General features: G+C 50.2%; 1 protein-coding gene across 6 annotated transcripts; it reads right to left on the bottom strand.

Moving 5' to 3' along the window:
* Positions 1-16400: 16400 nt before the first annotated feature.
* On the bottom strand, positions 16401-48128 carry FAM167A (family with sequence similarity 167 member A). Of its 6 annotated transcripts, XR_009495485.1 has the most exons (5): positions 47733-48118; positions 33050-33847; positions 19162-19409; positions 17025-17185; positions 16409-16878 (listed from the first exon to the last, which is right to left on the bottom strand). XR_009495485.1 is itself a non-coding variant. In NM_001076494.2 (4 exon segments), coding segments are annotated over 2 exon segments (636 nt in total). In that variant the 5' UTR covers positions 33422-33847; positions 42036-42135; positions 47733-47867; the 3' UTR covers positions 16401-19145.
* Positions 48129-54958: the final 6830 nt, after the last annotated feature.

Here is a 54958-nt window from a genome sequence, read left to right as displayed (position 1 = left end):
GGTCAGGTTGCCTGAGCCAGTTATTACAGGAGTAGTTTATGGCAAAAATCGTAGCTAAGGAACTTAGAAACATGAAAAACCCTGACTTCTCATTCTTTGTGCAGTTAATTTCACAAGTGGGAAGGAGGGAAGCTATGCTGGTTGTTGTTGGGAAATGAGAACAAATAACCAGGTCGGAAACGGTGGCACCAGTATTGGGGGTGGATGCGACCCAGCAACCTCGGGTCAGATCGAACAGAGAGTGGGGGTTACCAGTTCCTCACCTCTGATCAGAGAGCAACCTGAACCCTGAACTCATCTCCAAGTATGCCTGTGAACAAAAACACCCCAGCGGGGCATCAGTAGAAAGTGTGGGAAAGGCGCACCCTGGAAGGGCAGGCTGAAAGTCTCCCCAAGGGCTTTTCACTGGGTGCTGGTTCATAGACGGCCGTCTTCTCACTGTGTCCTCATGCAGTGGAGGCAAGGGGTCCCTTGAGGGGGTCTCTTTTATAAGGACACTAATTCCCCTCTCTGATGGCTCATCCTCTTAACCTAATCACCTCCCAGAGGCCCCATCTCCTCATCCCATCACAACCTGGATTAGGATTCAACATGAATTTTGGGGACACACAAACATTCAGTCCTTCCAATTTACCTGATGCACCCTTAAACCAGGGAGACCCCAGTGACTCCCTGGGTTACATGTATGCTTGATTCTGCCTGTTCTCCTGTCTTGCTACTCAAAGTGAGGTCTACCGGCTGCAGCACCATCCCTGGGAGCTTGTTAGAAATGCAGACTCTGAGGTCACAGACCTGTGAGTTTTAATTAGAATTAACAGGAACCCAGGCAACTCTCAGGCACACGGACATTTTGGAGAAATGCTGGTAAGCTTGATCCCAGAAAAGGTGTGGCCAAGGGAGACACACAGTTGTGGTTGCAAATCCTGACTCCACCCTCCCACCCAGCTGACCCACTGCAGGTTACTCACCTCCTCTGAACCTCAGTGTCCTCGCCTGCAAAATGTGGACAGTCACAGCGCCCAGTTTGTAGGACTGGAAGACGAATTGCATAGGCTGGTGTTTGAGAAGATCCTGGTGTGTAGTGGGTGACTGGTGGGTAAGAATTCTTTTTCTGGAGCTTTCCTCCTGGCAGATTCTTCAGGTATGGAGCTGAGAAAGCAGTGTATTTCTTCAAATGGATGAATTACTCCCAGAAGAATTTATGCTTTTGAACTGAGGTGTTGGAGAAGACTCTTGAGAGTCCCTTGGACAGCAAGGAGCTCAAACCAGTCAATCCTAAAGGAAATCAACCCTGAATTTGGAAGGACTGATGCTGAAGCTGAAGCTCCAATACTTTGGCCACCTGATGCGAAGAGCCTACTTATTGGAAAAGACCCTGATACTGGGAAAGATTGGGGGCAGGAGGAGAAGGGGGTGACAAAGGATGAGATGGTTGGATGGCATCACTGACTCAACAGACATGAGTTTGCACAAACTCAGGGAGATAGTGAAGGACAAGGAAGCCTGGCGTGCTGCAGTCTATGGGGTCACAAAGATTTGGACGCGACTGAGTGACTAAACAACAACACTGGTGCAAGATATTGCTTTGGATCATTTACAGAACCTCTCACCTGGGATTGTGCCCAGGGAGCACCCTCGTGCACTGGGATGAGGTTGACAAGTGTCGGGAGGGCGCTCCCTGCGGTGGGGAAGGAGATCCACCCCCTCTGACTGCCCGTGACCACGTGGCAAGCGGTGGCCCAGCCCCTCAGAAACCCAGTGGCTGATCAGATCTGTCCAGGCGCAGCCTGACACCCATGGCAGCTCAGCTCCACATCTCACAGACTTGGGAGAAAGGAGCAGAGGGGCAGGTTCACATCAGCCATTTTAGGAGCTTGGCTGGAAAGGGAGAGAGATCTGTGATAGTTGAGAATCAAAGGATTTTTAAGAAAGATGAGAACTGAAATGTTATGCGGGTAGGGGTAACTAAACTAGCATTTATTCAGCACCTGATATTGTTTCTATAGCTTTACTTTTAATTTATTTTTTTATTAATTCTTTTTTTAATATAAATTTATTTATTTTAATTGGAGGCTAATTACTTTACAATATTGTATTGGTTTTTACCATACATTGATGTGAATCTGCCACAGGTGTACACGTGTTCCCCATCCCTCTGGGTCATTCCAGTCCACCAGCCCCATGCATCCTGTATCATGCATCGAACCTGGACTGGCGATTCGTTTCACATATGATAATACACATGTTTCAATGCCATTCTCCCAAACTATCCCACCCTCGCCCTCTCCCACAGAGTCCAAAAGACTGTTCTATACATCTGTGTCTCTTTTGCTGTCTTGCATACAGGGTTATCGTTGCTGCTGCAGCTGCTGCTAAGTCACTTCAGTTGTGTCCGACTCTGTGCGACCCCACAGACAGCAGCCCACCAGGCTCCCCCATCCCTGGGATTCTCCAGGCAAGAACACTGGAGTGGGTTGCCGTTTCCTTCTCCAATGCATGAAAGTGAAAAGTGAAAGTGAAGTCCCTCAGTCGTGTCCGACTCTTAGCGACCCCATGGACTGCAGCCTACCAGGCTCCTCCATCCATAGGATTTTCCAGGCAAGAGTACTGGAGTGGGGTGCCATCGCCTTCTCCGGGGTTATCATTACCATCTTTCTAAATTCCATATATATGCGTTAGTATACTGTATTGGTGTTTTTCTTTCTGGCTTACTTCACTCTGTATAATAGGGGAAACTGTACGGTAGAACATATCTATAGGAAAGTGCATACAGTTCAAAGTCCAGTTTAAGAAATACTTATAAAGCAAAGTCCTGTGTGGCCACCAACCAGCTCAAGAGGCAGAACCATGCCCGCACCGGAAGCCAGTGTGGACCATGGCCTCCCAGCAGGAGACCACGCATGTCCATGGTACTTTCTTAGTGTCCCTGTTTTAGGCAGGAGGTTCAGGTAGGTTAACTACGTTCCCAGGGTCACACAGATCATAAGCAGTAGAGCCAGAATTCAAACCCATGCGTGTCCGACTGCAGAATGGGACTAAGGATCAGGGCTCCTGCATGGGAATGGGGCAGGACAGGGGCCCAGGCCAAGGTGAGGTGGACAGGGTGAGGCATGGACCCAGAGCCAGAGCTCCCTGAGCAGGGGAGCATACAGGAGAGGTGAAGGGGGAGCCCACCCCACATGCATCTGTCCTCAGGTCCCCCAACTGTGCCTAGCATCCTTGCATCTTCCTAAAACACAGAGAGCTTGGCGAGCAGGTCTGGCCCAGCCAGATCACCAATGAAAGAGCGTCCATGGGAGTGACAGAAAGCCCAGAGGAAGGATGGACCTTCCCCCCAGAGGGAAAGGTCCCAGGGGCTTCAGGGCCCCCTGCTCTCAAGGGTGCTGGGCTGTTTCCAGAGGAAAATGCTCTGCTGGTTTGTTTGAGGTTCATGCTGGGTTTCAGGTGAGATAAGACGGATAACAAGGCCCTGATCAATGGCAGGTCAAGGTAAACCCCACTAGAAAGAGTTAGCATTCAGAGGCGGCCATGTGGCCATTACGCAACCTTCAGATCTGATTTCTGCTTTTCCATAAGCACCTGGGAATTTCCGAGACTTGTTTATATAAAATTAGAACCTCCTATAAGACATGTGACAAATGTCACACCCACCTTTGCCTTCCATCTGCCCACTTCCCACCCAAGCCCTGCAAAGTAAAGTTTATTTTTAGTTTCTTATGCATCTTTTCAGAGCTTTGAAAATGCATATCCATGCAAATAAAATACTGGAGTCTTATCCCCTCCTCCCTCCATTTAACACGAGTAACCAATTTTATACTGGCTTCACCTTGCGTTTTTCCCCCTAATTAAGAAAAGGTTTTGGCAGAATACATGCAACATGAAATTTGCCGTCTTGACCATTTTTATGTGTACAGTTCATTGGCACTAGGTACATTCACAGTGTTGTGCAACTGTCAGCATCATTCACCGCCCAGCTTTTTTCATCTTGCAAAACTGAAACTAAACTATAACCCCATTCCCCGCTCCTCCCGCCCCTGGTGACCTCCGTTCGACTTTCTGTCTGTATGCATTAGACTCCTCCAGGTACCTCACGGAAGTGGAATCACACAGTATTCGTCCCTTTGTGACTGGCTTATTTTGCTTAGTGTACTGTCTTCAGGGTTCATCCATACTGTAGCATGTGCTAGAATTTCCATCCGTTTACAAGGCTGAATAGTATTCCGTTGCATGAGAGACCACATTTTGATTATCTGTTCCTCCATCAATGGACACCTGGCTTACTTCACATGGTAGCTCTTATAAATAATGCTGAGTATACAAACATCTGTTTGAGTCCCTGCTTTCAATTCTTTTAGTTAAACACCCAGAAGTGCAATTGCTGGACCATCTGGCAGTTCTATTTTCAAATTTTTGAGGAACCTCCATACTGTCTTTCACAGCAGTTGTAACTGCTGTTACATAGAATGTAACATACTATGTTACATTCCCACTAGCAATGCATGTGGAGAAGGCGATGGCACCCCTCTCCAGTACTCTTGCCTGGAAAATCCCATGGACGGAAGAGCCTGGTAGGCTGCAGTCTATGGGGTCACTCAGAGTGGGACATGACTGAGCAACTTCACTTTCACTTTTCACTTTCATGCACTGGAGAAGGAAATGGCAACCCACTCCAGTGTTCTTGCCTGGAGAATCCCAGAGACGGGGGATGCCGTCTATGGGGTCGCACAGAGTCGGACACGACTGACACGACTTAGCAGCAGCAGCAGCAGCAGCATCCTCATAGGCATGAGGTGTTGGTTCACTGCAGTTTTGATTTACATTTTTCTAATATTTAGTGATGTTGAGCATCTTTCTGTGTGCTTATTGACCATTTGTATATCTTCTTGCAGAGAAGTTTAAGCCCTGTGGTCATTTTTAAAAAGAGTTGTTGCGGGTTTTGTTATTGAGTTTTAGGAGCTCTTTAAATATTCCGGATATTAATCTCTTATCAGATATATACATTTCAAATATTTTCTCCCATTCTCCTAGTCTCTTTCACCTGTTAACCACGTCCTTGTCTCCCATTCTCCTAGTCTCTTTCACCTGTTAACCACGTCCTTGTCTCCCATTCTCCTAGTCTCTTTCACCTGTTAACCACGTCCTTGGACTGCAAAAGTCTTTACTTCTGATGAACTTTATCTTTTTTTGTTTGGTCATCTCTGCTTTTGGTGTTGTAGCCAAGAAATCATGGCCAAGTGGAAAGTCATGAACTTTAAAAAATATCAAAATTAATACAGAAAAGTCCATGTGAAAAAATGATCAAAATCTGACTGAGATGGATATTGCATGATTTAACCTTCTTCACCTCACTGTGATCTCAGCCTTGTTCAATCCTGTCTTCACTGAAAATGTTGTTATTTTCTTCATATAGAGCTTGGGGGCATTAATTTTGACCTTTAAAAATATTGCGTTAAAAGTATCTGTTGTCTTGATTACTGAGGTTCCTGACGCCCCTAACATTTTGTGCCTGAGCTGAGTTCCTCCCTCCCCTCACCCTAACACAGCCCTGCTCCAGACACAGAAGCTCTCTAGTCATCTTCATGTGCGGCCAGCTCTCCTTTAAGGCTGGACACCCACCTCTGCAGAGAAGCCCTCTGCTCTGCCAGCAGTCAGTGGACAAGTGTTCACTGCACTAACTCATCCTGATCTCCACCAGGGGTGTGTTGGCCTGTGTTTAACAGCTGACTCTTGGCAGAGTAGGGATGGGCAGTGTGAGCAGTTTTCCATGATGTAGTTTCTTCCATATGAAAGTTCAAGCCACAAAAAAAAAGATGTTGCTGAAATCAGAGCTGGGAAGAGCTGGCAACGGGCAGATCCAAGCCATAAGAGGTATTGAAGGGAAAACCCATGGCCAGTGGGAGAGGGAGCAGTGCCTCTCCAAAGATGTTGTCACTGGGCTTTGAAATTGCAACACATCAGCCAAAGGTTAACTGGGATAGCAAAGGAGATTTCATGCAGGAACTCGGTTCCGCAGGGGATGGAGAGGTTCTGAATCACCCAGGGACCATGTAAGTCCAGGAGCAGATGGACTGCCCTCCATCCCTGGGCTGAGAGAGAGGAGGAGGCGATGGTAGGTACCAGAGCCAGGGGCTTGCGTGCAGTGCTGGAGCTGCAGACGAGATGGAGATGCTGTTGGACATGCTGCCAGAGGGAGGGATGAGAGCAAGAGCCTGGTGTCTCTTCTCCTGAATTCCCATCCCCACCAGCACCTCCCATTGGGCTGAACACAGCTGACAGCCGAGAAGGGGGTTTGCAGGCTTCAGGCTGCCCCTTCGAAACACAGCAGAGCAGGGAAAGTGTGAGGAACAGGTCTGAGGGCATCCAGGCCCAGAACGGGCACATCCAGGTGATGGGTATCTAGTGCTGGTCCATTCCCATAGTGCCCATTGCAAGAGTCAAGGGTACAGATGGTCTGGCTCTGTGATTCTGAGTGCTGCTGCTGCTGCTAAGTCACTTCAGTCGTGTCCGACTCTGTGCGACCCCATGACGGCAGCCCACCAGGCTCCCCCGTCCCTGGGATTCTCCAGGCAAGAATACTGGAGTGGGTTGCCATTTCCTTCTCCAATGTATGAAAGTGAAAAGTGAAATTGAAGTCGCTCAGTTGTGTCCAACTCTTAGGGACCCCATGGACTGTGGCCCACCAGGATCCTCTGTCCATGGGGTTTTCCAGGCAAGAGTACTGGAGTGGGGTACCATTGCCTTCTCCGGTGATTCTGAGTATTGAGTGGTAATTAGATTACCTACAGAGGGAAAGGAGTGTGGGGCTTAAACAGCTGAGGACTTTATATTTAAATGTGAAACTTAGATAATTCCTGTAGAGCAGGAAACTGAAATGGGAGTGATTAAATATTTGGGAAAAAAATTTTAAATTAGAGACTTGGCTTGCTGCTCCTGCTGCTGCTAAGTCGCTTCAGTCATGTCCGACTCTGTGCAACCCCATAGATGGCAGCCCACCAGGCTCCCCCATCCCTGGGATTCTCCAGGCAAGAATACTGGAGTGGGTTGCCATTTCCTTCTCCAATGCATGAAAGTGAAAAGTGAAAGTGAAGTCGCTCAGTCATGTCTGACTCTTAGCGACCCCATGGACTGCAGCCCACCAGGCACCCCCGTTCATGGGATTTTCCAGGCAAGAGTACTGGAGACTTGGCTTAAGTATCAATAAATAATATTCTAGCAGACAAATTAGAGACTTGATTCAAGTAAATAATATTCTGCTGCTGTTAAGTCGCTTCAGTCATGTCCAACTCTGTGCGACCCCATAGACAGCCCACCAGGCTCCCCCGTCCCTGGGATTCTCCAGGCAAGAACACGGGAGTGGGTTGCCATTTCGTTCTCCAATGCATGAAAGTGAAAAGTGAAAGTGAAGTCGCTCAGTCGTGTCCGACTCTTAGCAACCCCATGGACTGTAGCCCACCAGACTTCTCCATCCTAACATACCTCAAAACTTTGTTTTGTTTCATAAGAAAGAAATATTTCAGTTATTAAAGCTGAAAAATTATTTTGATGAATGATAAAGGTGTTACACTTACAAACATTGAGAAAGAGAAGCAGAAGATAATGCGAAAAGATGAGATAATGAAAAATATAAAAGTGAAAGTCAGTCAGTCTAACTCTCTGCAACCCCATGACTGAAATCTCCAGGCCAGAATACTGGAGTGGGTAGCTGTTCCCTTCTCCAGGGGATCTTCCCAACCCAGGGATCAAACCTAGATCTCCCTCATTGCAGGTGGATTCTTTACCAGCTGAGCCACCAGAAAAGCCCAAGAATATTGGCATGGGTAGCCTATCTCTTCTCCAGCAGATCTTCCTGACCCAGGAGTTGAACCTGGGTCTCCTACATTGTAGGAGGATTCTTTACCAGCTGAGCTACTAGGGAAGTCCAATGAAGATATAGGTCATACATAAATACATATAGAGAAAAAAATAAAGAATATTTAAAGTAATGAAACATCAATTGTAAGAGAAAATTATTCATTTTAAAATAAATTATATATAAATGCACATTTGATGACAAAAGTAAAAACCATCTTGGAAGTTCCTTCCATATGGCTGATTGATAGTCAGGAAACTTCATGGGCTGCAGGTGAACATAAGTTGATAAAATTAAACCAATTATTTAATAGGACATTTCAATAAACATTTTTATGACTTAGTTGGTAACAGAAATATTGAATAAATAGAAGTATCAAGCAGTACCATAACGGCTAAGAAATTCTTTAGTGACATTCCTTAGTTCAGTAGAAGATTCAGCACAAAAAATGAAACCATTGATACTGAGACGTTTACTTAGGATGAAAGTCACCTACCAAATATCATGGTTGAGAGTTTGGTATGATTCTGTAAGTCAAATTATGGTTCAGACAATTACAGTTTCATCTAGCAGGTAACAGCTTGCCAGCCAAAAAAAAAAAAAGGGGGCAAAACTTTAAAAGATCAATGCTTGAAACTGCTAAAATGATTTATTGATTTATTTTCTCAGTGATTTTATATTCCTTGATATGTCATTGTAGCAGCTCTATTAGTTTATTTTGATATTAGAATACATTTTGCTGATTTGATTTGCATTTGATTTACATGACTATTCCTGCTGCTAAATAATATTTTCAGATCACATGGGGAACTCATTTATAGAGGAGAGGCTGCAGCTGAATTTCAATTGGTAAGTTGGGAGGGGGCTTCAGCCCATAAATATGAACATAAACCTTGCCCATAAATATGAACAGGGACACGTGAAAGAGCCTGTGTGATGCGTGTGCTCAGTTGCATCCGACTCTTTGTGACCCCATGGACTGTAGCCCACCAGGCTCCTCTGTCCATGGAATTCTCCAGGCAGAAATACTGGAGTGAGTGCCATTTCTTCCTCCAGGGAATCATCCCAACCTAGGGATCAAACCTGCATCTCCTGCATTGGCAGGCAGATTCTTTACCACTAAGCCATCTGGGAAGCTAAAAGAGCTGATACAGAGGCTCGTTTGGACAACCAAATGTGGGCAGGGAAAGCTTCCTCACTGTCATTCACTCGACAAATGAATACGCCAAAATTTTAAAAAAGATTGAGATGCACAAAACCGAGGTGTCCTTCATGAGAATGCTTCTCATCACGGAAAAGAAGAATAACCGTCTTTGCTTTCTTTCCCCTGCCCTCAAAAAGCAGGACATGTGTAAATAAAAGGTATGTATCACAGAAGTGCCCCAACCTACACCACCTCCTTCCCAGAGAAATGTTTATAATTGGAGGTATTTGTGATGATTTATAAAAGAGTTGTTTTAAAACTTGTGAAAAAAGGCAAAAAAGTCCTGTGTTTTCTTGACTTATCAGATTTTATAATTATGCTAAAAAGCATGTCAAAACTCTAACATTACCATTTCTCAAGCAGGCTAGGGCTGTCAGGCTGGAGGCTGACAGCCCTATTAAAAACGGTGCTGTGTGTTCTGGATCCCGCGAGCCAGCTCTGATTTAAATGGCTCTTTCCTACTCTGAGCATCAGCGCCCTTGTACTAGTCAGGTTCTTCCTCCATTTGACTTTGGAAAATGCCATTGTACTTCTTGGAAAACAAGACAGTCCAGACATGGTGCCCTACCTTGTGCCCATTCGGTGAGTCACTAGGAGCTGATGGGATTTCGGTAGGAAGTAACAGCTGGTGTGAGGATCACACACAGGAGAAAACAGTCCTGAGCTGAACAGGGTTTAACACTGGCTTTTAAGTTCCTGGAAGGCCAGGACTGTGTCTTAATCCTTTCTGAATGACATGTTCCTAACAATGCCTCCCCACCGCAGAGTATTTGTTGAAACGAAATGCTCATAAATAAAGCATTGTTAAATACAACAGTCGGTGTTATAGTCATTCTATCGCTGGAAAAACACGTGTGGACTGCTGTGAGCAAGAACATGAATGTTACAGCCTAGTTCTACTTATCTAGATCTGTTCCTGTTGTTATTGATACGTTATTACTCACAGTGATTTCAAGTGATTTCAATTAATTAACATAGTAACTGAGTTACATTTCTTAGGGCACAAGAGGTGACCGAATTCAGAAAACAAAGTTGCTTGGCACTTGAACTTGAATCCCAGGTCTATCATCTTCTATGCGGTCCTAAAAAAAATAAATCACCGATTTCTGAGCCTCAGTCTCCTTTTCTGTAGTGATGAAGACAACAATAATACCTAAGTCAAGAGTGAATGGGAGTACTGTGAAGACGTCTGGTCATAGACCATAAAATCCCGTGTGGATATGAAAGGCTCTCTGCAAAGATTGTAACTGTGTGTAAGCACGGCCTGCACTCGATTCAGAGAAATAATCAACTGAACCTCCTGGGGGCAGCATATGACTTTGCTCCACATCATGAACATTTGGTGTTCCTAGTCTTTTTTAGTATTTCTCACAGGTGTGAAGTGGTACGCATGTGTGCTACGTCGTTTCAGTCGTGTCCGAATCTTTGCGACCCTGTGGTTTGTAGCCTGCCCAGCTCCTCTGTCCACAGGGATTCTCCAGGCAAGTGGGTTGCCATGCCCTCCTCCAGGGGATCTTCCCAAGCCAGGGATCGAACCCACGTCTCTTGCATTGGCAGGCAGGTTCTTTACCACTAGCGCCCCCTGGGAAGCCTGGGAAGTGGCGCACCATTGTGGTTTTAGTTTTCATTTCCCTGATGACAGGTGGTGTTGAGCATCTTTTCACATGCTTAATGGCCACTTGTTTTCCTGTGAAGGGTGTGTTTGAATTTTTTTGCACATTAAAAAAATTAAGTTGTCTTTTTATTACTGAGTTCTAAGAAGCTTTTTAAAAATTTTCTGGCTACAAGTTCTTTGTCAGACATATATATTGAGAATGTTTTCTCCCAGTTTGTGGTTTATTTTTCCATAAGCAATCTCTTCTCAAAGATCAGAAGTTTTACATTTTGATAAAGTCCAATTTGTTAAAATTTTTTGGTTTGGGTTTTTTTTTTTTTTTTTTTTTTGCGTTTTTATATAAAAAGATCTTTGCTTATCCCAAGGTCATACAGGTTTCTAAAATTGACACAAAACATGAATCTCTGTTGAGATGGCATGAATAAAACCAAAGAGCCATATAAACCTTCAGCTTCTAGTCACCTTGCTTTCCTAGAATTGGCATATTGCCTGGCACATAGTAAATACTAAAAAGTATCGGTAGAATTTAATTTAATTGTGACAGTGTATTCCAACTAGAGATTTCTGTTTTTGAGGGATGGAAATAGCATTTGAACTTTCCACCAAATATGTAAAGAGATGACAATCATAAATGGAAATACCAAGGTGTAAAGTCTTGACGATGCTACAGTCTTTGGAAAACAAACCACGTATTAGTAGATTCCTCTGTTTCTCCAGCAGGGGGCATTATAGGATTTCCTTAACTCAATAAGTGTTAGTCTCTCTCAGTCCTGTTTGCGACTCCGTGGACTGTAGCCCATCAGGCTCCTCTGTCCGTGGGATTCTCCAGGCAAGAACACGGGAGTGGGTTGCCATTCCCTTCTCCAGGGGATCTTTCCAACCCAGGGATCAAACCTGGGTCTCCCACATTGCAGGCGGATTCTTCACCATCTGAACCACCAAACTCCATGTTAAAAATCTGAAAAAAAAACTAAAAATTATTTACAGTACTGGGGAAGAACTTCTCAGATTTGTCTTCTCAGACCCCCTTCTCTGTGTGGGTCCCGAGGCAAGGTTCTGCAGGGAAGAGAGGGTGCTGGGAAGAGCCAAGATGAGGAGCTAGGAGGTCTTGGTGCCTTCCCAGTTGTGCATCACCCAGACGGTGACAGTGGTCCGCCACTCCAGCTCTTGGACCTGCTTCTTTGAAGGACAGGAGAAAAAAAAGTCGTACTCAGATTGCTAACGCCACCTGACTCTGACAGCATGTGGTGTGCCCCACCTGCAGCTTGGGGTTGATATAAAGCCATGCTCTTCTGACGTTATATGATTGAATTCCAGCCCCATTCCATCAGGGCAAATCTCTCTCCTGTCCCTTCTTCCCTAAGGCTCATCACTCCCCAAGACTGCTTCTTGCTCTCTGCTTTGTCCCTTTAAGCAGAGCTGTCACCTCCTCCTGTGTCCCAGCCCCTGGGGTGCATGTCTCACTGCACATCTGTGTTCCTACGAAGGAGCCAAGCATTCAGCCTTAGAGGTCCTTTTGAAGCTGTAGAGGCATCAAGGTCATTTTCTTCAGGAGGCTTCTTGTGTGGGTGCAGTTTGTCCACCCCTCCCAGGCAGCTAACAGCACAGAGACCTGGCTCTCCTCCCCCAGGGGGATGGTCAGTGAGTCTCTCTGATCCACTTTTCTGAAAGGGACCACTCAGGAAGACTCTGTGTCTCCTCTGCTAGAAACAGAAGCGGCTGAAAATGTTTAACAGAAACCTGCTTTCAGAGCATCCCTTTTCACTTCCCGGGCACCATGCTACATCTTTAGGATGGTACATTCAGTCTTTCCTTAGAGAGAGGTGTAGACAGCTGCGCTCAGAGGCTACTATGGTTGGGAGTGGGGGATATAGGGAACGACATTTTGTGTGTGGACAGTGTCAAAATTAAGACGTAGAACACCCAGTTGGTATCTGCAGAGAACTGAAGAATTGATAGGGGTGGGAAACTCACACATCTTCTGTTGGTGGTGGGGGGCGGGGTTTGTGTGAGTAAAAACCCAATGGTGTCGGCAGGCAGAGAGGCAGACAGAAGACCTCTTGAGAATCACCCACTCAGGTACTGCCAGAAGCCCAAAAGTTTGCCTGCTGGAATCCAGAGCAGCTCTGGGAATCACGTCTTAAAATAGCCTGACTCTTCCAATGGTTCTGTAAGCCCGGATGCCTTGGGTCAAGTCCTCCCCAGCTTGGGATGCTGGGACAATTCCACTCCCCACCCACCCTGACTGGTGCAATGGCGTAAGAGAGGGAGAGCCCTTGTTCTGCCTCAGTCTTGTTCCACCAGATGGGGCACCCTGACCAGGTGAGGCTCGAGGAGCAGTGGGTGGTGCCCGGGTCCCCCTTGGGAGAGAGTTTCCTTGAGGGAGGCAGAGTCCCTTAGGTTCTTTCTCAGGCTTCAGTTGTCCCCATGTCAGGAGGAAGGGGCTGGAAGAAGCATGACTGAGGGGCTCCCTGTCTGATAAAATAAAGGTCTAGGAAATAAACACACTCCAGTCCTGCAGAGCTGAACCATGCCTTGCTGGATCACTTCCCAGGGAATTTCCACCCACTATAGGCGCCTGTCCCTGCCGGTTGGGAAACATCCCCAATGGACTTATCTCTTTGCCGTGAGTGTGGGTGACTACTGTCCAGAGCGCTCCAATGTTTGAGGTTTCTCTTCCTGAATCAACTTCCCTCGGAGACCGCCTAGCTGTCTCCACCAATGTTTGCTTTGAGCCTGTGAACAGGGTATTTAAAAATAGCCTCGTCTGAAACCCTCCATGTGTCTGAGTGGTTCCCATCAGATTCCCATCAGATAGGTCCCTGGTTGTACTTGGCCGGTGTGTCCTGGCGGGGCCGCCACTGCTGTGCTCCCCCAGCCCTTCTTCCCCAGCCATCACAATCTCAGACTCGGGGCTTTGACAGGGAGTTAGAGTGAGAGATCCTCTGCTGTTGCAGAGAAGCCAAGGGGAATGCGGTCAACTGAGCACAAAGGCCCCTTTCTAAATAAGCCGGGTGAGGTCTGCACGGGGGCTCTCGGTCTTGACCGACATCACCTATGCCTGCAGCACACACTTAGCCAGAGCCACCAGGCAGCTAATGTAGCATCAGGCTGGGTCTCTGAAAGATGAACCTGCACTGTCCCCAAATCGTCACTTCCACTGTCCCCACACTCTGATCATTACCTGTCCAGCCTTTCTCCACCAGCCCTGTCATGCAGGGAGTCCCAGATGGCGTCTAGACCTCCAGCTGTGGACCCAGAGCTCTGGCACGGGAGCTCTAGCACTCCAGTCCTATATCTCCGTGTTCCTGCTTCCCTCCTTACTCAGTTGGGACTCCTTGATTCCACCCTGGTTGCCCTTTTGCAAAACACTTAACTCTTGCTTCCCCATCCTGCCATGCACCTGCCTGGCACACCCCCTTGCCACTCTGCCTGCTCTGTGTGAATGCTGTAGCATCTAACCATTGCTGGAGGGAAAAAAAACACACACACACAACCTCATTCTCAGGATTTGCATCACGCTGAAAGACCACCAGCCTCAAATGGGGAGCCAACACTGCCGGATGGTTCCACTACTCTTCCAAACAAATGAACATGCCCACTCGATGAGATAATTATTTCAAAACTTTCTTCCTGGACCTTCAACATTCCACCAACTCCACGTCACTCTCCTATTTTACAAGGACAGTAGGAAGGATCCAATGGGACTCTCCTCCTCTTCCCACCAGATTCCTTAAGCTACTCATCTTCAATCTTCCCTCTCATGACAATGAATGTCTTTGCTTCCCTCCCAGCCCGGCTCCCCCACTTACACGCTGACATTCCCCTCCTCTCCTCCTTAAGAACTTCATTGTTGCCATTACTTTCTTCTCTCTCCTGCACCATCCATTTCTTCTTTCCTAACAGATTATTCCCATTGTCAGCACCTTTATCATACATTTTATTATGATCCACTGTTTATGTACGATCAACACTCTATTATGCATTTATTTTGTTATACACTGTTTCAAGGAAACCAAAAATTGTTTCCCTGACTTCATGACTTTGTCCAGCTCCTATTTCTCAGCTCCCTTTACAGCAAACCAACTTGAAAGAATCCATTTCTTCACTTTCCATTTTGTCCTCAACCCACACAACTGGACTTCTGTGCTACCCCTGATCTGAAAGGGCTATTGTTGCTGTAATAAAGGACAAATGGGCTCTGTCTTGCTTGAAAGCACTGTTTATCTCTCTGTGTACCTTTTCTTTAATTTCTCCACAGCAGTCGATATTGACAACGCTCTCCTTGACACATTTTCCTCTTTAAGGCTCCCATGCCTCCTTCATCTGTTTTCCCCTGTACTTTACCAGCTGGTCTTTCTAAGTCTCCTTGGACTGTTCCTTCTTTATCAGAACCCTAGATGCTGGAGTCCCTAGGGTGTTGTACTTCAGTCAATACTTTCTTCCTAAATGAGTTTATCTGGGTATGCTGCTTTTTAATATCACCCAAACACCCAAATCCAGGTTCCCCAATTTATGCATCCAACATTGGTCTTTTCCTGAAGTCCAAGTTCTTGCAGCCTAGAATCTACTCACTTCCTGCTTGGATGTTTGACAGACATTTAAATATAACAGAACTGAGATGGAACTAACAACTAACTAATGTTGCCCGTCTCTTGCCTTGTGCTCCCCTCAAATTTTCTCATCTCAGTAAACAGCGACCCCCATCCAGCTGCTGACCAGAGAGCCATCCTTAGTCTCCAGCTACCAGTGGGTCCTGCTGGTTTTACCTCCGAAGTATCTAAAGGGTGTCGTGCAGTAGGTCCCAAAGTAAAGCAAGCATGCCTTCCCTGCCCGCTTTGTTCCTTTGAAGGTTTCTCTAAATGTCGGTGGACCACCTATGCTGGTCTCATGGGGGTGTTTGTTAGAACAGATTCCTAGGCCCTAAGCCAGAGCTGCACACCAGGACCCTTGAGCAGAGCCCAGGAATTTCCTGGGAATACGCATTTGCATCGGCTGCCCCAGGTGGTGCTTTATGCGGGCTTTGTTTTGAGGACCGCTGCTTGAGATGTTGAATGAGTTTGACACAAATTCTCCACAGGGGACAGTACATTACGAGGCAATGTACTTGGATGATGGAATTGTGATTTGAAATATACGCCCTGTGGGTCTGCTATCCAGCTGTGCTCTGAGTTTGACCCAAGTATTCTGAATCCAGTCACGTTTGAAGTGTTTAATGCAGGAGAGGGGCTTCCCAGGTGGCGCTAGTGGTAAAGAACCTGCCTGCCAATGCCAGAGATGCAAGAGACTTGGGTTCAAGCCCTGGGTCGGGAAGATCCCCTGGAGGAGGAAATGGCCCTCCTCTCCAGTATTCTTACCTGGAGAATCTCAAAGGAGCCTAGAGGGCTACAGTCCATGGGGTCGCAAAGAGTCAGACAGGACTGAAGCGACTTAGCACACAGGGTGGGAGACAGTGGGTTTGCTTTGGCTCTGGCTTTGGTCACAGTCAGGAATAATGGCTGGGTATCCTAATTTTGCATCCTGAGCTGGGAAGCTCTTGATGGCATCACCACCAAATAGCCCCCCGTGAGGGAAGGCACCAGGAAGGACAGAGAATCCTGTAGCTCCTCTTCCCTCCCCACCCTCTTCCCCACTCCCTCTTGATCTCCCTCCTTCTTTCTTTCAATTCAGTGCTTGGCCCTGTGTGTGCTGTAACAGGAATAAGGTAAAAGGAAGCACATTTCTCCTCTTTATAAAGATGTCCTTTTGAAATATTTTAATTTCACTTTTGCTACCAGCAATATAGAAACAATCATAAAAAATAAAATTATAAATTGTCCATCGATTACATAATAGCACTTGGTATTGCTACAGGGAGGAGGTCCGGGGCAGGGTCAGGTCATCTCAAGCCTGTCCGGGCTCCCCAGGCCTCTGGGATCACTGCTGAGTCCACGAAGGTGTCAGACATTGCCCTGCTTGGCAGTGTCAATGCAGACTTTGAGTTTTACACCCAGGGGTTCTTGTGGGTGTCAGAAAGATGGGCAGATAATGAGTAAAACTGCAACAGGACTGTATACACATGGTAGAGCTGGAAGGCTGCTCTGAGGTGATGAAGGTTAGGCTGGGACTGACTCAGACATCTCTTGACCACACGAGACAGGGACTTCACAGAGCCGAACTGACCTGGTTAGTTGTTTGCATTCACCTTGGAAATAGGGCTGCTAACAGATGCTGCACAATGAGTAAGAAAACACACCTGTCTTTTCCCTGGGCTTCTCTTCCTGATCCCCTCCTCCCTTATCCCAAAGTAAGATTCTTTGCGGATGAACTAAGCACAATATGGGGATGAACTAAACACAATAGCTCAGACAACTAACCTATTCCAAAAGGTGTGTGCCTTGATCTCAGAGAAAGGAATCATTCGGTTAACTGAGCAACTGAACTGCCCAGTTGACTCATCCACTGACTTGATGCCATTCAGCTAGATCACTCAGCTTTGGTTGATTCCAGCTTTTGCAGTTACTGTAATGACTGGTTTCTAGAAAGAAAAATAACCAGTTGGGCACTTTTATTCCAGAATACGGAATGGGCTTGCCCGTGTGGGTTGGGTGTGTATATGGTCACGTCTCTGTAGAGTGGGTGTGAGTGTGTGCAGGCCAGCCTGATACCCCACGACCTCAAGGGCTCTTCTGGAGGAAGGCTGGCTGGTGTGCCTCTGCAGGGCTTGGCAGCATCTGTACAGAACCCCGAGGGAAGGCGTCTCTGGGTTGAGGACAGGAGTGGGCCTGCCTGCCCTTCCACCGAGGCCTTCTCCATGGACCTCAGGGCCTCAGACTTCTGCCACTGCTCAGAGTCAGCTTGAAACAGATCTTGGCTATGTGGTTGTAGCATCTTTGAAGGAAGCATAAACCCTCTGGCTCTTAGAAATCACAAGGAAACACCAAATTATCCTCTGTCTAACCAGGGACCAATCATTTACAAACTCCTACTCCCAGCCCACAAGAGGAAACCAACCTTTCCCCAGCATGGGTCATGGTGTGTGTGTGCGTGCAAGTATGCATGGGCCTTGATGAAACTCTACAGGAGGACGAAGCAGGAAAGGCAGAGCAATAGGGCACCTCATGTCGATGACGGAACGCTGACTGCAAGCAGAATTTCAACTTGGGAGGTGACAGGGTTGAGTGAGCCAGAGAGTAGAGAGCTTGGCAGTTCATGGTTTGGCAAAGCCTTAGTACCATCTTTGGAATTCAAGTTCATTGATACATGATCCGTGTAGGCATTATCAATAATGATTTTAATTAACACATCCATATTCTACAGCCGCTAAAGAGCTGAGGAGCCTCGGGGGTGGGGGGCCTCCCCTCCACTAGCCTCTTTTATTCCTCTATGAACCAGAGGGCTTGGCTAGAAGGATCAAAGACTTTGGGTCAAACACCCAAAACCCCAGGCACAGGGCATTGCACTAGGTTAACTTCCTAAACTGTGGAGGGCTCAGTCCTCACCTTGCTGACTCTCCCACCTGTCCTTAGGGAGAACCTTTTAAAACCAAACCCTAAACCTCTGTCAAACTTGACTTACCCACTGGTTCACCATTTGGGCAAAAATCAAATAGTTATAAACAAGCTGGCCATAGGTTAGTCACAGTCTGATTCAGTTAAAGTTAGGTGTTTAAACCAGGCACAGAATCTCAGAGGAGGCTCAGGGAGAGCTTCTGCGGAGGGCACGAAGGTGACAGAGGTAACAACGTCAGAATCCACCAGGAGGCCTCTGCTGGCCCCCCAGGGAAGCCAACCCCTAGGCCCTCCCAATCCCAGGTTGTGGGGTGACAGCAAAGGGGTTCTTTGGAGGTTGGGACGGGTGTATGTGGCTACACGGGCAGGACCCCACATACTGGAAACAATTTACCTGGCACCTGTGGGGCCAAGGTCCAAGACCTTGCCCAGGGCACTGGTGGCAGGTGGGGCCTGCTTCCCTAAGTGCCACCTGTTATTCCTCTTGATTTTCCTTTGCTGGTGGGTCCCTGTTGAGGTTGCTGAGTCAGCCACTTAGGGTGAAGCGAGCCTCAGAGCACAGTGACAGTGTCATGGGTGCCACTGACGTATCTAATCACCTCCCTTCTGGGGTTCGGTGTCCTTGGGGAAGCCTTCTGCAAGAATCACAGCTTTGCCCCCCACCCACTTTGGATTCCCAGGTCATAGCACCAGTGATTCCGGGAAACAGGAATCTGGGTTACTGAGTGGGGGGATGAGGCGTGTGCGTGGGGTACCGAGGTCTCACTGAACATCAGATGGAGCAGCCCTTCTGCAGGACTCTGGGTATTAAACCAGGGTCAGGCATGGGGACACTGGGCTCCACAGCTGGGCTCCGAGAGCTCTTGTCCCAGGGACACCCTGCCTCCGGAGAGACCCACTGGGGTAGCTGGGCCTCAGCTCCCTTCCTACATCCCCGGTCCACCTCCCAAACCCTCGTTCTGGCTCCACCGCCCCGTCTAGGGCTTCTCAGCACAGAGAAAACCTGCGGGAGTTGATGTTCATCTTGGTGACCCCGATGAGCTTGAGTGGTGCAGAAAGACTGAAAGAGGAGGCGAGGGGAGCGTCGCAGAAGAGGTCGGACAGCTCGTCCCGCTCCTCGAGCTCGTAGGTGGCGTCGTTGAGCATCCGCCGGTGGAGGTCGCAGGTCTGTTCGATCTTCAGCTTGTGGATGTCACTGCGCAGGCGCATGAGCTGCCGCGCCAGCTGCTGGTCCTGAAGCCGCATCTCCATCTGCCAAGAAGAGCCGGGAGGGGAGGCATCAGCGCCAAGCTGGAGGGGGAGCTGGAGTGCTGCACAGTCCCTTACCGGCACAGACCCCGGTTAACAGACCTAACGAACGGCTTGCATCATCATTTGGGGACCCTTCCCTGGTGGCTCAGACGGTAAACAATCTGCCCGCAATGCGGGAGACCTTGGTTCGATCCCTGCGTTGGGAAGATCCCCTGGCGGAGGAAATGGCAACCCACTCCAGTATTCTTGCCTGGAGAATCCCCATGGACAGAGGAGCCTGGCAGGCTACAGCCCATGGGGTCGCAAAGAGTCGGACACGACTAAGCGACTAAGCATAGCACAGAGAGAGTAGCCTGTTCTCAGGTCAGGGAGGTGAAAAATCATAGAGTGAGGTGACAAATCAGGACACGCTTGCCGCACAGCCCTTTGCGCTAAGCTAGACACTGTGTCCAAATCCTTCTGGAAGGCGTGTGTGTCAGTCCTGGCTTGGAAGCATTTCCAGCTCAGTCTCATTGTTTACAAATGGAGTAAGGGTATAAAGAAATGCGTGGGAATGATAAATACCAAGTTCAGGAGCATGGTTACCTCTAGGCAGGACAGAGAGACTGCGATTGGGGGAGGTATTTGGGGCTTCAACTCTATTGATGCTGTTTCATATTATATGCTGGGTGGTGGGTATGCTGTCACCTTATTCTTTAAACATTTAAGAGTGTTTGCAATACTTCTTATTTCAAAAGAGCCAAGCATAAATACATGCTAATATTTATTGGATGTTTTCCTGTGAGCCAGGCACTGTTCTAAGCTTTCTGAGTAGGTATTAGTCAGCCCAGGCCGCCACACAAAATACCATAAACTGAGGGGCTTAAACAACAGACGTTTATTTCTCACGGTTCTGCAGGCTGGGAAGTCCAAGTTCAAGGACTTGGTGTGCTGAGTCAGTTCCCAGTGAGGACACTTCCTGGCTGACAGGTTCTTCCACCTTCTCACTGTGTCCTCACATGATGCAGAGAGAGTGCTCTGGTCTCTGTTCCTCTGTAAGGACAATAATCCCACCAAAAAGCTCTATTCCCATGATCACAACATCTAATCATCTCCAAAGGCCCTGCCTTCCAACACTGTCACACTGGGGCCTAGGGCTTCAACATATGAATTGGGAACGGGGGCGGGGTGGTGGGGGGCAGACACGAACTGGGTATGTTGATACGCAACACTTAATCTTCACTACAACTCTGGAAGTAATACCACCAACCTACTCACAATTTCTGGGCTTCTCAGATGGTGCTAGTGGTAGAGAACCTGCCTGCCAGTGTAGGAGAAATAAAAGACTCGGGTTTGATCCCTGCGTGGAGAAGATCCCCTGGAGGAGGGCGTGGCGACCCACTCCAGTATTCTTGTTGGAGAATCCCATGGACAGAACAGCCTAGCGGGCTATAGTCCACAGGGTTGCAAAGAGTTGGACATGCCTGAAGTGACTTAACATGCATGCATGCACTCACAATTTCTAGATGAAGAGGCAGAGGCTCAGCAAAGTCAGTCCTCATGACAAGTCACAAAGCTCACAACTGACCGAGCTGGGATGAGGCACTCAGAAGTCAGACTCCAGAGCCCAAACCTCTGACCTCTAAGTTCACCTCTTCAGGTAGAGCTGGAGTGTGGGGCATGGGACCCGTTTTGTGCCCATGACCTAGGAGAAGGTTCATGATATATTTAGTGGGTTTTTTTTTTTTTTTTCTACTGAGGAAGAAATGGGATAACTCCTCACCTGGCCACACATTTACAGTTTCCAAAATTCACTTATAGGTTAACTTTGTTGGAACCATACAGCCAGCCCCAAGGTATCGGTGTGGCAGTTTGGTTGAATCCAGAGGAGTTTTAATGAGGTATTCAGTGTTGCAGCTTCGCTCCCGGGGTCTCTTCAGGCTTCTAGTGGAGTGTTTTCCATTAATGACACTTGGTCACTGAGGTCACCAGCTGCTCTTACTTGGCACGAGATCTGATTCCTTCTCACTGTTTGCTCTGCTCTGCTCGCAAGTGGTTAATGTTTATGTACTTCTGTTTCTTCACACTCAGCTGTGTTGTTCAGGCAGTGCTTGGAGCCAAACTGATTTAGAAAGACTAACTGTGAGATTCCAGAGGGACTTTCCTGCTGGTTATGCAAATAAACGCTAACATTCTCACTTTTCCCTCTTCAGGCTTAGAATCAAGTGCATTGCCGAAAAATTAGTGACTCCACCAATAAGCATTTCATTGCTCTATTTTCTCTCTTTCATTGTTTGATGTACTTCTACAGATCTCTTTTATCCAGATTTTATAGATGAGGAAAATCAAGATAGGAAGTCTTGCTTGGGGATCAGCAAAGTATTTAATGACCATCACCACCAAAGTATTTAACAGCAAGTTCATAGCATCCAGTTCATCCGTTTACTTCTCAATCCTTGGGCATCACAACCCAGACGCATTGCCAATCAGACTACTCTAGTAGAGCCAAATTAATGATGGCAGGCTCGCCAGAGGGTGACTGGTTATTCATTCACTTATTTGGAAGCTGGGCTAGGAGCTGCCTAAGCCCTTCTGAAGGAGATGGGGGTCCAATTTTTCTGAAAGATAGTGCCAGCTCACGTCACTGCTTTATTTAACATGGTCTTCCCCTGGGTAGGGAAGATCCCCTGGAGAAGGAAATGGTAATCCACTCCAGTACTATTGCCTGGAAAATCCTATGGACAAAGTCCATGGGGTCGCAAAGAGTTGGACACGACTGAGCGACTTCACTTTCACTTTTTCACTTTCTGGGAGTTTGGCTTGAACCACTTCTTTTTTGGGTTTCCTGTAATTTGAAGATCGATCTCTTTGAAAGCTAGGAAGCCTATGGCTCAGATGTGAACCCAGAAACTGGCCTCATTGGATCCTCAATCTGAAAATATCCTCTAAAGTTGGAGAATTTCAGTTTCGACCAGGTGTTTGCAAGTCTCTGTGAGATGTGGTGGGCAGGGATGCCTGATGGGAGAAAGGGGCTATTTTCCTATGGCAAATAGATCTGGTCAAGAGTTTGAGAACAATTTAGGGTTGAAAAATCAGCTGAAAGAGGGGTGATAGTAAGGCACCTGTCCAATTTCCTTGGACAAGGTCACCTTGGTGGAGCCACCTGCCACCCACTGAGCTTGGAGGTGTCCACCTCTGCCTAGAAGGAAGGAAACTGCTTCCGATGGGGATGGTGACCTGGTCACTACCTTTGTTGGAGCCCCAACACTGGAAGGGGCTGGGAATTCTGTTTCCTCCACTGCCTTGGTCCTGAGGGCACATCGTCATGTGAACAGCCCATCCTAGGACTTGCCTGCAAGACATATTTTGTTGCGACTCCTGAATAGAAATCCACTATCTCACCTGATGCTCAAAGAAATAGTGTTTGTTCCAGGGCTTCAAGGAAAGCAGCGGTGCTGGCCCCATTCCCACCTCCTCTGCCGACCACACAGGAGTTTTCCAAGGGGACTCCACACCTAAAACCCTAAACTGAGTCCTCAGTGAAGAGGTAACTTCACTGCAATCAAACCAAATCCATATAGAAACAAGTTTTATGAGCCCCTGAAGAAACCTGAGTAAAATGTGCAGAGCTAAGAGGCTGTTTCCCTCTCTCTAGGATTTTTTCAATTGTGTTAAAATACACAGAGCATAAAACCTTACCGTCTAAACCATTGTGAAGTGTGCTGTGCGACCATCACCACCAACTATTTCAGAATTCTCTCCATCTTGCAAACTTGGAGCTCCATCTCCGTTAATTAATAACTCCCCATTTCCCCTCCCTTAGCCCCTGGCAACTACCATTCTGTGAATCTGACTCTCTGGTTACCTCGAGTAAGTGGAATCAGTACGTTATTTACTGTTTTGTGACCGTCATATTTCATTCATTCAAGATTCATCCATGCTGTAGCATGAGTCAGATTTCCTTTCTAAAGCTGATGTATATTCCACCGAGTGTATAGCTCACACGTGCCTTATCCGCTCATCCATGGATGAATGGGTGTCTGGGCTGCTTCCAGTTCTTGGCTCTTGTGAATGACGCTGCTATGAACACAGGTGCAGCAGGCTCTGAGTCCCTGCTTTTGCTTCTTTTGGGTGTAAACTAAGAAGTGGAATTGCTGGATCATGTAGTCATCCTAGGTTTAAGTTTTTGAGGAACCGCCATACTGTTCTCCGCACCATTTTACTGCAGTTCTTGTTTTTATTCCTGCCAGTCCAGAGGCAGGAGTAGCCAGTTCCTCTTTTAACTCTCCAGGAAATCACTAATGACCCATGAGACTCGTAAAAGAGACCTCACAGCAAACCACTTACACACGCAGATTCTTCTTGTTTCCTGAGTTTCCTTGGCCGCCACCCTCCTTGATTCTCCCTTTCTATCCCCCCCACGCTGGAGCCTTACCACTCATCACACCCCCTCATCTCATCAAAGAAAACTGGAGAAATCTCCATCCTCCTCTTGCAGATGTTGTTGTTAAATTGCTAAGTTGTATCTGACTCTTTTGTGACCCCCATGGACTGTAGCTCGCCAGGCTCCTCTGTCCCTTGGATTGTCCAGGCAAGAATACTGGAGTGGGTTGCCATTTCCTTCTTCAGGGGATCTTCCCGACCCAGGAGTCAAACTTGAGTGTCCTGCATTGGCAAGTGGATTCTTTACACTTGAGCCACGGAGAAGCCCTTCCTCTTGCAAAGCAGTTTAATTACCACCTTTAGTTACATCTTCCCTCCCTTGGAGTTTCACCTTTCACCTTAAGAAAAAACCAACCTCTCCAAATAAGATCATCTATACCATTTTTCTAAATTCCACAAGACATACGAATACCAAGGAGGAAGGGAGGCCAGGATGAACTGGGAGATTGGGATCGACATCTATACACTATTGATAGTATGTATAAAACAGATAATGAGGACCTACGGTATTTCACAGGGAACTCTACTCAACACTCTGTAATGACCTATACAGGAAAAGAATTTTCAAAAGAGTGGATATATGTAAATATATAGCTGGTTCACTTTGCTGTATACCCAAAACTAACACAACATTGTAAAGCAACTCTACTCCAATAGAAATTAATTTTTAAAATCCCCTTTCAATCAGTTTGACTTAAGATAGTCAGTGGTAGCTTCTGTCGCCTGAGACCAAGCTCCATGACTGGTACAATAAGTTTTTCCTGCCCTCAAAAGAAAGAAAGAGAGAAAGAAACAGGCTCTCCTAAGAGCCATTCTTATCTGACTCAGAGAATCACACGTGTGTTGCCTGCAGCCACGCACTCAGAGCAGCACAAGCATTGCGACAGGGCCTGGGTCAGCGGCCACCCAGCTCCCCCCCCCCGCCCCCAACTTCAGTGCGTGTGCTTTCTCACCCCGTGGGAACACACCCTTTCACTATGCCCTAATTATAGGATTGCTGGAGTTACAGGCCGCGCCTCTGAGAATCCTGTAAGTATCTTTATCCCGCAGAGGCCACAGGCCACCCTGGGAGGGGGGACTACCAATCACATGTCCCACAGCTGAGCCTTTGCCAGGGCGAGCATTAAACCCACATGGATGGTGGAGTCACTGGGACCAGGTTTTAGGGCCAACGTCTCTGTCTTTTTAATAAAGGCTCAAAACTGGAAGGCCTTGCCCAATCTCCGTATTCCGTACCTAGAAGGACCTAGATGGTGGAATTCTTGCCTTTATTTGACCGGCATTGCTCAGCTTATGTGGCATATTACTTCTGATCTACTTGCTTCCTACAGTTCTTGGAAGGGGCATTATTCAGGTAGACAGGAAAAAAAAAAAAAAAATCCCAAGGTGATCAAGGACATTTTGTTCAATCCCTGTTTCTAAGGCTGGTGTCTAAGCTATTCTAGCCTCAGCTCAGCTCAGTCATGTCAGACTCTTTGTTACCCCATGGACTATTGCTCACCAGTCTCCTCTGTCCATGGGATTCTTCAGGAAAGAATACTGGAGTGGGTTGCTATTTCCTCCTCCAGGGGATCTTCCCGACCCAGGGATCGTACCCAAGTCTCCTGCATCTTCTGCAGTGGCAGGCGGATTCTATACCACTGAGCCACCTGGGAAGCCCAGCCTAACAGCTACAGTTAATCTTTGATTGATGCTGAAGAGAGACTGGGTATAAAGTCCAAGCCATTCTCTCAGAAACATGCTCCCTTCTCTATGGGACTTAATGCTGGAAACTTGGAAACAGTGTTTGTAACCTGTCTCATGATTTAACTAAAGGTCCGGTACTGTTTTAATCAGTATTGTTCAGACACACACTTAGAAGCCTGGATAAAACATGACTCATTATTTGATCTTGGCCTCTCAGAAAGAGCCAGAATCATGCTGTGAGGAAAGAAAGCAAAGCTTGTCACTGAAGTGTGCTGCTGGTCGGCAATCTCAGATGCTGGGAAAAATTTTTAAAAACTTTTCAGACACCCCTAGAAACCAAACTGTGTTTGTGAATTGATTTCCAGGAGATGCTATCAACTCGGGGAGAGGGTGGAACGTGTTTCTCAGCCTCCACTTACTCTGCAGCCCCCGCCTTGGGGCTGGGACAGGTACAGGCTGGATGCCGGGTCTCCTGATGTCGCTGGCCGGGGGTGTGGGTGGGGGCAGGTACCATGGCTCCCATCCTCTGTCTGGAGGGGTTCCTCCGAGGTGCTCTCCTGATTCCCCTGGAGCCATTGTCTGCTGGGAGGGGAAGTCGGAGCAGAGCCCCGGGGCTGGGACAGAGAGCAGGAGCTGCTGCAGGCCCCACCAGGGACTCTCCATCACCAGTGGTGAGTCATACTCTACATACTCTATGATAAGGTCTTTGATTTTCAAACTTGGAAGGTCCCAGGCCAAATTACCACCTATACAGGTGAGGCTGACCTTTGAGAAGAATGTGGTGATGCATTCTGCAGGCCTCCGGTCTGTACCCAGAGCCTCTGGGTTCTAGTCTGCTTTGATCTGAATCTTTGTGTCCACCCTTCCCCCAGATTCATATGTTGAAACCCTAATGCCCTATGTGCTGGTATTAGGAGGTGGGCCTTTGGGAGGTGATGAGGTCACGAGGGGTAAGGGCCCCTCATGAAGGCTTTTGTTGTTTAGTCACTCAGTCGTGTCTTACTCTTCATGACCCCATGGACTGTAGCCTACCAAGCTCCTCTGTCCATGAGATCTTCCAGGCAAGAAAACTGGAGTGGGTTGCCATTTCCTTCTCCAGGGGATCTTCCCGACCCAAGGATCAAACTCACGTCTTTCATTGGCAGGTGGATTCTTTGCCACTGAGCCATCAGGTAAGGCCCATCATGGGGATGTTCTTATCAAAGAACAAAGATTTACTGTTCTTATCAAAGAGACCCTAGAGAGTCCCCTTGCCCCTTCCATAGCGTGAGGACATAGCAAGAAGTCTCTAACTCAGAAAAGGACCCTCTCCTGATCATGCTGGGACCCTGATCCCAGACTTCTAGCCTCTGGAACTGTGATAATTGAGTATCTGTGGCTTATCAACCACCTAGTTGGAGAAGTCTTTAACTCAGAAAAGGACCCTCTACTGATCATGCTGGGACCCTAATCCCAGACTTCTAGCCTCTGGGACTATGATAATTGAATATCTGTAGCTTATCAATCACCTAGTTGTAGAAGTCTTTAAATCAGAAAAGGACCCTCTCCTGATCATGCTGGGACTCTGATCCCAGACTTCTAGCCTCTGGAACTGTGATATCTGAATATCTGTGGCCTATCAATTCCACCTGCAGTGGCCGGAATGGACACAGACAGTTCGTGTCCAGCCCGTAAGGAGATGAGGGGCTCTGGCAGGTGATGTGACCCCCTCTGTGGAAAGGGGATGCTCGTCCCCTTCCCCTACCTCATAAGAGTGCATCCTGCGCAGGAGGGAGCCCTGGAAACCGTACGCCCAAGAAAGGAATTCTGTGCCTGAAAGTGAGCGGGGAGAGAGGGGCACTGCTGCCAGGGGCAGGTGAGCACGCCCACACTCACCTCTCACCTGCACCAGCCACCTTTCTGCCTCCCTCCCGCTCTCTGCGCTCAGCCCTTCGGTCAAGAGGCCAGCAATCAGGTTTCTCCCCTTCTGCAAACCCTTCAAAGGTACAACCAGCCCTCTTAGCTCCCTTGCTCTCTCCTTGCTCGGGCCCCCATTCTCAGCCCCTGGCCCTTTGAAGCAGTCATGCTGGGTCTGTGTCCCCTCTTTCAGAACCAACCCTTCCCATGCCAACATCCTCAGGCCCAGCCCAGCCCTTGAGCCCTTGTCCCCCAACTGTGAAGGGTGAGAGAGACTCCCACATTGGACTCCTCCTGCCACAGCACCTACACACGGCACTGGCTACCTCCCCATGCTCAATCACTCAGTCATGTCCCACACTTTGTGATCCCCTGGACTGTAGCCACCAGTGTCCTCTGTCCATGGAATTCTCCAGGCAAGAATATGGAGTAGGTAGTCATGCCCTCCTCCAGGGGATCTTCCCAACCCAGGGATCGAACCCTTGTCTCCTGCATTGCAGGCGGATTCTTTACTGCTGAACCACCAGGGAAAGACCTTTATCAATTCTTTCAGTTCAGTTCAGTCATTCAGTCATGTCCGACTCTGTGACCCCATGAATCGCAGCACGCCAGGCCTCCCTGTCCATCACCAACTCCCAGAGTTCACTTAAACTGATGTGCATCGAGTCAGTGATGCCATCCAGCCATCTCATCCTCTGTCGTCCCCTTCTCTTCCTGCCCCCAATCTCTCCCAGCATCAGGGCCTTTACCAATGAGTCAACTCTTCGCATGGCCCAAAGTACTGGAGTTTCAGCCTCAGCATCAGTCCTTCCAATGAACACCCAGGACTGGTCTCCTTTAGGATGGACTGGTTGGATCTCCTTTCAGTCCAAGGGACTCTCAAGAGTCGTCTCCAACACCACAGGTCAAAAGCATCAATTCTTCGGCACTCAGCTTTCTTCACAGTCCAACTCTCACATCCATACATGACCACTGGAAAAATCATAGCCTTGACTAGACGAACCTTTGTTGGCAAAGTAATGTCTCTGCTTTTTAATATGCTATTTAGGTTGTTCATAACTTTCCTTCCAAGGAAAGTTAATTTCATGGCTGCAATCACCATCTGCAGTGATTTTGGAGCCCAAAAAAATAAAGTCTGATACTGTTTCCACTGTTTCCCCATCTATTTCCCATGAAGTGATGGGACCAGATGCCATGATCTTAGTTTTCTGAATGTTGAGTTTTAAGCCAACTTTTTCACTCTCCACTTTCACTTTCATCAAGAGGCTCTTTAGTTCCTCTTCACTTTCTGCCATAAGGGTGGTGTCATCTGCATATCTGAGGTTATTGATCAATTCTTTAGTAACAACTAAAGGGCAGTGTCTGGCCAGATTAACAGGACAGTCTTCCTCCTGCAGGAACAACAGGCAGAAAGCCCAGCTGCCTGGAGGAGCCTTGAGTAAAGGTACACTAGAGCTAGAAACCCTTGTGCATCTAATCTTATCTCAGCCAGCACCCAGCCTGGATGGCTCTGAGCAACTAATTATTCTCACCACACTCCGGGCATGGCTCCCTCCATCCCTGCTTTAGGGTTGTTACAAGACATTGCTAATAACAGGGGTCCCATTCTGAGATCAGAAGAATTTTAAATGCAGGCTTTTCGACAACTCCTGGCCCCAGACTTGAACATCTGATGTGAACACCGGTACCCAGTACACAGAAAGAGATCTGTGTCCAAAGCCTGGAGATGCGGGTCTTGGCTTAGTCACACCCTTGTGTAAGACCTTGGAGAAGTTACTTAAACTCTCTGACCCTCAGGCTCATCATCGTTCTGAGCCTCAGTCTTCTCATAAAATGGGAAGAGCAAATACCTCCAATTCTTCTCACTTAGATACTGCATGTAAAAGTGCTTTGGGGACCATGAGATGCTTCCTAGGTGGGCAGGGTTAATGTGGGTATCACCTTCATGCCTCTCACCTCCATCCCCATCAGAAGATGCTCAGTGAGCCTGAATTGTCATTTGGCCATTATCATTCAGTGGCAATGGATAACACTGGCCTCAGAGGGCAGTGTGTGGACACCCTAGTCACATGCTTGTCAAGCAGGCAGCACAGCCAAGAGAAGGTTAACCTGGAGAAGCTGGACCCGAGCTGTGGCCACGAGGGGCCAGCTGGGTCCGCAGCTACAGGACTCCTGGCACAGCAGGCCTTACAGTTATTAAAACTTGGCAGGTTTCTTTTCCTTTTTCTAACAACCATAAACACCTTTTTGGCGGGAGGCTTTGTCTGTGGGGATCAAACACCTGCGTGAGGCTAAGAGAAAAATATCTGTTGATGCTCAGGGGTTCTTGCCACAAAGACAAGCACTTAGGAAGCTGGGGTTTTTATTTATTTATTTTGGTTTTAGTTTTGGCTCTGCACAGGCCAAGGAGATGATTTCTCCCTTTCCTTTATCCTTCAAGCTGGCAAGGGGAATGTTTTAGGATTGAAGGCAGAAGGGAGCATCTCTTTTTCTCTTGGGCTGTGAACTCTGGGGTCAGAGGTTTGTGACATTCTGAATTCCAGGCTTAGCTAGAGGGCTGAGTCCCACAGCTTCAGGGCTATGCCCTTTCTAGCTGACCCCTACCCCACCACCAACTCCAGGCTCCTTCGCCACCTAGTGAGGCTACTCTGGAGGTGGAAAGCTGGAGGCTGTGACCTCTGGCAGCGGGAGCAACCGGATCAAGCCGAGTCACAGAGGGTCATTTCACCTGGCTCCGAGTCTGTCTTCCCAGAAAGCGAACCTGGGGAGTCAGAGGGCCGAAGCTGCCAAGTGCAGAGCTGACAGCCCTACCTGCCATGGCTGGGTGGCAACACCTCTCCTGGACACTTGGGGAACCAAAGGTCAGGTCTTGCTGGCTGGAGAAATAGTGCCAGCAGGGTTTTTAAGTATTCCCACCTTCCTTCTACCCGCAATGAGTGACTCTGAAGGAAAACTCACTACTTGCAAGTCCCTGGGGGTGTCAGAAGTGCCTGAACTTGCCCTGCAGTCAAAGCTGAGAGGAAGGGCAGACCCTGACGGCGCTGCTAGGATCCTCTCTGGCCTTGGAAATAAACCAACATTCAAGCAGTCACTCTACCTTTGAACTGGCCTCCTAGGAGGCAGGCGTGGACCACCCATCCTTACAAACCCAACTTCACCTGCCTCCAGGAGGGTCAGCAATTGACAACAAGCACCTCACTCATTCCCTGGGTCAGGAAGATGCCCCTGGAGGACGAAATGGCAACCCACTCCAGTATTATTGCCTGGAAAATCCCGTGGACAGAGGAACTTGGCAGGCTGTAGTCCACAGGGTCCCGAAGAGTCGGGCACGCCTGAGCACGCACACACCTCACTCCCTGCATCAACTGTCCCAGGATAAGATAGAGACCTATTCAGGGCACAAACCCACAACTGAGCCCAAACTCCCAAGCAACTGAGTTTGGCATTGCGTAGGGCAAACAGCCACACAGCTGACTGAATTGCAGGTTTTTAATTGGTTTCCTTGGCCACATCAAGAGAAAAGACCTATTTGCAAGTGAGCCTGACAAATTGCCAGAGAAAGTCCACCCAGGTATAGGGAAAACTTGACTCTGGGCTTAAAATAAAACAAAGGTTATTGAAACCAATTTTGAAATGACTATTTTTTTTAATGGGTTAATTTTTAATGACACCTTCAACAAGTTAACAGATGACAAATTAGGAAAACAATGACATGAAGTCGATGTTTGAGACTTAAAACCAGAGAACGGGCATGTTGATCAAACGTTTGACTCTGTTTCCAAGTCAGTCAAAGGATTTTATAGGTTGCCTCTGTTAGTGTTTAATCTTAGAAGCAGGCAGAGTTGCATGTTTCAGTTGGCCTTCTCCCCCATCTGCATTAGGGCTGCTCTGGCCAGACTTACAGTCTTCTGAACAAACTCAGTTCATAGACCACTCAGCGTGGGATGCTGTGACTTTAACTCGGGAAACCCAAGCCTATAGGGTAGATGCAGCAGGGACACGGCTTAGGGCACAAGCCTGGGGGTCCTGGGACTCCCCTCTGAGGTCCTGTCTTGGTTCTCTGACCCCAGTCTTGCCTGCTTTTCAGTCCTAGATTCTCAAATTGTGGTCCGTGGACCAGCAGTACAGCACGGCCTTGGAGCTTGTTGGAAATTCAGAATCAAGGATTCCATTCCTGTAGGATCAGAATCTTCATTTTAACAAGATCAGAATCCTTCCATTAGAGTCGCAGAGTCTCTGCATTGAGAGTTTCTCTACTTGCCACCTGAAGAGGCCTGCCTGATGACAGGGCCCTATGAGGGGGGACCCTCCTCACCCACGGCCTCTCTCCCAAAGCTCTGCTCTCACTGGTAAAGGCTGAGTTCACCACTTACTAGTCATATAATTCTGGGCAGGTCGTCTGACTCCTATGAGCCTCAGTTTACTCATCTGTATAATGGAGACACTAATAGCAATTGCAAAGGTCTGTTCTAGGATTCAAAGAGACCACAGTGTAAGGGCTGGACTCTCACCAATTTTGTTTTTCCCTCTGCCCCACCCTACACATTCTGTTGACTGCCTGCCGACATCTCTTGTGAAGTGACATTTTTAGGAGTCACAGAACAAATCAACTGCCTTTGGAAGACACTGCATAGTACAGTAGTTAAGAAGAGCCAAACGACACAGCTTTGCATGCCTACCCCCTTCTCATATGCTGAGTGCCACCACTGATGGGAGTCTGCCATGACCATGGGCAGGAAAAGGGTTGAGCTGCTGGTCCCAGCTCCCAATACATGCCCAGTGCTCACACTTACTCCAGCTGGATGCCCTCTCACCCAGTGCGTCAGCCGCTCAGTCGTGTCAGACTCTTTGCAACCCCCTGGACTGTAGCCCACCAGGCTCCCCTGTCCATGGGATTCTCCAGGCAAGAATACTGGAGTGGGTTGCCATTCCCTTCTCCAGGGGATCTTTCCGACCCAAAGATCTAATCCGGGTCTCCTGAATTGCATGCAGGTGGATTTTTACATTCTGAGCTACCAGGGAAGCCTTGGTTTCTTGGCAATTTCCAGTCTCCGAGGCTCAGACCAAAGCCTTCACCCCCACCAGGCCTGATCAGCCATGTACCCCAGGCATCTTCCTATTCACCCTCAATGTGCATAGAGCACTGCTGGGCTGAGCCCAAGCTACACAGCCCCACTGCCCAGCACAGCGCCGTGGGAAGAGTGGCTGCCGAATAAAGGATCACAAGGGCGGATGGCATGATGACAGGGCTTCAGACAGGAAGAGGCACAGTCACAGTCCAGGAAGGAGCGCAAAAGAGACTCTTCTGCCAGACCCGACTTCACCTGGCTCTAGGAGGCTCAGCAATTGACAACAAGCACCTCACTCACTCCTTGAACCGCTCAACTCTTGGACTACTCAGTGTGGAATGCTGTGGCTTCGGGGTGGCATCAGGAAGGCTGGGGACACCTTCAGAACATGGGCTCAGGCTCTCCATAAGTACCTGTAGTTGGGGGCTGATGGACACACAGACCACATGGACCTACATAATAATGAGGCCCACCCTTGTCTGAATAGGAAGATGTGAAATTAGCAGGGGAATAGACAGAGAAAGGCTTCTTTTCTGGGGCTTCCTGAAGGGACAGCCACTTACTTACCAGTTCCTTCCTGAGCCAGGCTATAGCTTCGTCGATGCTCTCAAAGCCCTCCAGCTTGCCAGTGGGCGGGTGCCCGTCGTCCTGGTTAGCCCTCCCGTTAGGTGGGGGATGTGGCCTGAGTGCCCTCGTTCGCAGGAGCGAGGGTTCCTCCTCTCCAGAGCCCCTCGGCTCAGCCGCCGGCCTTGGGAAGGGCCACGTCTGCTCCTCCAGCCTGGCCTGCCACTCCAGGTAGGAAGGCCTGCGGGTCTCCAGCCTCAGTTTCTCCGTGAGGGCCTTCAGGCTCCGGAGGTGGTCATCTGGAGGTGGGGTTGTTCCTGCCGGCCCTTCTTCCCCACCGGCCACTTCTTCTACTTGGATCTGGGGCACAGACATTCTAGAACCTGGCCGGACAGCCAGACATGAGAGGTGGTGGAAGGTGCCGTGGGATTCTTGGTGGGCAGCAAGGTCGAGTCCTGCTCTGGAAGGGTCTCATCCAGTGGGGGCTGAGGCTCCCAAGGGCATCGCTAGGAAAGGCACAGCTCCAGGAGTCCAGAGGGGGCGGAGGGGACCTGCACAGTGTCCACTGGAGCAGCTGCCGACGTTCAGGGCTTAAGAGGCTTCCTGGAGTGCTGTGGGCGCCATGCTTTGCAAGAGGCAGGAACAGACAAGCATTAGCAGGAATCTTTGGGGGCAGCTTTGCCAAGAAGATCTATCAGTGCTGGAGGGGCAGGCAGATCAGACGCCAGTGGGGATGCAGGATGGACCCCGTCCACTTCACAGGAAGGGCAGGCGGCAGGAAGCTGCTGGCTGGTGTGGGACCTGCAGGAAGGATTGGAATGACGTCAGTGCTGACCCCTCCCTTGGACACAGCCTCAGGAGGGGACGCGGAGGCTCAGAGAGGCTTAGTGCCTGAAGTCGATGCAGGAAAGAATGGACTTTGTACCAGTGTCTTACCATTTAGGAAATGGTTCCACCCCTATTATCTCATTTAATCCTCCCTGTAAGTCTATAATTACTTATTTTTGTCTCCGTGTTATGCACGAGGAGTCAGAGTCTCCAGAGGTTACATGGCTCACCCAAGAGCTCCCAGTGATTAGTAAGGACGCAGGCTCAGGTCTCTTTGAGCTAAGGCTGCCAGCGGGAGGGAAAGGGTGGTCCCCAGGCAGCCTCTGGTGAGCCTTGGGTCCAGAGACCCCTGACTCCGCCCCACCCTGCCCACTACAGCCCCTTCCTAGGCTCTGGTTCCTCAGGGCGAGTCCTACTGCACACCCTCAGCTTCTTTCTCCAAGGACAACACCTTACCTCACCTCATCAGAGCAGGAAGCAAAGAAACCTGCAGAGGAAGAGCAGGCTGCACTCGGGTGGATGGTTAAATGGAGTGAGGCCATGACTCACCGTCTACAAAGATGGTTCTCACATTCACCTAATATGCCCACACAGCAGCACCTCCCGGGCTGGGGCTGCAGTTCTCTGATCTGACTTGGCCTTCCCACCCCCACGGAGGAGGTGAGAGCCAGGCCCTTGTCCCATCACAGGGAGGCAGGGAAGTAACTGAGCCAGAATCTGGCCCTGGGCTCCCAGCCTCCGTGTCCCACAGGGTGTGGGCAGGTGGAGGTGGGCCATCAGAGTGGGAGAGCTTTCACTTGGGCAGAGGAGAGGAGTCCTTGGTTTTCAGGGTGAGTTTTGAAAATTTGTGTGAGGGCGTGAGGTTGGGCAAAAGACTGAACTGGTATGGAACAAGGTCCAAGATAAAGCTTATGTGGGGGAAAAAAAACAAGACATCTGCAGCCCGGAGAGGACACTTGGTATGGAAAAGGTGGGGAATGAAGAGATTTGTATTGACCTGGATGTGCCTAAGGAGAAAAACTGAAACGAAGAGTTGTGATTCTGTGTCTAGGGTGATGGGAACCAGGCATGGGGTGATGGTGTGAGGGCTGGGCCACTAGGGAGGCTGTGGGCCCATCTCCCACCTGGGCTTGGAGTTATTCAAGAGCTGAGCCTGCTGTCTCTCTGGATGGTTCCTGCAACCCCTTCCTGAGATCGCATCTGACCAGAGCGATGTACTGCACCTGGCTCCAGGAATAAAAAGAAATCTTTCCCCTGCTGATGGCAGAGGAACCTAGCTCTCAGCTCCAGTCACACAGATGAGAATCCCCTGAGGAACCTCCACAACATGAGTCCCAGGCCTGTCCCAAGGGTCCTGACTCAGTTAGTCTATAGCCAGACTCAGGCATCAACATATTTTAAAGCTTCCCAAGTGATCTGAGAGACAGATCTGAGTGATCTTGAGACAGAAGCATGAGACGGAATCAGATCGCTCAGCTGTAAGTGCTCCCAGGCTTGCTGAGCGTCAGTTTCCTCATCTGTAAAATGGAGAGTGACAATACCAGCCCCCTAGGCTTGGGACACTGGCAGAACTAAGGCTTGTGAGGACTTTGTGTAAGCGTAGCAGACCCTGCAAATGTGGGGTATTCTCATGGGGGCCTTCTATGCAGCCTCACTGTCATCCAGGCTTCTCAAGAATCTCTCCAAATCTAAAGACCCATTAGCCTCTGTCTGGGGGCCCTCCCAGGAACCATCCACCTCTTTGCTGAGGTGCCAGAGTCTGGCTGGAGTGTGCCCAGGGTGGTTTTACCCTCCAGGGCATCCTCCACTGACAGACGAGCCCTGGCGATTTCCAGCGAAGCCTTTTAAGGAGATGAACCCTGAGATCTGTGAGCAGAAGAAGCTACTGGGACGTCTGTCTGCCTCCCTTTCTGCCGGCTGCACCCTCCCTGCAGAGGGAGGACCTGTTAGGAGGCGTGCTCCTTCTGGAGGGAAACAGCTCCGACCACTGTCGTGTAGCTGCCTCCTGGGCGCGGGGAGCTTATTTTAATCAGCGGTTTCTGCATCAGTTCCAAGACGGTGTCAGGACGACTTGGTGGTGTCGGCAGGAGCGTCTGTGGGAGTCAGCCCGTGCTGATCCCTGATCAGCTGAGCGTGAGCGTATAAGGCTCCCCTGGTGTGTCTGTCTTTTCCCTCAAACCTCATGGCTGCTCTGAGGAGCAGGTGAAAAAAGTGAAAGTAAAATTCGCTCAGTTGTGTCCGACTCTGTGACCCCAGGGTCTATACAGTCCATGGAATTTTCCAGGCCAAATACTGGAGTGGGTTGCCGTCCCCTTCTCCAGAGGACCTTCCCAACTCAGGGATCGAATCCAGGTCTCCCGCACTGCAGGCAGATTCTTTACCAGCTGAGCCACAGCGGAAGTGAAGAGCAGGTGGTATCACCCTATTTCAAGAATGGGAAGATGGAGCTCAGGAAAGCTGAGGGACTTGGGTCAGCCTCCTCCAGGGGGCACAGGCCTTGGCGTCAGTCCCCCAGGGGCCCAATTCTGTGATCTTCGGCATGTGGCTTCAGACCACTCCGTGCTTCTGTGTCTTCTCCTGACAAATGGGGAGAATCAGGACTCCCTATGCAATTTGCTGGGCTTGGTGCAAAATGTAAAAGGGCACCTTGTTACAACATACGACGATTTGGGGACTTTCCTGATGGCCCAGTGGTTAAGATGCAATGCAGAGAATACGGGTTCAATCCCTGGTAGGGGAACTAAGATCCCACATGCCGCACAGCAACTAAACCAGAGCCCGTGAGCCACAACTAGAGAGTCCATACACCGCAATGAAAGATCCCACACGCTACAACTAAGACCTGAGGGGTAGCCAAAAAAAAAAAAAAGTACTAAGATTTTCAAGACAGGACAGCAGAGCATGAACCCAAGGACAGGGCTCTGTGGGGCTGCCCAGGTCCCTTGCTCGTGAAGCTGGCTCCAAGGGTAATACTATCAACTTTGTAGGTCATTTTGAAAACCAGGCAAGGTGACAAATATCAAGCCCTTAACAGTGCCCGGTCTACAGTAAGCCCGAGACAAAGTGACATTCGTTGGAGACTTGGCAAAGACAGAGAGTCCCAGCAGAGAAGCCAGAGAATGCTGCCAGATTTAGGACCCGGGACATCCAGAAAAACAAGGCTGGACGGTAATCCCTCCAGGCCTGGGCACGCCCCACCAGGCAGCCACTGAGCTGCGGGAGAACATGAAGTTCCTGAAGCAGAAGACAAGCCCTGGAGGCGATCAGCTCCTGTAGTAGTGACGTGTCAGCACCTGGGACCCACACCACACACAAGGACTGCTGTTCAAACACGCTCCTGGCCCGCTCTGGGCCCCTGGTGGCTGCTACAAAGGATGCCGTGCCAGCCATGAGCTAATGCCCCGGCTGCTGGGGAGTCAGGTGGGTGCAGCCCAGTCATGCGGCCAACATCTCATCCCAAGATGACCTAATCTATCCACCTGCACAACTTCCAAACCTGCTTCCTAGATGGGCTCTGAGAGCAGGAAGGATGCTGAAGACCCATTCTCACTCATCTCTCTCTCTCTCTCATGGGACACTTGTTCTCTCTCTCTTTTTTTAATACTTATTTTTATTTATTTGGCTGTGCTGGGTCTTAGTTGCAGCGTGTGGAATCTAGTTCCCTGACCAGGGATTGAACCCAGGCCCCCTCCATTGGGAATGTGGAGTCCTAACCACTGGACCACCAAAGAAGTATCCCCCTCCCGCCCTATTGCCCTGTGTTTTCCCAAGAAAGTCTCAGTCACTCTCTCCAGCAGTCTGGATCCCCAGGCTCCAGTCTGCTCCTTCTAGTCTGGGGTTCTCCACTAGAAAGGACTCATTTCTTCTCCGTGATTCATAAACCTTTCCAACACTGAATCCCGGGCCCTCTCATGGCCGTTGTGACTTTGCACAAGCTGTTTCCCTCAGCCCAGAACACCCTTTGCTCCCTTCCACATCTCAGTTCTCAGGAATTTTCCCCCTTCTAGGTTTCCTCGACTTGCCCACGCTGCACGTGCCCCCGCAATACCACGAGACCACATCGGGGAAACAATTATGTCATCACAGCAACATTAGGTCACATCTCAGAGCAGCTCAAGCCAGGCATTGTTCTAAGAGCTTCACATGCACAAACATGTTCAGTCCTCACAATACCCTCACGAGGCATGCATTATCACCATCTCCATGACCGAGATGAGGAGATCAAAGCCCTGAGAGGTAGAGTAGCCAGCCCCAGGTCACACAGCCAACTGGAAAGGTGGGAACTCAACCCCTGTAGGCTGGCTCCAGGTTGGCTCAAAACAGTGGGCTCAGTGGCCCTCTTAGACCACAGCACTTCTACCAGGAATTTTCTCCACGGTCTCCTCCACTGGACTCTGAGCCTCATGAGGGCTGACTCTTGGAAATGAGGGGGGCAAACAGTTCATTTGGGGAGCCAAAGCATATAACTGATGGCTAAGCAGTGTCATAAAATAAGATGAAGACCAAAAGACTCTCCCCCACATTTCTACATTTCCTTTAGATGGGGTGGTGCCACCTCCAGTTGAGGCTGGATGACTGCTGTCCACTCAAAGAAGCTTTTACTGAGTCCATCCGGAGGGACCTTCCTGGTGGTCCATTGGCTAGGACTTTGCCCTCCCAACACAGGGGGCCCAGGTTCAAACCCTGGTCAAGGAACTAGATCCCACATGCTGCAACTAAGAGGCAGTGTAGCCAAATAAATAAATATTTGGGGGGAAAAAAAAGACTCCACCTGCATCCATAGTTGATTGTTTCCTAATTTACAAGCTACTATGGGTAATGCTTGATGAGGATGCAATAAGAATTTTCCATACGGGTAAATTTACACTTCTGCTGCTCCTTCTAGTAGAAGTGCCACCCATGGGTCCCTGTGCCTCAACTGACATGCTCTGGTTTTCACTGGGGTGATACCCACAGCACAGGCTCTTCTGCACACGCGTGTGAGGCTGGCCCTGGCCTCCAGCAGCAGAGCACTGGGCAACATGCAGGAACCGGAGTGGAGATGAACAGCCCCTTAAGGCATCCCATCCCGGCCAGATCTGCCTTGCTGAGGAAAGTCAGATCCTGTGAGGGCCTCAGCCACAGTGTAGCCAGTTCTTCACTGTGGAAATGTTTCTGCAGAAGACAGACCCAGCTGTGGGGCCCACTCCAGGGGCCGGACCTCTGGCTCTGGGTCCACTGCTGTGCCTTCCACTGCCTCTGCTCATCCACCTTCTACTCCTGAGTCAGGCTGGACCCACCAATCCCTAAAAGAGAGCCTCCCTGTGGGGGTGTTTTATGTGTCCCGCGGCCTAAAATACCTATCGGACTCAGGCCCAGGGCTGAGGGGCCACCTAAGCAGGAGGGGAGCGGCAGCACCCATTCTGGCCTTAGCTGGGCCAGACCCGCCGGCCACCTCCCAGCAGGGCCACAGAGCCCCACCTTCCACTCGCAGGTGTGCCCTGAGAGCAGGTCAGAGGCTGCCGGGGCTGAAGACAAAGGGACCCCTGATTCCTGCTCCAGGTCTGTCCTCTGGGAGGGGGGGATCCCTCTCCAGTGGGAGCTGGGAGACTTGGGTCTCGGCCCCTCTTTTGAAAATGAAGTGGCTGCAGTGTCTGTCCCACGGCCACCCGCAGGGCTGAAAGCACAGAGTCGGGGAAAAGCGCTCTGTGGTCTGCACTTCACATTATGAAGTTCCAAAGTGGCTGAGGCTGCAACTCACACCTGAATCTTTTTCTTTCCTCTTCTAAAGCAGCGAATCCCTCTTTGTTCCAGGTGAGTGACAGGTCAGTAGGTGTGGGACACGGAGGTGGAGTTGTGATGAGGCTGGCTTTTCAGTACGGGGTTTCATCATAAAACCCTGATGCTTATCTTAAACGGAGAGCCCAGGGCTGGGCCTCAGGACTGACCTCCTGTGGCCGATGGAGGCTGGAAAACCCCATCTGTGCTCTGTAGACTCGTGGGAGCCCTAACAACGGGGGATGAGAGGCTGGGGGACACAGCCCTATGCCCCATGGAGCGACCCACAGTCTCCAGGGCACTTCCAGGAGCTGCCAGAGAGCGCGTTTTCTCACCTCCTCCGAGGTTGCCATGGTGACTGAAGCAGGAGGGGACATTGTTGGTTTGGCCCTGCACAGATCATCTTTCCCAGCTCATCTTTATTCCTGGTCTTGGTCAAAGCTGGTGTTGGGAGCACCTGAGATGGGGAAGACATGGTGCAGAGACAGGACCCTGGGTACCAACTGTGGGTGCATGGTGGGGGCAGAATGAATTGGGATATTGTGTGTGTGTGTGTGTCTATGTGTTTGTGTGTGCACGCGCATGTGTGTATGGTGGGGTGGGCTTTATTGCGGTTATGCTCTGGACGTGCACAGTGGGGGAGGCTGGTGACGACAGTGGGGTGGTATCTGGGTTCCTCCCATCCACCCATGATGTGCTCCTCAGGGGCCGCAAGCTGCCACCAGGAGAACCCTCCACTCTCCACTTCCAGAAAGCCACCCCTTGGCTGCCTAGATCACTCCTTCTGCCCAAACCACTGTGGGACTCCAGCCATTTCCTCTAAGACTCTGAGACTGTGCCCCCGCCCTCATGCCTTGCTCTGTCAGCTGACTTCTCCCTGATCTCACACCACCACTCAGATGCCACCTCCACGGACACCAGCTCTGACCAGCCCACTAGGACGTCCCTGCTTCCTTTTCCTTTGTAGCTCTTCCCACTCACATAACTAGGATATTACACACGGATCACGGATCACCCATGGGAATGTGAGCCCCTGAGCGTAGGGACATCGTCTTGTTCACTCCTGTGATCCTAGCTCTCAGAACAGTGCCTAGCACGTAGTAGGTGCTCAGTAAACTCGATGAACAAGTGAAGGAGTGATAGGATGAATGGAAGAAGGAAGACTCTCTGGACAGTCGGTTTTATCCTTTTGCCCATCACTGGCCCTTGAGGAACGCCCTTCTCGCTGGGTCCAGAGCCCTGCTTTGAGGCTCATCTGAGGGCGAGTCTCCTCTCCAGAGTCCTCTAGGAAACCCCACCTTCCAAGCCGTCCTCTGAACGTTCCCAGCACTGTCACTCACTCTGTACCCAAGAATGGTAAGAGTGTCTAGGCTCCCTGACCACCATCTAGCTCCTTGATGGGAAGGACCTTCCTTTCCCTTTTGTGTTCCGAGTTCTGCAAATAGTGGATGTTCATTCAATGCTGAGGATGGTGGTGCTGTGAACCAGTGAACAAATTCACACCTCCAGATGGTTTCCTGCCCAGTAGAAGACCCCCTGCAAGTTCAAGGTCAGAATGTTTCTAGTGAGTCTGAGTGGGGAGGGCAGGGGTGGTTTAGGAAGCTGGTCTCAACTTGATGTTTAAGCCTTTCCATGTAGCCTCATGTTTGAATTTGACAAGTCTCTGCTGCTGCTGCTGCTGCTGCTGCTGCTGCTGCTGCTGCTAGGTCGCTTCAGTCATGTCCGACTCTGTGCGACCCTATAGACGGCAGCCCACCAGACTCCCACGTCCCTGAGATTCTTCAGGCAAGAACACTGGAGTGGGTTGCCATTTCCTTCTCCAATGCAGGAAAGTGAAAAGTGAAAGTGAAGTAGCTCAGTCATGTCTGACTCTCAGCGACTCCATGGACTGCAGCCCACCAGGCTCCTCCATCCATGGATTTTCCAAGCAAGAACACTGGAGAGGGTTGCCATTGCCTTCTCCCAACAAGTCTCTGAGCCTAGTTCAGACACCAACTCATTCTACTCTACAGTCCTCTACCCCAGTGGATGGGTGGAAGGAGGCTGGGGGGTGCTACATTCCTCACTCCCTCACTGCCTGCTCCAGGGGTCCCAGGACTGCTGCTGGGGGACAGGAATGGGTCCCCCATTTTGGTCAGGCCCAGCCTGGGTGGGAAAGAGGCATCCCTGACCTGGGAGTCAGCTCCAAGAACCCCATCCCCACCCCCACCAACTCGAGTGACTGTGGTGACTCACTTCCCCTTAGGGTTTCGCTTCTCCCCTCTGAAATGCATGGTTTGGGGGCAATGGCCTTGACCCTATTCCCTGCCAATAAGTGCAGAGTCTAGACCACAGCACCCCATGGGGTTGTCACCTTGTCACGAAGTCGCACTCACAGGGGGCAGGGACAGAGGAACCCACTCACCCGCGCTGTTTCAGGCGTTTCTCCCAGTGAAGCTTGGTTTGCAAGTCCTATGCTAACTGGCTGCACCTCAGGTTATCACTCAGAGCTCCCTTGTTCACACCTGAAATCACAGGAGCCATCACAAACACTGGGAAATCACACTGCAGTTTACAAATGTTTCCCCATACTCACTCCATGACCTAGGGTGGAAAGACCTTCCTGAGAGTATAATAGAGAAGCCACAAACCAGAGATGTTGCAAGACTTGCCTGGGGTCACACAGCTCCATTTGGGGAGCTGGCTGGGCTTGGACCCACATCTTCTGACTCCAAGTGGAGCTTCCAATGTCTAAAATATGGAGAAAGCTTGCTCTGTCTCTCTGGGACACTGTGAGCAGGCAAGGATCTATAAAAATCCTTGTCAGGACTTCTGTGCTTTCAAAGAGCTCGGTCCACACTGAATAATTGATGGCCTGCTCCCCGCTGCAAAGAGAGGTCGCACAGACCTCCCGCTGAGGCTGGGAATGGAGAGATCTTTCCTATCGTTTTCCCCAGTGAAAGAGGTGGCCGAGAAAACCTCCAAAAAAGACTTGTGTGACCCCGCGGGTGGGGGAGAGGTCCTGGCTCCCGGGAGCCACAGATGTAATTTACTGCCGGGCTGAAAGGAGAGGAGGGGCTGCTGGGCCACACAGCATCCCCGCCACTGTGTCCCTTCCAAGGCTGCAAGGCCCTGGGAAAGGGCTACTTGGCTCCGAAAGGCGGGAGAAAGGTGCCTGAGAATCTGAGGGTCCCTCCGGGGCGGGGGGAGCGGGGGGATTAGCCATGGGAAACACAGAGTCTGAGGCGGAGGTTCTCCTCCGTGAGAACCCTGACGAGACAGAGATGCGCAGGAGGGGTGAGGCAACCCTTCGTCGCTGCATGTGACCACGGGGTTCTTCTGGCCAAAGGCCGTGGCAGTGGGGATTAGGGGGCAGAAAGCAGACCCAGAGTGGCCTTTAAAGCAATTTGCAGAGATCAAAGTAGAAGGCTGTTTGAGCAGACACTCTGACTCTAAGAACAGAGAACGTTTCACAGCTGAGGATGCAGGAGCTGTGCATCCTCTCCCGTGGGGTGTATCCACCCCACCCAAGGGTCCCCTAATTGGCATTTGTCTCAGCTCCTAGACAAGTCAGATTTAGGACTATCTGAGTCCACAGGATAACAGACTTCAGCTTCAAATAAGCGGAAGCAACCAGATCAGGCTCAAAGGGGAAACTATTGGGATGACTGGTTTTCTGTTTCACTCCGCATCGAAATTTCCAAAGCCTAATGGTTTGGCAAGGATGTCCTAAGAAGTTTCACTAGCTTCTGCATAGTCTGTCTCTGCATGCTGACTTCTCAGTGGGGTGCAGGGCCCTCAGAGTTTCCCTGTGTTTGGGCAAGGCCTGTACTAAGGATGTGTGGGAGCTCTGTCTCCAGCTCCCCCAAAGCACAGCCCTGCACTCTCTGGGGCCCCGGGCAGAACAGAAAGTAGGATGTGTGACCCTGTTCCCCTTTGGTGTCAGCGTGAGCTGAACACAGCCAGATGCTGAGCTGCCTGAATTCACACTTCACAAAGGGTAGGAATCAGGAGTTGAAGAAAGAAATGGAGAAAGAGATGGAACAGGTTAGGGATGAGGCAGGGCTGGGTGTTGGTGGATGTGGGTTGATGGCTAAGCCCTGACACTAATTCTCTGACCTTGGGATCATAATGGAATCAACTGCAAAGGCTTGCAAGGATCCGATGAGTGTATGTGAATTCTTAATTATGCCTCTAGTAGGACAGTCCCCTCCTGCCCATGACAGTGCTTGGCTGGACTCTCCTTGGCTGCCAAACCACTGAAGTTAGCTCACACTTTTCTGTGTACCCCAGAATTTACAGAATATCACTCTACTGTCAGCCCAGAACTCTGGGCTGCACAAATGGTCTGTTCTCTTCAGCAACTCTGATCAGACTCTGCACTCCTCGAAAACAGAGCTAGCGTCTTATGCTTCCTTGGTGAGATGTCAATGATTGACCCTAAAATCCTTCACAGACATGAGATGTTCCATGTGGTATTGTGAGGCCAGTGGAAACCAGCTGCATTCAACAAGGGACATCCCAACCCCAGCCGGGAGCCTAGTGTAGGGTTCCCTACTCCAGAAGGGGCTCTAGCAAATGCTTGAGTATCTTTCTTACTGCTCAACACCAGACATTTGACAGTTAACACAGTAAACATTAGAAATGCATTCTCGTTGGTGAAAACAGAGGTATTCAAGATATGCTGGCCAAATGAATTTTGACTCATGAAAGGGTAGGGAGAAAGAATCTGGCAAGACCTCGAGGGAGGTATGATCTCTTCTCGAGAGATAGACGACTGTGAGTTGAACCAAGCTCACAGAACAGGCCGTCTGATCTCTGCTGGACCCATTTGCAAATAAACAAGTGTTCAAAAAATGTCTAGATGGGTGGCAGAGTTCAGTCTGAGGCTTATTTCACCTCATAGTTTTCAGTGGCTGCCATCAAACAAGTAAACAAACAACAACACAGCAGAGCCTGAGAGTCTGGACCAAGCCCGTAGGTCAGTAAAGCGATGTCCCCAGGTCGAGACACGTGTAAATGCTCACGGGCTGGGGGAAACAGTGCGGCTTTAACTTGATGACGGACAAGGATGACAAGGGCCTGAAGTGGCCTGCCCGGTCAAGGATCCTGATCTAGAACCTTCCTGTGTACTCCTCACCATGTACCACCGCGGCTGGCCTCACGGGGCTGAATTGGCCAGCTCACACTCAGGCCTGGCTGGCTTCCTGGAATGAGGAAAGGCTGCTCAGCCTTCAGTGACCCTGAGCTGTGGCTGCCCATTATGTCCCTGGAAACCAGCTCTGAGTTGGGCCTTCCAGGTCCCCAGGGACAAGCCTGACGACAAAGCCTCTGGGAATACATAAGCAGCTCCCACATCTGAATCAGGATACCTGAGGGAATCTCTGACCGTCCTGGAGAGATGGCTTTGAAGAAGTGGGGCTCAGTCTGTGCCTGGGAGGAGATGAACCCCACCCCTCCCCAGGGCTGTGTGAAGGCTGCTGCCCAGGGGCCTGGAGCGAGGTGGCCCATGATGGTGGGGAGTTCACTGTCCCCTACCCTCTTGGATGGTGTGCCCACAGGGAGAATAGCTCCTATGTTCTGCATTTCCTTCCTTAAGGAGCTTTTCATGGGCTAGTGTTGTTATGGGTTGGGGGTGGGGGGGTGGCTGTTGGGTGGCATCAAGAGGACAAAAGATTGATACGGGGCAGTGCACACTGCTAACTTCTCTTGACAATTTCTCTGTTTTCCTCTTTTCTCCTGCCTCTCCAGAGAGAAGTATGGAGGGTTAGGGGAGACGGGCTCAGGGGAGGGGGCAGCGATGGGCTTTTCTGCACCGGGGCAGCTGTCCTAACCATGCAGAAGCTGACATTTGCAGTCTTCCTAACTCATGTTGGCAACTTGACCCCCTGGGGCAGCTCAAACTCTACAGGCTGATGACAAAGTTCCTTCTAACCACCTTGTCCACCTCCAGATCCTTCCGGGTCCACTTGCCCACTGCCCTCTGTTTAGTCCACGTGCACCTCCTTGAGCTCTGCTTCAGAATTTGCCTTCCCTTTCTTTCTCCTCACCCAGGTCCAAATCCCAGAGTCCATGTGCATGCTAAGAGTCATCTTGATTAATCCTAGAAGATTTCCATTTCGTGAGTGAGAACTCCCTTCCCGCCTAGTCAGGAAACTGAGGTCAAACTGCTCCAGTTGTCATTCATCTCCCACCTTTGCAAACAGCTCTATGTCCCAGGCAAACAAAGAGCGACTGCTGGGGAAGGCTCAGCTCCCAGAAGGTTCTGGGAACTCCAGACAGTCCTGTGGGGCCAAGGGAGTTTTCCATGAGCAAAATTTACCTAGAGAGTGCCACCTGCACGCGTGAGGAGACTGACAAGCCCTCGCTGGGCTGGGGCTCAGTGGATCTCTCTCAGCGATACTTAGGCACTGCCTGAATTTACTTCCCTGCCACAGTCCCTCTTGGAAAAAGGCCAAGCTGGTAGATATGGAGATGGGGCTGTTAATTTAGTGGAATCCCATGCATGTAATTGGGACGACAAGACAGCAAGTACACAAGAAGTTGGGGGTCTTCGAGTGGGCAAAGAGGAAAAGGGGGTGAGGGAGGACCCTTTCCTCTCTTGGCTTCAAGGGAGTGGGATTGAAGCCAGCCAGGTGGAATGCAGAGGCTGGCTTCTCTCCTGGCTCCACAGGGCCCTTGAGACGGCCAGGGACATTCCCAGGTCACAGGACAAGCCCCGCCATGCAGCTTGCTTTTCATCTGGTTTCTTCCCTCTCTGCTCAGATCTTCAAAGCCTTCCTTTGCGATCACTGTCTTAGGAGTCAGGCATGTGGGGCTGAATCTCTCTGCTCTTTCACCAGTTCCACGCGCTGCACCAAGTTACTGACTCTCTTAGAGACCCGTTGGTAAAATGGGGGTATAATGTCTCCTCGAAGGGCGATCATGAGGGTAAAATGGCCAGTGGGTGTGCAGGGTTCTCAAGCCATGCCCGACTGGCAAATGCACTCAGGGAAGAAGAGCTGTCATCACTGTGCACTCTGAGTACAGCTCCTGGCTGCTTTGCCAAGCCCCTTAAAAACCCGCCAGCAGAAGCTCCCACCCCACAGACACGGCTAGGCAGAGGCGCCCTGGCCATCTCTGCTCTCCCAGGACTTTGCCCAGCTCAGCATCCCGCCTGGAGGGCGGTGGCACTATCTCTGGGGATCTGAAAGGAAGCTGCTTTAGAACCACGCCTCCCTCGGGCACTCTAGGGATTGCCCTGTTGGCGGGATCTAGCTCATTCCACCTGGGATTCACTGGGAACTGCTGGGAGCTTGTGGAAACAATCCGGAGAGCACGGCTGTGGGTTTGAGACAGTGGTCTACCAACCTGGAATCAACTCACCTTCCAAATCTTCTCAGGAGAAACAGGGAATGAGAAAGAGATACAGGCAATATGGGATTAAAAAAAAAAAAAAAAGCAGAACAGTCAACGTGACTTGGTGCACACAGACATCTGCCTCCTGGCCACAGGCTGTACAGAACTGCCTGCCTTCTCTCAGGGACCAGGAGTCAGCCGCAGGGCTACTCATTCCCCCAGGCCCTCCTGGCTGCGCAGTTCCTGCTGACAACACCGACCTCAGCCCTTAGAGCACTCTCAGGCCCAAGTGCCCTTGGGTCACTTCTGAGTTAGTGATTGCATCCTTGGGACAGGAACACCCACATCACTGAGCCTGAAGTAGACAGAGGGGATCAGGTGGGCTTGGAGGTGACCAGCGGTCAGGAGACCTAGAGAGACTGAGTGGGGCTCCTCCCTTTCATATCTCAAACCTCAAATCTCCACCCAGATCTTATCCCTGGAAGAGGCCAGCTGGGATATGAGAGATGCAGGCCACCCACCCGTCCCACTCCCGCTGAGGGCAGCAAGCCCCCAGGAGCGGGTGAGGCAGGACCTCATCTCCTGCGGGCAGGTGCGGGGTGTCCACTCCAGGGTGCCCTGAGGTGGGTGCTCCCGCGGTCCCCGCTGCTCCCCTCTACTGCCAGTTCTGGGGACCTGCGGTGCCCCAAGAGCCCCCTCCCCTGGCGGCGCCGAAGGCAAAAGACAAACCACCTCTAGACCGGCCCTCAGACCTGGAATCATCCCCACACAGCCGCGAACCCACCTTCCCGTGCGCTCCGAGGCCCCCTCCAGGGGTGTCACCAGGTCCCCCGCCTTCTCCTTTCGAAGCGGGCTCCCGGCTCCTCCGCAGCCTCTGGCCCCGGCTTCGGGGCTGAGCCGGCTTCTGCCTCCCTTTCTCTCGTGCTACGGTGAATTCTCAGCACTATTCTTTTTTTTAAGGGACTTTTTTTTTTTTTTTTTTTGCGTTGCGTCAGGGCGGTTGCCTGGCGACAGCGGAGCTATTCCGCCGCGAGTCCTTTCAGCCGAGATCCCCCTCCAGCCTCTCATTCAAGCCTTTCTGCCCGGAGCTCCGGGGCCCGGGGCGCGCCGGGTCCTAAAGCCCTTCTAGCTGCTAGTTCCCGGCCAGAACCTCAACCCGAGCAGCCGAGAGTAGAAGCAAACCGCACGCGATGGCCCAAACCCTAGACGAAACCAAACCCAAATAGACTTTAAAAAAAAAAAAGAAAGAAACCAAGGCGGTTTTCCTCCAAGCATGGCAACGTGGCTTCGCCACTGTCAGCAGTTTGCCTCCGTGGAGGGGGCAGGAGAACCCCTCTTCCAGCGGTGGCGGCAAACAGGGAGCCTACACTCCACCCGCCAGCGGCTTGAATTCCAACCACCAGCAGCAAGGCCTGTATACTGAGTGCCCAGCACGTGCCACACCATCACAGCCCCTCGGTGGGTCAGCTTACAGATGAGGAAACCGAGGCTCGGAGAGGCTAAGTAGAAGCAGACGTTCTTCCAGATGCGTCTCCCAGACCAGTCCGGGGACTGGGTGGGGGGCGGGGGGCTCTGCCCTAGAGTTTGTGTTTCCCCCACTAGCCACAGCTTGCCTCGAGGCACAGAACACTAGGTGCCATGCCAAGCACTGGAACCACTGGAGATGGGTGCCCTTGCTCCACCAGAGCCTAGAGCTCCAGGCACCTAGGACACATACAGGACTGCAACCAGGGCTGCCCGACCCAGGCCTTTAGGATCAGTCCTGACTGCAGACGGGGTACTCCAGTCCCAATGACGGGGGCAGAATTCCTCCTCTCCCTGGGATCTCCTGCCCCAGGGCTGATTACTGGAAGTTAGCCTTACTCTCAGGGGCAGCCTGGACACGGCCAGGTTCTTTTCCTAGACTCTTGACTCTTCTCTGCAGGCTCCTTCAAAGTTATCTCAGGACAGTCCTGGAGATGCAGGGCAAGCATCGTTATTTCCAGGGTAGATGTACACACTGAGGAGTGGGGCTGCAGAGTGGCTTGACCCAAGGTGACCTGCCTTCTTTTCTGTGGGACTCAGCTCCCAAGATGCTGGAGACCCTTGTGCTGCCCTCTGGTGCCCATGACCCTCACTGGGTGCAATTCCCCTTCTGAGTCCTGTCCTACTTCCTAGGACATCCGCTAAGGATTTTGTCAAAGGAGACACCCCACTAACGGGAGCACCTCTTCACGCAAACAGGCTGACGGTGGTAAACCTGCACGTGTTCTTGAACAGGGGCTTTCTGGAGAGTCCCTGGCATTGCCCCAACCTCTGGACTCTAGCTCTTAAATATCAAAAGTGGAAGTCGATCAGTTGGGTCTGACTCTTTGTGACCCCATGGACTGTAGCCTGCCATGCTCCTCTGTCCATGGAGTTCTCCAGGCAAGAACACACTGGAGTGAGTAGCTATTCCCTCTTCCACGGGATCTTCCTGACCCAGAGATCGAACCTGTGTCTCCTATATTGCAGGCAGATTCTCTACCATCTGAGCCATCAGGGAAGCCCTCGTATGGATCCAGTCTTTGCATTTCTTTCCATCCCCTCTGCCACTGCCCTGGCTCATATCAGCTCAGCTAGCCATCCAAATAAAATTCTCAAAAAAAAAACCTGATGACATAGGAAAATGCTAATGATCTCACACTAAGCAAATAAGACTGGAACATCAAATGTCGAAGTAAATAAGACAGTATGAAACCTTTAATTCTAATATTTAATATTTAATCATGGGCTCTGAGCTTGGGGTATGAACCTGATGTCTCCTGCTCTGAAGGCCTTTTATATGAAGAGCTGTGAGGCTGGGCTGGAGCTCAGAGCAGCAGAGTTCCCTCAGGGCTCTTCCCCTCCAGGGGCTGTTTGGACCACAGGACATTGGGCTGGTCCAGGAAGTGCCTATCATACAGAGGCGCTGATGCTGGCAACGGTAGTGGCTCTCTGCTGCCCTTATCTCTCAAAAGGGATTGACTCAGGCTGAAGCACAGAAAGGAGATGAGGACCAGCTTTCCATCCTGTAGAGAGCCCAGCAGGTCAATGAGCATTTATGGGTGGCTTGCTCTGTACCACCTAGTACCAAGTGTCAAGTGTGGAGCCTGACACTTATTGATGTAGGAATTAATTAACAAAGAGCATGCACCTTAGAACTAGAGTGGGGGGGGGGTGCGGTGACAGAGGCCATCTAAGCCCAGATGAGGAGGATGAGGGACTTAGCTAGGAGAGGGGATGGGAGGCCTGACAAGACCAGAGAAGGAATCGCATTTGCAAAAGTGTGTGCAGGCCAGAGGGGGCTTGACCGCCGCTGAGAGGAAGAGTGCAAGAGCGCATGATGGGCCTAAGCGAGGTCTTTGAACATGACCCTGAAGGCAGGGGGTTAAGAAGGTCACTTGTCACAGCTTCTGTGTCTTAGAAAACCTGGCTGGGTGAGGGGACAAGACAGGAGGCAAAGAGACCAATAAAGAGACTGTTTGCACCTTTCCAGTGGCGAGACGTGTTGGGAGTTCAGGCCCCCAGCAGGGAGGGGCTCACTGCGTTCCCAGGTGATGCTGGACCGTGGGGAGAGCAGCGTGGGGCAGAGGCCCAGCAGGGATCTAGAGGCAGGCAGTCTCAGGTTCAAGTCTTGGCTCTTCTGTGGCTGGTGTGTGCCTGTGTAGAGTCACTCAAGTTTTCTGAGTGAAGCTACTTCATCTGTAAAATGGAAATAATTTTAATAATACTTGCCTATACATGGAGAAGGCAATGGCACCCCACTCCAGTACTCTTGCCTGGAAAATCCCATGGACGGAGGAGCCTGGAAGGCTGCAGTCCATGGGGTCGCTAAGAGTCGGACATGACTGAACGACTTCACTTTCACTTTTCACTTTCATGCATTGGAGAAGGAAATGGCAACCCACTCCAGTGTTCTTGCCTGGAGAATCCCAGGGACAGGGGAGCCTGATGGGCTGCCGTCTATGGGGTCGCACAAAGTCGGACATGACTGAAGTGACTTAGCAGCAGCAGCAGCATACATGGGCAAGAGAGCCTGCCTTGGGTATATGCTTTAGATCGCCCTAATCTGGTTCTCCTCCATGGAAGAGGGCCATAAGGCCAGAGGAATCACCCACTCCAACTCCATTCCTCCCCTCTCCTGTGATCTAGGTATCCAGGACCCGGGAATTTCCTTCCCAGCAGGCCTCTTTCCTGGACTTGGAGTGGACTCTCAGGATTGGGCTTTCCCTGCTTAAGCACAAGGGCCCTCAGGTCAAAAATGAAAGAAGGAAGGCCACGGGTGGGGCTGAAACCTCACCTCTCTGCCCCGGTGTTCTAGGTGTCCAAAGATTTGCAACTGAAACCTGCCTTTGAGGTTGCTATAAAGATATGTTTGTCCAGGCAAGAGGAAAGAACAAACATTATCTAACGATTTGTTAGCTTGGTTTACAACTCTCAAATATTTGGACACATGGCGTGTGGGCCTCCGTTTATGCCTTGGCTTTAGACCTCTCAAACACTGAGGGTGGGCCTGATGGTTTGTTTAAGAAACTCAGGACACTACATGTATCTGTGAACTCTCGTCACCCGGTCACTCTCCTCTCCACCATGGCATCTCCTGCAGAGTTTGCACTTTGATCTGATGATGAACGCTTGTAAGAATCACCATCTGAAAGATGCTGCCGTGTATTTCCAGATCAAGAGGAGAAGGGGGCAGCAGAAGATGAGATGGTTGGATGGCATCACCAACTCAATGGACATGAGTTTGAGTAAATTCGGGAGATGGTGAAGGACAGGGAAGCCTGGCATGCTGCAGTCCATGGGGTCTCAAATAATTGAATACTACTGAGCAACTGAATGACAATAACCAGCACATCCTCAGCTGCAATGAGGTCTCCCTGGGCACTCCCAGCTCTGGAAGGAAAGCAGAAATGATGACACTTAATGACGGGCATGAAGCAGCCTGCTGCCAGGAGACAGCCTTCTAGATCCTTCATCTAGAATATCATCTCACTGCCTTTGAACCCTGGAAAGAGCCCTGGATAGGAACCAGGAAATCCAGGCTCCAGCCCTGTCTCTGTAACTAATTAGACTTTTGTCAAATTCCTGGAATGAAGGTTCAAGCTCTGGCACGTTGGGACCCAAGCTTCCACCATCTTTCCCACACACCCAGTAGAATGTATCATGCTAGGCAGAAGACAGGACCAGAAACTGCGAAGTGCGAGGGTCTGACAGAATCTGCCAGTCTGGATCAGCAAGAGGTCAAGGCCAACTAGAGGGGTGAAAAAGAATCCTGGGGGTTTGCTGTGAGGCTGGGTGAGACACAGTCAAGGCTGCGTTCCCTATATCCTGGGGAGAGCCTGATTGTGCTCTGCCCTGCTTTAATCTGGGGTGGAGGTGAGGTGAGGTGCTCCTGGCCTGAAGACAGGATGACAACATCTAGGGCCTGCAGTAGAACTCTGCACCTTAAGGGGAAGCTCCACCCGATTCTCAATTGCTTCATGAACTCAACAGCATTCTGAGTGCCTCTATTCTTTATTTTTTTCATTTCCACCAGTCCCTGATGGTATAGAGGCTAAGGATGGGTATCGGGAAGAGAAGTCTTCATGCATGGGGATAAAATTGAACTTGATCTTTCTTTCTTTTTTAATATAGTTCCCTATGCTGTACAGTAAATCCCTGTTGCTTATCTATTTTATTTTGTTTATTTAATGTTTTTTTTTTGACCATGCCATGCAGCATGTGGCATCTTAGTTCCCCAACCAGGGATCAAACCTGCATTCCCTCCCGCATTGGATGCATGGACTTAACCACTGGACTGCCAAGGGAGTCCTGAACTTGGTCTTTCTATCACTAAGAAAACCAAGATCATAAACATGGGCTTGAGAGGCAGAAACAAGGCCAAGTCAAAAAAGATAATGCTGTACTTATTACCCATTACTGGGGTGGGGCAGTTCTGGGGGAAGAATTTCTCTGGGTCTTCATATTCATCCCCTTTCCAAGAATTATATACCTCAAGGACAGACCTCTTTAACTACCCTAAACTAAACTGCTCAACTAAAATCAACACAAACTGATTGTCCCCATGGAAGTTGAAGCAAATGGGATGCACGCTTTCCCTGCCACCCAATCCTGACCACCAAGGTGGGGATGAGGGGTACCGAATGCCCAGTTCTGGTTTTGGGGACCTTGGGTCTGGTTCTAGCTTTGCCAGTTGTTACTGGGCTGCTTTAGGCAAATAACTACCCTTTGGAGCTTCCATTTCCCCTTCTACACATCAGGGGTCACAATACCTATGACTATGGGCCGTGGTGAGGATTAGAATGAATGTGAATGCTTGCCTATAAAATGCCTGATGTGACGTTTGGCACAGAGTAGGCACCCAATAAAGAATGTTTTTTTAACCATGTCTGTGCACCAACTGATCTTCGATTGTGCCCCATCTGAGAAGGGTCATGCCTGTTGCTCATTCTAGTCTAACCCACAGCACAAGCAAATATTAAACAATCAAGCTGACAGGGTTCCCGAATGTCTTAGCTGCCTTATTTGCCTTCCTTGAACATGAGGTAGTCCTGTAAGGAACCCGACACTAGGAAAACAGGATGGAGCACAGAGCAGATCACATACCCCGTGGTTCGGCCGCAATCCTCAGGCACAGACTCAGGGCACTTCCTGGCAGGGATGCAGCCAGGACTTAGCATGGGCGGCTGCGACTGCCTTGGCTACTGTCTCATGCTTAAGACTGTTTCTGGTCCACAGAGAGAACTAGAAGCAGACGGGGAAAGGGAAATAGATGCAGGCACCCAGAGATGGGCTTACTGACGCTCTCAGGGATGAGGGAGACCAAGGGAAGGGTGACAGGTGGTAAACACTTAGAGCAATTACTTCTGCAGGACACCCTGCAGAAAGTGAGTCACCTTCAGGTTAATGTTTCTTCATCAGATCAAAATGTTTAGCGAACAGAATCAGCCCTCCTTGAAAATGGTTGGTTGCAATGATGCCATAGGCTTATGAGAAGGAGGAGGAAGAAAGTGAGGGTGGGGAGGGAGGGGAAGGAGAAGGAAGAGGAGGAGGGGATGGAGGGGAGGAGGAGAAGCAGAAGAAAGGTGGAAAAGAGAAAGAAAATATTCAGAATAGTGCTGTGGCTTGAAACTTGTATGTTGCAATCCTAATTCCCACTGTGATGGCATCAGGAGATGGGGCCTGGGGGAGGTGATGAGGTCATGAGGGTGGAGCCCGCGTGAATGGGAATAGTGCCCTTAAAAGAGACCCTACAGAGCTCCCCTCACTCCTTCTGCCCCGTGAGGACACAGCAAGAAGACACTGGCTATAAACCGGGAAGCGGGCCCTCACCAAACACCAAATCTGCTTTGATCTTGGACCCAGCCTCCAGAACTGTGAGAAATAAAGGTCTATTTTTTATAAACCACCCAATCTGTCATATTTTCTTAGAACAGCGTGAATGGACTGAGATGGTGGGATACATTCTTCCTCAGTGGCCTGGCATCTTGGAGTCAGGGACTGTGTGAGTGACCGGGACTCTGCCAGGATGAGCTAACAGCCTGACTCTGCCCCCTGCCCCCCAGGAAGGCAGCCCTCGGTCCATGCAGGCCAGGTGGCCCAGCTGTCCCAGGAAGGGTCGGTCAGCCGGGGGCCGGGGGTCCTGCACCCCACCCCCTGCTGTGGGGCACTCCAACCTCAGGCAGACTCACCATACCATACCATCTCTCACCATACCATCTCTCTTAGGACCCACTCTGTTCTCTTTGGACTGACCTCAGTTTTCCAAGCCAGTTTTCCCTGTGGGCATTTCTGCATCCTTGCAAGTTAGAGCTCATACGCTGAAAAGCGTGGATTATGTTTGAAGTTTTACAAGGGAGAAAAGTAACTTGTTGGCAGTTGGGAGAGAGGAGCACCTCAGAGGAACTCTAAAATCCTCCCACTGCCCCCGCCTTCCACCCATGCCTGCAAAAGTAGCCTTTCTTACCCTGAAGTCCAGCTATGCGAGCAGTGCAGTCCTATGGGACT

Source organism: Bos taurus, chromosome 8 (assembly GCF_002263795.3).
Source record: "Bos taurus isolate L1 Dominette 01449 registration number 42190680 breed Hereford chromosome 8, ARS-UCD2.0, whole genome shotgun sequence".
Taxonomy (NCBI): Eukaryota; Metazoa; Chordata; class Mammalia; order Artiodactyla; family Bovidae; genus Bos; species Bos taurus.
The sequence above is the reverse complement of the archived record's forward strand: the minus strand, read 5'-3'. Positions and strand labels throughout refer to the sequence as shown.

Bases quoted from the DNA above. Each gene is read 5' to 3' on its own strand.
- FAM167A (XM_059889263.1), bottom strand. From the start codon at position 33,421: ATGTCTGTGCCCCAGATCCAAGTAGAAGAAGTGGCCGGTGGGGAAGAA. The intron at 20,442-33,049 runs GTAAGTAAGTGG...TTGTCCTTACAG, and splicing joins CCTGGCTCAGGAAGGAACTG to AGGAACAGAGACCAGAGCAC.